The 72089-nt window shown below is 43.5% G+C and overlaps 1 long non-coding RNA gene across 1 annotated transcript; it reads right to left on the reverse strand.

Annotated features, from left to right (window-relative positions):
* Nucleotides 1-4330: 4330 nt before the first annotated feature.
* On the reverse strand, nt 4331-30195 carry LOC136570980 (uncharacterized). Its single transcript, XR_010785586.1, has 3 exons — nt 30100-30195; nt 12506-12614; nt 4331-4550 (listed from the first exon to the last, which is right to left on the reverse strand). It is a non-coding gene; the product is annotated as an uncharacterized lncRNA (long non-coding RNA).
* Between the last annotated feature and the right edge of the window lie 41894 nt (nt 30196-72089).

Here is a 72089-nt window from a genome sequence, read left to right on the forward strand (position 1 = left end):
GAGAGGTGGTTGGAAGATCCCGGGGAGGGGATTGGTCACTCGTATTATACCAGATCTGTGGCACGGAGGGAAGCAGAGCAAAGAGAGGAGGGAAATCCATTTAGTGATTTCTCCAACGCGTTGCCAATAAATACCTCCTGCCTATAGACCTCAAATCCAGTCTCTGGGCAGCTTATTCTCGCCTTTTGGGGCAAAATTCGGCATCACATCCTCCCATGACACTTGCAAAGAAAGCCCTGATCTGTTCATAAAAGGTCAGGAAGGGAGAAAGGAATTCAAAAGCCTTAAAAAACAGCCTGGGCTGTAGTCTTGAGTAGTGCGTCATCACAAGTTTTCTTCTCCTGAGGGAGTAATTCTTCAGATGTTTTATGTGCCCCTTGCTGGTGTCTCTCCATGTTTTCTTCAGCAGCAATTTGTCTGTTTCTGCATTTATTGAGCCTTCTTTTTTTAAACAGAGGCAGAGATAATAGACATCTGTGCATATGGGAGAGACTGAAAGGGTTAACACCACCTCCCTTGCATATCCACTGCCTAAGTGCTAACACCATCTTGTTAGGTGTGCACATTATGGACCATGCAACAGAACAGGCAAGGAACTGCTGCAGAGTCCCTGCTGTGCTGATACATTCTTCTTCCCAAATCTGGCTGGCTACAAATGGCTCAGATAATGTTTTTTTCTGCACAGGCATGGAACACCACTCCTGGTGTCTTCATTAAAAATAGTGTGCTTGAGGATAATTTCCCATCCTGGCCAAGATATTTTTTTCATATAAGAGGCTGGCATGCTTGTGGTGATGTTCAGAAAAGATGAATTCTCCTTCTCATGTATCTGCTCTATTTTCAGTTTCAAATAAAGACATGTACATTGTATGGGAGGAAGAGAGGATGAGAGAGAGGTGGCAGGGTTTCTGTCACCTCACAGGACCATGTAGGTGATTTCTTACCATTATCAGTGGGTGATCTCAAAGCCCCTGATGAATGCATGTTTAACCTGTATCACAAAAAGCTGCAATCCCTGAGCAGTCTCTGCTGGCTTGGAAACTAGCAGTGCCCATTCTCCTGGGATTTGCAGCCTTGGCTTCACAAATTCAGGAGGTTCAGAGCTCATGAACTGGGTTTAACAACAGATGAGGATGAACCTGAACAACTCTAAGTATGTAGTGACCCCATTAGAGGGAGGTCAATGTTCCATCATAAGCCAATGCAGGTTTCACAAATCTCTTTTTCAATAGCACTCAATTTAAATTGTATGTTACCATGTCCTCTTTCCTCTGTGTTGAGGAGTACAGTCCTGGAAATCTGATATATACTAACACATGAATTCCGTGAGAAAAAAATTTGAGAAAAGACAACTGTGCTGTCTTCAGAGAGTTGTGTGTGATATGGACCTTAAGTGTTACAGATGGTGTCCATAGTATTGAGAGCAGCTTGACAAGTTCATTCTATGTAAATTACAGTATCCTCTCAAAGATACTCATTGCAGGTTAGTCCATGCATCAGCTTCTTCTCACACTGATCCTCACAGAATTGCCTTTTCTCCTTTCCTGGCTCTTGTGTCTTCCAGTAGAAAATCAGTATGCAGTCAAAGAGATAATTTTGCTAGGCTAAAAGTCCCAAATGGTGTTTTTAACATATAATTAGATTTTCTTTTCAAGAGTACATCTCCTAAGGTAGCTGAGGACGTGACTACCAGAAATGTCACCTGGCCATGTGCCAGCTATGGAGCACATCTTTTAGTCTCACCTGGAATGATCTTTCTTTCAGGGCAGGACAGCTCATCCTCCCTGAGCAAATGCCAGAAGTTCAGAAGAATCATGGAACAGATAAGGATGGAAGGGACCAGACTTCCTCTCTGGTCCACTGGGTCAGAGGTTCCTGAGAGTTTGCCTTGGCAGTGAGGACTGAAACAGAAAAGACATGCAGTATCTCAGCCTTCTCTGCAACCTCTGTTTCAAGGGTCCCTGTTCCTTTCAGCAGAGGACACATATTTTCCTTAGAATTCCTCTTGTTATTGAGGTATTTGAAGATATCCTGGACATGCTTAGCAAGATTAAATTCCAAATGAACCTTGGGCTTCCTACTTGCATTTCTGCATACTCTAACAACATCCTGATATTCATCCCAGGTGGGTGGTCCCTGCTTCCACCTCACATATCTCCTGCTTATGTCTGGGTTTTGACAGCAGTTCCTTGCTCATCCATGCAGGTCTCCTCCCTCTTTTGCTTGACTTCTTGCCACTGGGAATGTCTTGTAGGCACTTCCTGGGCTTCATGCACCTAGTTGAAGTATTCCCACTTGAGCCTTGTTTGGCTACAAACAAGAAAAGTCCCATGTCCCCATTTTAAGGGTAAGAAGAGGCTCAGGTTCAAAAACACCCTGCAGTGTATCCACAAAACCTGAGGCAGCATGCCAATGCTTGAGTCCAACCAGCTCCCCTCCTTACTTTAAACACTATTTATTTGTTTTACCTAATGATGCAACGTGTATGAGTTGGCCCTGGCACTCCTCTTTTCCCAGGGCAGGGACTCCCCTGCTAGGGCATTGTCATTTCCTGGCCTGCCTGCTGTCTCTCTTGGCAGCTCTGTGAGCCTTGCCTTTCTGCACAGAGGTCAGTGAGCATGTCAGAAAGACATCAGCCCCAAATTCAGACTCTGGTGCTTAGGATTGCATTGAAGGCTGTGGAGATGCTTCTGAGGTGATGGGGGATGAGAATCCAGTTTCCTCCATGTGGGGGGCAGAGCTTATTGTGTGCCCCGTTTGAAGGAGACAGGTAGGCTGTGAGGAACCTCTTCTTTGAGAGCAACCTCAAGGAGAAAGTCTGGGGGTGTTAGTTGCTGAAAATCTGGGCATGACCTGGCAATGTACACTTGCAGCCCAGAAGGGCAACCATGTCCTGGGCTGCATTCCAAGCAGTGTGAGGGATGGGATTCTGCCCCTCTGCTCTGTTCTTGTGAAATGCCACCTGGAGTGCTACATCCAGCTCTGGGGAGCCTAACTGGATCTGGTGGTGTGAGTCCAGAAGAGGCCATGAATATGATCAGAGGGCTGGAGAACCTCTCCTATGAAGACAAGGCAAGATGATCAGGGCTGTTCAGCCTGAAAGAAGAGAAGGCCCCAGGGACACCTTATGGAACCTTCCAGTCCCTAAAGGGGGCTAGAGGACAGGGACTTTTTGCTATGGTTTGTACTGATAGGACAAGGGGGAATGGCTTTAAATGGAAAAGAGGGCTGGTTTGCATTAGATATTAGGAAGCAATTCTTTATTGTGAGCATGGTGAGACACTGGAACAGGCTGACCAGAGAAGCTGTGCATGCCCCGTCCCGGGATGTGTTCATGGCCAGGTTGGATGGGGCTCTGAGCAATGTGGTCTAGTGGAAGGTGTCCCTGCCCATGGCGGGGGGATTGGAGCCAGATGACCTTTAAGACCCCTTCCAACCCAAACCATTCAATTATTGTGTGATGTTTTCTGGCTGTTGGAGGCTTCACAGTGCTCAGTGTCACACATCCTGTTCCTTGGCTTTCCTTTTCCCTGCATCAGGAATTGAAAACTGTTATGCTGCACAGCAACTACCTCGTTACTGATTTTCCTTACATGGTGGTTTGACAAAGGGGTGCCTCAGTACAAAAGAGACATCTGTAAACTGGAGGAGATTCAGAAAACAATAATAAAAATCACAATGCTCTTGGAAATCCCTGTAAGGCAATTTAGAGCCCAGCTACTAGCATGCTAGGACAGACCTCAAGTGAAATAAAAAGAAATTAACTTGTTAAGTATCTCTAAAGCAGGCATGTCAAAAGTATTATTTTCTGTATGCTGTATGTGCTTGTGTAAACAGCCTTTTCCACTTGGGGCTATGTCTCCATAATTATGTATTATTTGCAAGAAGAATGCAGAGCGTGAGGTGTGAATATGTTCCAAATGTGTCCGAACCCTGACCAGGCAAAGGCTGTGATTTTAGCTCACTTTAGGGAGAGGAGAACAATCCCATGTCTTTTGTTTATTCTTCTTGAGCTCTTTGTAACAATTGTACTTTTCACTGGAAGTGACTCACCTGGCAAAGAAGATAAGAAACCCAGATGAACCATTCAAGAAAAATATAGTGCTGGAAACTATTCTCCAAATTTAAGGCTTACAGTCCATCTGAAACCATACTCATATTCAGGCCCTTCAGGCTTCCCTAATTACTGAGAAGAGCTATCATTCTTTTCTAAATGTGGTGTCAGCACTTGTTACAAGCAATCAGCACAAAATTATTCAAAAACCTTCCTGTGACCTATAAACCTGCAATTTGATATGCCTCACCCAATTTTTATTCTGTAACAAGTGAATTTTTTGCATAGATTTTTATTGTAGAGACTCTTTAATCTACCAGGCAACACATAACAAGATCCCATGGCTGGAGGCTGAAGATAACAATGTTTCAGCTAGCAATAAGGTGCACATCTTAACAGCAATTAATTAAGCATTGAAATAAGTCCTGAGGGGGTATGACGAATTCATCACTTCTTGAAGTCTCTGAACTTCATCTTTCCAGACATCATGCTATACCTGAAATAAAAAGTGTGGTCTTGGTACCGGCATTATAGGGAGGAGCAGTGTTACAGTATTTCTTAACGTCAGGGAGAAGTAATTTTCCACATCAAAACCTCCAGGTTTTTCTTTTTTCTTTTTTTTTTTCTTTTTAACACACATAATGAAATTCATTCCTTCTCCAGTATCAACCAGTCTACTGCAGTGGAAATCAAGAGGCCACTGCCAACTTATACCACTAAATAAAGCCAAACTTTTAAAAACAGATATACAGCTAAATTTCAAGATGCCTACTGGGCTGTAGAGCAGAATTTTCAGTACACTGCCGCCTGCTCCTTATTTTTAGTGAAGTCTCTCTTTCACTGTCAAATCTTCCTTCTCTAGAATAATACATTGCTATTGAAATATTCAATGAGTCACTTTTAAATATCCCACAGGAACAACAGGACATTTATCTCATGCTGCAGAGCTGTATTTTAAAAATAATTATCTTAAAAAGAAAGCCCCATGCAACAACTGAGAAAAGCCCAAATGCCTTCTCCTTTCTGCTTCACAGAACTTTCTCTCCTTCTGCCTTTCTCTTTTCCTTTCTCATCCACTCTTCACCCACAGGGTTATGCTGAGGTGGCTACGAGGACGCTGGGCTGAGACGCTCTGTTTGCATTCCTCCATCGATTTGGGTTGGCTACTCTCCCCTGTGTAGGCTTGGCAATGTGAAAAAGTGACCTTGTGGCAAACTTGGGTGTGACCTTCTAGAACGGCAACAGCTCCCAGCATGATTGCCTGGTCTCCGAAATATTACTCCATGGAAAATTTGAGGCAGCTTATCCCATGTGTACTGACAAAGTTAGGTTTATTTTAGGGGAGGAGAATGCATCTGTGGAGTTATCACAGCAGGGCTAACTCACGGAGTTGCCACATCCTGGCTCCCCTGCCTGGAACTTGCCACGGAGCTCTACTCTGTGCCTTCTTTCTTTGTTAATGGTGGTGTGCCAAAGCCAGATGCTCGCTGTGAGACTTGGTGCTTCTGCTGCTGCAGCACCTCAGCAGCACCATCCATTGCTGCTGCTGCTCTGGCTGCCGTGGCTCTCTTGCTCTAGCTACTCCTTCAGCTCTGAAAAGGCAAAAGGAGCTTGGAGCTGTTCTTCAAAATATCACCTTCAAAATAGCTGTGATGCTATTCAACACTTGTAAGAAGTGGTTAAGAAGGTAACTGCTGGATCTTGCAGCACTGCGGCTTTTTGCACCATGAGTGCTACTGTCAGAAGACTTCAGGTGTGTGGATTCAAATATATCCATTTTGGGACCAAACTAAACCTCTGTTTTCCTAAGGATAACATCCTGTACAAGGATTTTGACAGTAAGATTCACAGCTGAGTCAGAGGTTCTTGCAAAAGGGTCCTGACGCACCAAGGAAAGTTACAGAGCCTGCACCACCAATCGTGAGCCAGACACAGCTCACAGAGCATCACTCTCTGTGACCCTGGGTGCTCCTCTGAACTGGGAGATATTCCCAGTTCAGGATATTAGATCCCTATATGGACTATTCCCTTAAGAGTTGGACTCAAAGATCCTTTTGAGTCCCTTCCAACTCAGGCTGTTCTGTGATTCCAATTTATTGGCTCTGCCCATGCAAGGAATGGACCCAAAAAAGCACAAACCATTGGCCTACCTTGTCAGTGAATTGTGTGCCCCACACTGTTCACAAGACTGGACTTATATTCTGTTTTTATCACCAACAACCAAGCCACCTCAGCCTGAGCTCCACAGCCCTGCCATGGTGACACTGGGGTTTTCAACTCTGCATGGGCTGGGCAAGGCTGGCCTTTGCAGGCACAGAGAGACCTTCCAAGCCTGGAAAGCTAGTTTGGAGGTGAGAGAGGACAGCATATATATTTCTGACAAATCAGGGTGACAAGGATCTTCCATGTTGTGCTGTATTTTGGACTAGAGGAACTTTTTCTCTGCTGAGGTGCTGTTATGCACACATACATGCCCTACTAGAGCAGAAATTGTTACATTTTGGATTTTTTTTCAGTCTCTGATGCTTCTGACAGCCTGAGGCTGGCACGCAGGTGCAAGAGTTCACTGGTTGTCATTGGTATGTCACACAAACAGTGCTTTGACCTGCTCCTTCCCACTCCCCAACCCACCCACATACACTGCTTTGCTCCTCATGGGAGCAAAACAACAGAGATGAAGCAGCTGTGAAATACACCTGCCCTCCATTTACACACTTCTAACTTGGCAATATAGATCAGTTATGCTGTAATATAAATACATTTCTTTCCTCTACCCACAGCTCTGGATCAATCAGCAGCATGAAACAGTAGGAGGGAAATGAAGTAGTAACGTGGGGGTAAAAAAGTAAGTTGATGTGGTAATCAGCCAACTAAACACCATTAGAACATATTGTCCTGCTCAGTGGCCGTACAGCTGCACTGGGCCATGACCAAATCTATTAATAGGCCATGCAGAGCTCTTTGTAGTTCTGTGAGCAATGCTCCTCAAACGCTGAGCCTTGAGTTCATTCTCTGTAAATGCAATAACCCCCTCGTGGTGTATAGTTAACAGTAGTCGACTCTTCAGCAAGGATAAAAAGTCTGACTCTAGTCTCTTCAGGCCAGAGGCAAAAATCCTGCTCTTCATTTTTTGCCCAGACCAGAAGGGGGAAATAATGCTGGGACCATAAATTTATTCTAATGTGGACAGGAGATTGCTTTATAGAGTATCTGGGTTGTTCTAGGCTTGATGGCAGAAGCCTAGAACAGTAGAGTAAAGATTGGGGTGGAAAATACACAGTTTGGTTTGTTGTTGCTGTGGAAAGGACCTGTTGCATCCCAGGATGTTGCATCCCATCCCCTGTTGCATCCCAGGTCCAGGGGACTGGGCTGTCACATGCCTGCAGTATCCTACACCCTGTGGACCAGGACACTCGCCATGTCACTCCATAATCTGGCTGCCATTTTAGGATTGTATGCCTCCTGCCAAGAAGCCTGCACACTTACACAAGAAACCCCTTAGTCCCTGTCTGTAACTTCACACTAACAAGCAGAGACTTCCAGCCTAAAAATTATTTCATTTTAGAAACATTTAAAGTTAAGGAAAATGATTTCTACCTCACACCCAAAAGACACAGGATGGCGGAACAGTGCAGATCAGATGCTCAGCAGGCTTAGAGAAGGTAACTCCATGTACCAAGGTACTGGGGAGCCATTACTCCATGAAAATATCTGTAACACCCTTGGGCTGCTCCAATCTCTTTCTCTGACCATAGACTGGTTTGTGGCTGGAGCCAAAACCCAGTGCTTCAGCTCTATGATTAATTATCATCTTCCCCATGATTGAGGAAGGGACTTGAGGTCCCTGGAGGCAGTGGATGCTTTCTGCAGGACATGACCCCAAAGAATTGGAGTCTGGGGAATGTCTGGAGTGCTGTCTGAAACTCAGGGGTGAAATCGTGCTTGGTGGGAAAGAGCAGCAGCAATGCAGGAGAGAAATGCTCGAGGGAGAGGGTGTACCCAGAGAACACTGGAGGAAGCATGTGTGAGGCAGCAGCTGAGGAAACAGGCAGCAGGGACATGGTAAGCACTTGGGAAACAAGCAAAGGTAAAGTGCTGTGATGGAAGGAGAGGTGAAATGAGGGCTTTGTCTGGAAACAGCCTGGGGAGAGCCCTGCATGAGGTCAGGGGCTGTGTGATTTGCACTGACTGTGCAAGTGCAGCCACTGCAAGCTGGGAAAGCCTGACTGCAGCTTCCGGGGCTTGGTGGGGCACCTCTCCAATTCAGAGTGGGGCTGCCACCTAAGTCATCTTGGGCTTGGCTGTGTGCATTTATTTATTGAACTGGATTGCCCAAGCCAGCAGTCGAGTCACCGCCGACAAGCGTCAGTAAGGCTTTCACACCTTCCAAGGCCTCCTCTCAGCCCACTGGCAGCAGCAGGGAGGGCTGGTTGGGGCAGGCACACAGCAGGCTTGCCAGCCCTGCCTGGGGCTCCTTCCCCAGTCAATGGAGCAACAGGGAGGGGGTGCAGCCTTCCGGCAATGATTCAGCCCACCAAGGAGCAGAACCACCTTCGTGAGGTGCATGTTCCCCTGCTCTGACTGTAGGAAGAGCCTAAAGCAAAGACAGACTGTAATTTAAGGATCCCAGCCAAAAAGTTCAGAGTTAGAGAGGATGAGTCTGGCTATCCATGCAGATAGACGATATGTGTAAAAGTCAGCGTGGCGTAGCAGAGTGAGAGAAGGTGAGTCATCTCAGAGAGCACCAGAGCTGACTGTACAATAAGCACCACTTCTTGTGTCATTATAAATGCACATGAAGTGGGAACTGTTGTGTTGGCTGTGTCTCCCAGTATTGCACATTTCAGTTAAGCTCTCCGGAACAACTGGCTGTTGGTATTAGTTTTAAGATAATGCCAGTGGGAAGTAGTGAATGACAAAGCACTGCTGGCAAGCAATCAAGCTGTGAAACAACCTCAGAGAAGCACAAGTTATAAATTCTTTACTATATTAATTTGACATTACAATTTAGAGATAAGGTTTTCCAGGAATCCAAGTGAACCAGCATTCAGTTTCATTCATAAGGTGCATCTGAAAAGAAGTCAGTAATATTTAATATTTGTATACTATTCTCCAACTTCTTTGTTGATGAAAAGCTAGGTCATTTCTGTTTCCAGGGCTAGACATACTATTTTGGCACATGCTCTTATGTTGTTATGATAAATCCAACACAGATACTCTCTAGTCATTTTGGACTGTAAAAATATTTCTGAAGGCAGCAGCAAGACTGCCTACAACCAAGTCAGGATGAGACTTCAAGGGCAGTTTTTGGTCCTTTCTTCACAGCTGTTTGTACTACTGAACAGTACATTCCCAATATAGTGGTTTCTTTCTGGCTTTTCTCCCATGCTTCCTACCACAGGTGCATTGCCAAGGCAGAAGTGTAGAAGCTACATCTCGCAGCAGCCAAGCAGCCTGTGCCTCTCTCAGCCAAAGCCCCATAGCAGCAGTCACCCCTCAGTCCCCAGGAGCAGGGACCTCTGCCCAACCAGGTGGCTGTGAGGGGTCTGTCAGGCCCCAGAGCTGATGCAGAGGGATGTGCATGGCCCAAAATGTGCTTCCTCCTACCACATGACCCATTACAGTGGTTGGTCCCTCAGCTGCCTTGCAAAAGCTTTCAGTGCAGGGGGGTGGAAATGCTTAAAGCTATGTGGGTGATCAATGGCAACGTGTCAGTGGGTGGGTCAGGGAACACAATGGAGTAAGCAGCAAGCATCAGGCACCGGATACCATGGAGAGCACATGGGCAGCAGAATGAGGGAGAGGATTTGAGTTTGTCACACCTTTTGCCTCTGTTCCACCTTCTTTTCCCTCCTTTTTTCCATTTTTCATTTGTTGGGATAATGCAAGTGGAAAAGGGCATCCAAACTCATCCATCATGCTATTCAGGACACTATTTTTAAAATAAAACCCACTATACTGGTGTTTATGCAGAGAACATACTGGATAAATATTTTATGCCATGGATTCAGTTTCTTATCAGGACCTGTATTAATAATAACTATATAGTTCCAATTGTTAGTGGGCTCCTCTCCCAATGAATGCTTTGTTTAAATGTATATTGAAGACTTGTTTTTACAATGGCTTTCTTCTCTTTAATAGGATTTGACATGTCGGCTGTGGTATAGCATGCGAGTGGTTTGTAAAAAGATTTAAAATACATTTCTGAATGGTGCTATATAAATACTGCATGCATTGAATTGCATTATTTTATTGTGAAACTGAAAGGTTTCCTGTTCTATACCATAATATGATTTGTTATTTTTCCAGCACACACATTAGCCTGCATTCAACTTCTGCACAAGGTAGAGGAACTCAAATTAAATTTACAAGCACACCTGAGCAAAGCTAGTTAGCTGTGGCCAGATCATGTTTCTGTGATTAAATAATGCTGGCTATTATAACACATTGCAAGAAAGTGCAGCTATAAATCCCTGTCTCGGTTTATTTCCAATGCTTCATTGTACTGTAGAAACTCTGCTATACTTTCTAGTAGGCAAAAGGCTAGATGGGGGACTGAGTCAGGCTGAGCAGATGTGTTAGATACTAACTTGGAGGAGATAAGAGTAACAATGCTGCTCTCCCCTGAGCCTTCCCCTCAAGGACATTCCCATGCTACACAAACATTAATAAATTGATCTTCATTGCATCCAACCACAGACTTTATTAGCTGAGGAAATTGGTTCCCAGAAAAATTTAGCTTTTTGCTCAAGGCCAGAGAGTAGGTCCACAGTAAGGAGAAAGAGCTGGAGACCTTCACTTATTTCCAGTTAATGTTTAATGTTACACTAGCGTGTAACAGGGTATGCTGAAGGCTGGGTCACATTGTCAGAAATGGAGGGGAATGGTTTTGCACCCTACAGCAAGACCCTGCTGACCATGTTGGTCACCACCAAGTACCCCTGGGGACCTGTTAGGGTAGCAGGTCCTGAGGGATTGAGGGACCATCTCTTGCCTGCCTCTGAAGATAAAAGTCCATGGCTCCACCACTGTCCTCACTGGGACATGTCAGGAGGGCTCATCTCAAGGGCTCAGGAGCTTCTCTTGGGGTTCATATCTACCCAGCTCAGGGAACAGAGCTGAGGAGGTCCTGGCCCTACAGTCATCCAGGTCACACTGCAGCTTTCCTTTTGATGGAAACAAGGGTGACAGAGCTAAATGGGAGGCTGGTGCATACCCAGCTCTGAGCTGAAATACACAACACATGGCCAGGACAGACATCTGAGGCTGGGGACACTAAAGCAGCTGAGCTCTGTCCAGAGTTCAAGGTTTTTACAGGTGGCTCTGACAGTTTTGCATTTTATTAAGATTTCTCATTTACCAGTCATTTACATTGTTGCCAAAATTTGACCACTGGGAGTAAAGTTTTCCAGTCCAGGTGTTTGCCTGAGGCTGAATTACTTTAGATAGAGAGAAAAACTTTGTGTAGTTGTTCCTCATGGCCAAGACTTAGATTGAGGGAAAAGATTGGTTTGTAAAAAAATGATATGACTAACCCTTTGAGACTCTCCAGTGCTCTGTAAATGAAAAGATAATTGTATGAGAGAAAGGAAAACAGACCTTGACCAAAACAGAATTGGACCATATGGGCACAACTTAAATTGATGGTTACTGTGGGAAGAGTGATGGAGGGCCTGGGTGAGGTGGGCTGACACAGGCAGTATACCATGATTTAAAGTGGGAGAATGGGCCAAACACCAGACTTCACAGAACTGGACTGAATTTTTGAGACTGGGGAAAGTTTGCAGTGAGCCAACTGCTAGGGTGTGAGGCAGAAGGTACAAGGGTAACCATTTAAAGTTTTGCCCCCAAGAGAAAACACTAATCTATAGCCTGGACTGGGCTGGTTCCTAAATTTCACCAGTCCACTGCTGTCAGTGTTTACGTGAGAAACCACTGCTGACAGCATGTTTTATCTCCCACATAGTGTAAGAGCCAGCTCTCACTCCACAGGTGTGGTCTTTTAGCTGCCTTGGCAAATCTCAGCATCATGGTGTTTACCCTGCTGATAAGTCATGTGGATGTCATGCAACAGTACTTAACTCCCTTTAATTTTGTCTTTAATTGCACACACGTACTTGGGGTTTCTTCATGTATTCAAAGTCCTTCAGCCTCATCCTGTGCACTAGAAAAACACGTCTCAGCTGGCAAGCACCTATTTCAATCTGTTATTTTCCACTATATTCCTGATTTATACCATGCTCTTTGAATCCTGAAATATTTTCTTCATGGGATTTTCTATAGTGCTTGCCACTGCAGAACAAGAACTCCCCAGCCATTAGCTGGTTCATTTTAGCAGAACTTTTCTGTGATGAGATATCATGATACTGTCATTTGGCAAATGGGCATCTAAGTCAGCACTGCAGCTGCCAAGCCTGAACCCACTGGGGCTTGATTTCTCAGAGCACTTACTGTACAACACGAGGGTGTGAATCACTGAAGCATCTCTCTGCCTGTCTCAGCTGAGACTGGGAGCTCAGCATTTCTGCACACCAAACCACTGGGCTTGGAAGGTAGGCACCTGGAAAGTAAAAGGACACAATTAGGACCCACCTACTGGATGAACAGTATTTCCCAACTCTCTGGAACAAAGGGTTATATCCAAGGATGTAATTTTGTACTTTTTTGTGTCCCACAGTCCTGTTCCTTGTTCCCTTCTAGCTTTTGGAATAACATGAAGAAGAGGTGCTGCCATAGCCACAAAGTGGGTCTAATTTGTGTACTGAAGGAAGGAGCTGTGTGGGAAAATACTGCCTGATCAGACAACCCAAAACATGTCTGCATAATTCTTGTATGTATGGGAGATGCATTAAGGTATCAAAGGTAATTTTAAATTAGTGTTTTCTAACATTTGTGTGCCTGTTCTGCCAAGCTTATTAGTATTCCTTCAAAGAGGGAGTTTGATTTGTTTTGGAATAAAGCTTATTTATTCTAATTACACATAGGAAATAGCTAGCTCTATTTTTCTTACTAAATATTTTTGCAAATAATAAGGGTGCCCTTCTCTCAACATTCCTCTCCAACTTGGGTTCAGCATTTGAAGATGATAAATGGGCATCAAGCTCAGCATTTCTACCACCTCCTACCTGCTTTGACTCTTGTTTCATTAGAATTTCAGCAATGTGCTGGTTCATGGCAGATAACCTCCTCTCCCTCTCCAGAGTGCCTGTGAGTGTGTAGGGGGTGAGGGAATGGGTGCATTTCTCATCTCCTCAGCATTTATTACATTCCTCTTTCTCTACCTCCTCTGCAGCAATAAATCAATGCTACTTGTTATTGTCTACTCCTTGGGCAGCGTCTTGGGGGGAGAGGCAGACTCTCCTGACTATAATGCCATGTGTTTTATCAAATGCTAAAACAGAGCTAAAGACCCAAAGTAAGCCAGTCTTGTTTTTGCAGCTTTTGAGGGGAAGGATCCTATCCAAGTCCTGCCAGCTGCATCACCCATCAAGAGGCTTTGTCACACAGGTTGCAGTTACCAGCCCCAGCCTTAAGTTGCCTGCACAAGCAGAAGGGGACACTGTGTCACTGGAGCAATGTTTCTGGTTTTACTCTGGGCAAGAAAATTTAAAGTTTCTGGTGCTGATTTTTTCCTGCCAGCAGGCAGCTCCATGACTGGGATGCTGGATGAACCTTTCCTGCATGTGTGTTGAGATGGGTTCATGCTCCTTGCACTTCTGCCACTTGTTAATGGCAGAAATATGCTCTAGAAATACATTGTGGGTGAAGTAAAATACAACCTGATTACTGTTTACTCTATCAAGACCAGAAGCACACTGGTACCTGGAGAAACTGTAGATGTGGCACTTAGGGACACGGTTTAGTGGTGGATTTGGCAACCTGAATGATTCTGTGATTGTAAATGAAAAGCATCTTCATAGTGGGACTGTGGCTTGCAGCAATTCCCTGGGGAAACTTTACCCAGAAAGCCTCTGCCTTTTTGTTTTGTTGCCTGCTTTCTAATCACAGCAAACTGTTTTCCTTCACACAGGCTTCCTGAATTTCTCCTGGAATAAAAGGCCTTCCCACAAACCTGACCCAACAACCGTACACTAGATGTTCACTCCCCTCTCCCTTCTGAGAACACCCTGAAGAGATGGGCTGGAGAAATGATCATGAAAGAAATCGGTGTGGTGGAGGAGTGGGTGAGAAAGGCAGGCACATGACTTCCAGAACAGAGATGTTTGGCTGATCCAAGCCCAGAAGCACAAAAAAATACTGACACACCTGCATAGGAATCCAGGACCAATTTACACGGGCAGGTTTAAGCTGGGGTTGCAACTGGGATTTTTTTATCCTTCACCCCTTCCAATGTTAACTGAGGTAACTCATATGGGAGCCTTCAATGCAGAAGTTATTGAAGGGGTTTGCAGGCAGATTCTCAGGGTTGAAGTGCCAAAAAAGGCCCCCTGACACATTAGCATGTTTTTATTGTGGCTTTGTAAATATATTTTGCATTTTCTTTCTGCAGTAGCAAAAGGTGTACAGTTAGATCCCCCCCAAGCAAGAAGTGTACTTTATCCAGCCTCAGTTTGTCAGCAATGGCATTGGTAAAAGCATGCACACACATGCACTTCTTTGTGTCTTCCCTAAACGTTGACTATTTTTTTATTAAAGTGGCTGCCTAAAGCTACCAACAAATCAACAAAATGTTCTGGGTATGAAAAAACCCCATCAACTCCAATTCAACTCAGATTCCTTCTCCTGCTCTGATTTAACCATTTCTTCCTGCCCCTACCCTGGTTTTCAAGGGCACATGCTGGGGTCAGGATGCTTTTTTCAGACCTTTCAAGGGAAGATGATGTCCTTGCATGAGACTTCACTCAGTCATAGCCCCCTCTGCCAGGGGCACTGTGAGGGCAAACCCACAGCCCGTGCTGCAGAGAGGCAGGCCTGACATGCAGAAAGGACCCATCTCTTTCATGCTGCTTTTCAAGGCTCCAAAATCTATTGATGATAAGCAGGCAAAAAAGTATTACATGCAGAAAGGGGAGGGGTTGCTTTCTGTTCACTTCTTTGTTCTCCTTTCCTAAAAAATATCTCCCCAGCCTTCAGGCAATTGTCAGGGTGTGGACTCACATGATGATAGACCTCAGATGGGTTTGCAAATACAGCACAGACTTTGAGGGAGATCTCTGTTTCAAGAGCTCTCCTTGCCCCGTGGCATGGTGGGAGGGGGTAGAAAAAGGGACAATTTTATTTCATTTTTAATAATTAGTTTACTTCAGATAATTCCATATTGCCATAGTCATGAGAGAGTAGTGAGTCTCGTTCAACAGGTGGACTTTCTCTGCACACTCTCTGCTAACACTGGACACTAGTTTGCCAGTTTCCTCTGTAGAGATTATTTAGATCTTGTAGTGCTGACCAAACATCCTTAATGTGGACAAAAGGATTTCAGGGTTTATGCAATCAAATACTGTAGGAATATCCAGCAGTGTGAATGCAGGCAACAGCCTAGAGCAGACCATTCATCACTGTCACTAGGCACTGTTTCTGTTTCACATGCTAGTTAGATGCTGAACTGGAAGATGTCCAGGATCTTGCAGAACTGAGATGGAGATAGGACCAGCCCTTCTCAAGGGCTTTTATCATGTTCAAGGTAGAGCAAGATCAGATACTGGGTTATATTGAGAGAATTTGCTTGCATAAAGCAACAATTAAATAATGATAAGCTTTAGGTGGAGGTTTAATGTCTCTTCTGGAGGAAAGCATGGATGACCTCATGTTTTGGCTTTTTTTTTTTTTCCCTAGAAAAAACAGAAAGCAAGAATGACAATGGAGAATTCCATTAAAGACTTTCTTCTGATTCTGTTGTGTAGAAGGGGTGGGAGGTGGAGAGTATTGACTTGCTGGTCAAAAAGGAGCCTGTAAGGAGCCTTCTTTCCTGAAATGTCACATTGGATAGAGATAGTTTTCTGCAAGAAGCAGGCTGAGAAGGATGGGTAATAAAGATGTTCAAGACTGACAAGACTACCCATGGCTCAGAATAAGGCAGGAAGTGTAATTAAGGAATCCTTTGACTGAACCTATGTGGATAGCTTTCAGAATTAATAGGTTAGGACAGGGTATATAAAAATGAGCATGTTTTAAACCATCAAGCAAGGAACCTGGGTCTATAGCAGCTTTTTAATCTTGTTTTCAATTCATGTTTTTTTGTCTTCTTTAAGGAGAATAAATTCTGATTGCTTGGTAAATACTAAATTGCATCTCTTAAATAAGGTATGGCTTCTTTAAACACATTCTGTTCTTTTTGTTAATGTTAGCTACGAGCAGAAGAGGTCCTAGAGGATAAACAGCATGGGAGGCTCCTGATTTAAATGGTATATATTTGCTTGGAAACATAGCTTTAATAGTTTTTTTCAGAGCAGGAAATGGTAAATGATCCACTCATCTCTTGTTGTTGTTGTTGTTGTTGTTATTTTTGTGTTTATGTTGGATTCTACTCCCACAGAAAGTGGAATTAAATGAAAAGTGAAATACATCTATTTTACAAGGATGCATTTGTGAAAATGATGCAGTTGAATTGACCTGATTGCTTAGGTTTTCAAGATTTTAGATGAATACAGCTGATCCTCTGGCCCCAGAGTCTAGAAGTGGGGAAAAAGTCCTCCTGGTTCTCTAACTCTCAGATATTCTCAGCCTAAAGTGAATAAGATGGCAGACCGAGCTTTATCCCTCTGCCCAATGCCCGAGGTGAGTTTATCTGGGTGCAGATGAGCTGTGCCCTGGGTGCAGACCTGAGCTGGCTCATGCAGCACGACTGATGGGTTCAGGTGCAGTGTCATGTGAAGGCAGCTTTAGGATTTGAAGGTCAGGGAAGGTTCAGGAGGTGGATGGTCCTGTTTGCACAGAAGTGAGCTTAAGCTCATAAACCCAGCCTGTTTCCCTGCACAGCTGCCCAGGTGGCTGGTGCCATATGTTTTGAGGTGTGTCTTCTTCTAGAAGACACACTCTGGCTAGCAGCTTTTACTATTATTATTATACAAAATGTCCTTGTTGCAATACCACATATACTATGGAGGACACTTGAGCTGAATAAACAAAGCAAACAGTTTTGTTTCAAAAACTAGTTGAGCAGAGACATGAATTCTCCTTAGTCCACGACTTTCACAAATTCAGTTTTCTACCTTTTCTCAAAATTGGTAATTCAACTTAGAGTGCTTAGTACAAAATAAATTTCTTTCAATATAACTCAATTGTATGATTAAATGTTGTAAATCCTGGCCTTAACATGTGTTCATCACAACTTTAAATATTCTCATTTTTGAAATAAGTCGAATTCTAATTTAAAGGAAAAAATTTCAATTTGTGCTTCCGTGCTTCCCCCCCCCACCCTTTTTTTTTTTTCACACAGGCAGATTATGCATGGGCAGGATTTTCTATGTCTGCCCATGTTTTATGTCACTAACAACTCTTATTCTTCTGACTTCTTTAATTTTTGGTTATCATGAAAACCATGGAGTTCTGTAAGAATGGATTTATATGGAAACTAGGAAAAATAAAAGGAAAATAAAACAAAAATGAAAGAAATAATAAAAAAAATGAAGGGCCAGAATATTCTGTGCTTGCTTCCTAAACACCATACGACCATTAGAATCCACGTATCTTTCACTAATGATCCTTTACTAGAGGGAATGTCTGATTATCTGGTACTTTTCTGACACGTCCTTTCTCTCCCCCTTTCCCTTCACTGGCTAGAGGGATTGGTGATGGTCAGAAATACTGCAAACATAAATTACTCCAGCTTCCCTCAGGAAATGGAAATAAAAGCACACCGATTCAAACATTTTGAACTCTCTTTAAAGTCTTACAGAACTAGTGGAAGGTTTGAGGTGGAGTTTCTTAACCTGTCTAAATCAGGACTCTCTTCCTTGACATGAATCAGGAAAGGAAAAATTCAATGTTTTACCAATTTGTGCAGGACTTTGATGATAATTTGCCAAGAGACATTTAAGTGGTACAACATGAAATAACAGAAACTAAAATTAATGGAGTTGGAATGGGATTGCATTGTGCAGGGCCCTCACATATGGTTACAATTTGGTGTTTCCTCTGTATCTGACAGGATCCTTACAGAAAGAATGCTTCTGAGGAACTGCTACTGCACCCACCATGAAAGCATGGAGAAGAAAACCTCACCCCACAGTGTCTGTTCACCATTCTTCCTCCTCCCATGGTGACTCCTTGTGGGGTTTTTTGTGCTCAAAATTAATCACAAATCTGAGTTTGCTCTCATAAGCAATCTTGTCCTTTGCTCATGGTTTAAATCTCGAGGGCAGCACTGGAAGGTATCCCTGTTTGGAAGCAGTTGATAGGAACTCCATGAGCTCATCTAAGTTGCCAACACGCAGCACCATGAACCACCTGAGATGCTGTGAGACAGCTGAGGTGCTCAGGCTGATCTGGCAGATGTGGCACAGCACCTACAGGAGGCACATGTCCGCCTGGAGAGGCAGCCAGAGGCCAACCACTCCACTGCAGGACAGCTCCAGGTTTTCAGAAGATACAGCACACCCTTGGTGTCTCCAGATGAGCCAGGTGCCTGAGCTCCCAGTGTGGCCAGCTGAAACCCAGACAGGGCAGTCAGCAGCATCTGAAAGCTGCGCATGGAACCAAATGCTGGGGTGCAACCCAGTCGCATCAACACAGGTATCAATTTTCTTTTGAGATATTCTCTCGTATTTCAAGTATTCACACAGGCTGGCAAACACGATTTGGAACTACTAATAGTATCTAGGAGGAGCAGTTAGACACTAGGTAGGATGCTCAAGACAACCAGAACCTCTGTTTTGGCAAGCAAACTTCAAAGTCTAAAGAGAGGCTCACGCTCTGTGGAATGAACAACAGATGATTCAAGTTTAGAACCAGCCCAAAAGCAAAAAGCTCCAACTTGGCTCCTCCTGTGTTAGGCTATGATGGTGCCTCAGCACACAGCATGAATGTGGAGCTTGTGCGTCACAATGCTCACGAGCCAACCTCTTGCCAAGCTCTCTCCTCACCTTGTAGACACAAGCTACACCTCCAGTCAGCCTGTGGCAACCACTGACCAAAGTGGAATGCCAGGTAAACAGAGTGTGCCACGTTGACACAAACCTGGCCAGATACAACCCTCTCTGAAATGCTGAACTTATGCCCAAGTATTAATCTGCCTTTCATTTCACTATTTCCATTGCTCATAATTACTACCATTGGCACAAACAGTGAGTTATCCTCCTTGCTCAAGCCTGCAATGAGTCTGACTTTTTCATAGCTATGCTTAATTGTTGCCAGGGTTCCCTGTAGGAGCATTAGCGTGCTTAATATTACATGGCTTGAGAAAATTAAATGATCAATATCAGGTTAAGAGCACTCAGTTGTTCTTTCTTGGCTTTTGTAATTGCTTGTGTGATGGGAAAATAATTACTATGTTGAGTTTATTGTTATTCTCATTGTCCTCAGTTGGTGATTTTGTTGTTCAGCTACGGACATGTCTGATTTAAAATGTCTATAATATTGCTGTCTTAGAAGGAAATAGAAAGGAAAGGGGAAGGGAAAGGAAGTAGGAAAATTAAAGGCTGATCTAAGATTAACATAGTGTTTACTCTGGCTCCTGGCAAGGTCTGTTTGTAAAGGGAGACTCCCAAAGCAAAAATCATCTCGAGTGAATTTGTTTAAAGTGACACTGCCAACTTCAATATCACACTTCAGGATTTTTGGTTTTTACTCCACGATAAGTAACACCCAAACCAATTATACCCCAGTAATCCCATTGGAACACCTCAGGTTACAGTTGTGAGAATAGAGAAAAAGCATTAATCTCTATTTTTGGGGTAGTTTTTACTGCAATTCCTAGCATGCTACTTTCATATTCCGTGTTGGAAAGGACTTACAAGGATCATCGAGTCCAGCTCCTAAATGAGTGGTCTGATACAGGGACTGAACCCTTAATCTTGGCATTATTAGCGCTATGTTCTAATAGCACAGTCCTAACCAAGTGAGCTAATCCATGATCCCCAACTTGTATGGAAAGCTTACACATAAAAAGGATCATGTGGATTTGGGCCATGCCCAGATCTTCTGTAATTTCTTAATAGGTCTCCTTCCTGTTGTTTATGTAGTTTTGTGATAGAGTAAGAGGAGAGAAAAAAATGCCACCCATGATTTTTGAAAAAAGATTTTTGAAACCAACAGGGGAAATAGAAAACCAGAAATCCTCATGAGTCCTGTGCAGGGAGGGTTCAGGGTCCTTGCTTTCAGCCACGCAGAGAGAAAACAGTCCCTAGTGAAAAGATGCCTACTGTCTCCAGAAGCCAGTGGGAGTGGGCTGATAAAGAGATCCCTTTAACTGTGGTGCTCATGAGTCACTGGTGTCAGCGTTAAGACACCCTGGGAGAAAGAAGGAAACAAAACTGGTTATTCACTGCCTTTGTTTAGCTGCCTTCAGAGGTTTCAAGAAACCTGAATACAGAGACACTGTGGCATATGCCAACTGTTGACTCCATCAAATAATAAAGCAATCCCAGTGGGTATTAAGAAGCGTGGAATCATTCTAATGAGTCTGGCAAAATCTCATTAGGATGAACAGCAGGTGATGACAAAATATTTGCTCTGTATGCAAATGACTTGTTTCCTTCTCTGTCTGCACGTGGTTGCACGAGTGCTCAGAACAGGAGCTGTCACATAATTACTTACTGGAGTAAAGCACTGCATATGTGGTGGTTGCACTTCAAATATATCAGTGGAAAAATGGGAAAAATTATAGAAAGGAGAGCTGCCTGTATCACCAAACTCTTGCACAATAGAGGGCTTTGCTGGGCACCCAGACAGTCCAGCTGTCTTTCCAAAAATGCTTTCAAAGTAAGGACATTTGGCCTGCAAGTTGTCAAAACTTCTCCAAGAGCTGTGAGTATAGAAAACATCATGGAAGAAGGGCAGGGGGTATGCTGAATACTGAGAATAAGGCAAAACATGGCAGTTCCTGTTGACAGAGGTAGGTTACCTGCACAGACCCGGGCCTGACCTGACCTGCTAGTTCAAAAGGCAACTCCACTAATCAACCCTGAACCAGCTAGCTGCAGGCTCAGATGTTGCACAGTAAATCACTGCTTTGTCCCCTTCAGCTGTTTTAACATCAGACTCTGTAGCCCTGGTATCTGTTCTGTTCCTGATGGTGTTTCTGGCATAGTACACTTCCATTCTCTCCAGTGTATCATTAATAATGCTTCGCACATTTGTTTTTAATCACTTTGGTATTTATTTATTGCTGCAGTCCTGTTCCTACTCCTCATACATGTCAGAGGCAAAATTCCTGTGTGGGGGAAGTGGAAGTCCCCCAAGAGCCTCATTCTTCTGTGCACACTGGTGGAGAGGAGGACAGGGCAGTTGAGTCAAAGGACACTCCAGATTAAATAACCCAAGCTACACAAACAAAAGTGTTCCTGCAGATCTTCTCTCCAGTGCCTGGCAGTCAGAAACCTTCACTATATACTCTCTGCCCATGTAATTGTGGTTTTCTCTCAAAAAAAAGGAGTCAGGAATGCATTTGAAGCCTTCCTTCTAAAAACACCTTAAAGATCCCCAGGGCCATGCAAAAATTCCAGGACGGAAAGGCAAAGGACTGTGTGTATGATGACCCTATGCTCTCACCATGCTCATTGGTTCTTACCTGGAGACAGCTGGCTACAGACTGCCCATCAGACAGGGAATTAAGTAAGCTGATTACGAGAAAGAATCATTTGCTTTCCTGCTGAAGTCCTATAGAGATGGAGTAAAAACAGTACACTAAAGAGCAGAAATTTGCCCCCCTTGCCATCCAGCAACTTGCAGCCAAAATCTTACGGAAGTCAGAGAAAGGGGACAAGTCCCTTAAAATTTCCCTTCCACAAAACAAATTAAAAAAAAATTAAAAAATAGTTATATGAGGCTTTGTATTCCAAGGACATTTAAATTAGTTATTATGTGATTTTAATAATAGTGACTATTTTAAATTGTTAACACTGTTAGATGCTGCTAATAGGAATTTTTTAGTCTGTAGATCTTCATGAAAAATGCTTTTCATACAAGTGGTTTGTCATGGTAAAGTCAATGTTATCATTTCTTCTTTCCTAAGTTTGAGAAGTCTGTAAGGGTCACCAGGTATTAGATCATCAAGTGAACTGGGAAGCAATGCCTAGTTCTCCTGATTCCCAGAGCAGCAGCTTGTGAGCACAGGGGCACTGTGGCTCACTGTGCCTTTGCTGTGGGTCTGGGACTTACAGAGCTACCAGAGCTCCTTCTGAGGCTGGAGGCTTTAGGAGTAAGTTGGATAAACATCATTTTGGGTAGCATGGGGTATGTTTGACTCTCTGGGCATGAGGACTGGCAACACCATCTCTTGAGACCCAGACCTGTAGCCTAGGATTTGATGGCAGTATCCTACAGAGTATTCATCTTAGATTTAATAATTGCATTAAATTGAGGCCTGCAGTGGAAGTGGTGCCAAAATGAGAGCAGGCCAAGAGCTACATGAAGCTCTGGGAGGCGGGCTGGGAGGGGTTTGCAGGGCAGTGCAGCTCGTTCTCACGGCTGGTTATGCATGTGAGGGAACACGCTCCAACCCAAACCCACAGCAGAGCACAGGGGGTCACAGTAGGCTGGTTCTGCTTAGCAGCTTTTGCTGACCAGCAAAAGCAATGGAAATCCCAAGCCCTCAAAAAGCAGTGGGTCTTAAGCAACCACTTTTGCTTTTCTTTTCTATTTTTTTGCTACCTGATTAGCCAAACAACCGAGTGTTTGTTCAGTGTGGGACTGACTGCAGTAAGAAAACTGGACAGCAATGGCAGTGATTCATTTCAGGCCTGAAATGTCATCAGATGTTAGCAGTGGTCTGTATCAGCTGACCAAAGGTCATGCACATGCTGATCCCAAATACTTATTGCTCTGAAAAAAAATCCCATGGAGCTCTCCCATATTCAGGAGAGGTCAGAATGCTCCAGGTTTGGCTCCCTCTACCCAAAACAGTCCTCCACCATGCCCAAGAGGCTTTGTGTCCTCACACTCACGCACTAATAGCATGCCCCCAGGCTGTGCTGTGTCTTTGTGAGCATTCTGGAAAAACATCCCTTAGGTGAGTGAGGCACAGCTGTCAGGGTATTTCACACGCTTCCCACTGGAAAAGACAACAAACAGAAAGAAGCATTTTTCTCTCAGAATCACAGGAAAACTACATGTTGCTCAGATGAGATCTAAGACCAAGCATCCTAGACAGGAGAGCACAAGCCCTAAAGAAGGGGCAGGAGTCAGTTTGTGCTGCTTGGCCTTGACAGTGGCCCTTGCCTTCTCTTCTTTAGCAGTAGAGAATGGAATGTTATAGAAAATACAAGGGCAGCTTACTCATGCAGAGGCATCTAGTGCAATCTGAGATGCCAAAACATGTCCTGTATGGCTTTCACCTCTTTCTTCCAAAGGGATATGTTTCATTTAAGACCCCTGTGGTATTTGTCAGGCTGACCAGACCTCTTGGGTACTCCCAGGGATCTGAAACAGCACTACAAGTTCCTGTTTAAAGAATGAGACCCCCAAGCTGCAAGGTGTTCCTGTTGCTCAAGGTCTCATTTGAGTTTTTGCAGCCTGAACTGAGCTCTGTGCTTTTGCTGCTGAGTGAGTTTGCAATTAGCAGCAGCAAGCACTATATGTTCCCTGCAGTCTCAGAGGTGTCTGTAGAGCAGGCCCACCTTGAACTGATAAATACCTCGAGACAGTCTTCTTGTTCCCATAGGTCACTGGTAGTACTGCTCTCCTAAAAGCCCTTTGAAAATTAAAATAGTTTAATTAAAAGTAATTAAATTAACACAAGGGTCAAAGTAAAAAGAGACTGTAGTGGGCAGCTTTTCTCATGGGTTTGGAGTGGGTAGAGAGATCCTATACAATCATGTCATTCTCATAAAAATAATTCCTATTAAAGGTGGGGAAGGAGAGAGCTACCCTGTGATTTCTTTGCCCTTGGCCTGTTCCCTCTGAGACACCAGAGCATTTTGCTTTTCCCTTCCTTATCCTCCAGTCCCAGCCTGTAAATTCCTGACCTGCTGTTCTCATCCCTACCTACCCTTTCTGACACGTCTTCAGCATTTATCTCAGAGTTTGCTCCATCCTACCTCTGCTGTATCACTGCCTCCCAAACCACTGTAACTTTGTTCTTCCATTCACTTCCTACTCTTTCCACCTGCCCCTCTAACCTTGGCTGTCCCAGACCCTCAAAGTCAGCCTTCCTGTATTCTGCAGCTCCCTGAGGTCCATCTCTCTATGAAATCCACCCTATACCTATCCTTGAAGGACATCACTCCTGCTCTTCCCTTGGCCAAAGTAGATAAGTGCATGTTCCCCTTCATCTTTCCCCTACTCAGGGATAGAAATCCACCCATCCAGACCTACAGAAAAATAGAATATGTTGGGGTAGAAAATGGAGACCCTAATCTGGGGATGAGAAGCTACATCAAGATATAGTTGTTTGTTTAGATAAGCTTCTAGGAAGTCTGGACCATGTTGGAGCATATCCACAGCCATTTCTGTGGACAAACTGTGCTTCTACCACTCATTTGGTGTTTATTGGTAGCAAAATGTAAGTCACGAATTGCTCCAGAGCAGGCAAGAAAAGGTCTTAAGAAGAAAACAGCAGCTAAGTTAATGGATACAATTTCCAAACATTTTCGTCTCCCAGTTTTCAACATTGTGCTGAGTTTGCTCTCCAAACGCCTGACTGACAAACGTCCTTTCACTTTTACTTAAAGTAGCTCAGAAGGCAGATTATTATTATTTCCTGTTTTTCCTCTTTCTCTTTGTCTTTGCATAATAAATCAAAGTGGTAACCACTGGCTTACCTAGGTATTCTTGTGAACTTTGGAAACAAGATTCATCCTGTCTTTCAGCCCGTGCTGAGGCATTTAAACCAGCAGCCTAGATACCCTCACTAATCACTTTGCCTGAGGCTGAAGCACCCCTACATGTGTCTCACTTCTCCCATACCCAAACCTACCAGAGGCCAAATGTACAAACTGCATTTTGTTCACCCTCCAAGCTGCTTCTCCTCAGCAGATCCAGAACTCCCTGTGAGCTGGCCCACAGTGGCCTTTATGCCTTATAGGTGTCAATCCTTTTTGACACCTCTGCTTTGCAGGTGCTTGGGATTTTCAGAAGCAGATGTATCTCTCCAGCTACGCTGGTTAGCAGGGACAGACCAAGAGGAAATCAGGAACCTGAAGGCATTGTTATCCTTGCAAAGGCTGCTCTGTACCTCCTAGTGTGTGCACAAGGTTTTTCCCTGAGCTGTGTATGCCCACAGTTTCATTACAACAAACCTTGCTGGGAAGTCATAGGATTATCTTTATTTCCTGAACAATACAGATGCAGACAAGTCTTTGAAGCCTTTTTGTTCAATTTAACTTAATGAAAATTTGAGCCTTCATCTTGGTGTAGAGTTAAAATGTTCCTACTTGAGCTAAGAGAATATCTTCTATATTTTTTTTATCCACTGATTTCCCCTGTCTCCAGAGAAGACACAGAAAATCAAACAGTTTGCTCTGTACTTGCTAACCTTACACTACCACACAGTTTTTAGTAACGTTGGGAACAATAACTTACGAGGTTGTGTCCTGTAAGGGAGCAGTATAACTCCAAATCTTGCGTAAATGAAACTTTCGCAAACTTCAGCAAGACTTTTTTCCTGCCAATTATGGAAGAACAAAGCATCTACTCTTTCATATTTAAAAAATCACCTCATCCTGGAATCTCAAGTCTAAGGTGTTTTTACTTCAAGGTGAAAAAGAACTTCATGGTTATGATAGCAGAATATCAGATTACTGACTCTGTACAACAGTCCTCTGTTTGGCTTCTGTCTACTTCTTAACAACATTTAGTAAAAAGCTGAATGCCTTCCAGAGACACCTTTAATTTACATGCTAAGAATGTTTATGCCTCTCAAGTGGTCAAATTAAATTGTATCAAATGAACTGTATGGGCTTGACATAGGTTCTAAGGCCCTGTTTAAACTGTTGTGTGTTCATGAAACAATTAAAGCTGAATAAAAAGTACCAAAAGAATTTCAGAGAGGATTAGTTCAAATGTTTAACTGAATTAATGTCTGCCACGGTTGGTTTCCATGGGCATTCATTTGATCTGGCAAAAATGCTCTTTCCTAATCATTTAGCCAAAGTCTGATTGTAAGTCACATCTGTTCTGTTGGGGAAGGTAAACAAGGATTCTGCCTCCTGATCACTTGTAACTGAACAGCTCTATATCACACCTCTTGCACAGCAGGTGTCCAGCAGCCAAGGTACTCAAGAAAACTTTGGATTTTTACTGATGGTACATTATTTGGCGGTCTCTTAAAAGTAGTAATTCTGTGTGCATTGACTGTTTTTACAGACCACAACAGCTGGGGCTCAAACACCTCAACTTCAGACTTTGCAAACAAGGCATGACTGGAGTCATGGCATCTCTGGGTGAACAGTTTGACATTTCAACAGGTTTTGATGTCAACAGAGATAAGCAAGTCTTCCAACATGGTCTGCTGAACTGATTCATCTTTCCACACAGACCCTATCTTCACTATCTTTACTTCCCAGTCTTCAGAAAAGCCTTGAGGATATGAGGTAGGAGTATGGGAGTATTTAAATGAAGAGGAAAAGGACTGTTTATGATGGTGTTACACAATAGAGTAAATAGCCCTCATCCTATACTCACTGAAATTGTAAACCTGAAACACAAAATTAAGGTGTAGAGAGCTTAGAATATTTTGTTTACCCCTGCTTTAAATAACAATATTGCATAGGTTATTACTGCTGTTGTAATTAGCAACCAGTATCCCAAACTGCCTAGAGAGGTGCTCTCTCCCAGTTTTCGATATGATCCCCAAAGGACCTCAGATGGAAACATTTTTTTGATAACCTGATATGAAGGGTGCTCATACAGATCTTATACAGATCATATAACTTTGACACTTGCTCATCAATTTTGTCTGTGAGATCTTAGCAGTCTTAACCAGTGCCCTTCCAAAGGTGGACAGAAGTTCTAAGTAAAGCCCAATAATTTATTAACATTTACTGCTTTTGGTTGTGCAACAAAATAGATCTTTTCTTCATGCTTTTGATAAGGGAATAGGTTATTGTCAAACTACAGGGCAACTGGCTGGACTACTACAGTCACAGGATGACTTTATAACCTCTTCAGCACTACTTAGGGTTATTATCTTTATTTATCCATTCAGTAATGTTTTAACAGATATTGCCAGTGCATGTCTCGAGAGGGACCTGCTAAGCATAAACAGTAAATATTGATCCTCCTGTCTCTTCCCTGGGCACACCTGCCAACGCACCCCTAGTCTTCAGACCTGAGATCTGATACTCCTCTCTGGCACTGCACTTAAATATCACAAAAAGAAACTACTACAACTGGTGATCTTTGCACTGTACTTAACAACATCGGGAAGTAATCATGGCTAATTGCTATGGCTGTAATTCCAAACCTGGCAGCTGGCAGGGAACCAGAGGCCTCAGTCACATTTGCTGAATGTCTCTCTAACACGCTCCACCAGATAGTTTGCAGCAGTGCTCTCCAAAGCCTTGCCCTTTGACTACTTGCATTTCTCCAGTACTTAGGTAGTTGCTGCCAAGGCTGTTCTCCTCTAGAGTAATTATTTGTGCACTATAATTTCTTGGAAGCCCAGCTGGCAAATGCTGCTTTCATGCAGGCTGGGTTACATCTATCTAGAGAAATGTTGGCAGTGTAAAGCTTTTAGGGGCACCTAGAGGGAATGAATAAACACTGGTTATAAAGAAAAAACTGGTGCCATCTTCTCCCACTCAGGTAACTCCTGTTGACTTCAATGGGAGTGTGACAATTTTCACAGCCACTCCATTTGCTTTTGTGGAAATAGTTTCTTTCATATTAACAATAATTCAAAATGACAACCCCCAGAGGTCTGAGGGAGCCAGAGAACTGAAAACACTGATGATGGAGTGTGGATACATTCCCATGATAGTCAGGAGAACGGGTCAGTTGACATTTAACAACAGTCTGTACATCCCAGCAGTGGGTGCCTGAGGTAAGATGAGTTAGGTAGCATTTTCTGAATGGCTTTGGTATTATGGGATCAGTTCTCATCTCAGAATCCAGTTTAGAGAAAGTACCACCAAGACAATTAATTTTAGTAGAAACCTGTGTGCCAGAGAAACCTGTGTGTAGAAACATGCACTTCTCTCTGACAGAGATGTTGTACCTTGGGAAATGCAGCACTTCAAGAAAGAGTACTTGTGCTTCCTGGGATGACATTTCCCTTGAAAATAAGCAGTTGACTACATCCTGAAAAGTTCTCACTCCAGCAGGAGCACCCAGGTAACTTCAGAAAGCCCTGCATCACCTTTAAAAGGAACAAACACTGAAAGATGGAAAGCATTTCTGATAAAACAGTGGGTCTAGGAAGGTCTCCATTCTGGGCCACCAAAATTTGGAAAAGAGCAAAATGCATAACTAATCTTCCAGTGTCTGGGCAAATGAACAACAGCGTGGTAAAATAAATCCAGTAGCAGCTCTGGGACAGTAGATAAAATCTGACTAGAGACCAAAGAGTGCCTTGAAGGAGCACTGGTTTGTTTTGAAAGGACTGCTAAACTAATGTTGGCACTTGAACTAGAGTTGTAAAAAAAAATGTGAAATTGCTGCTCATTTTGCTAGCAAAGACATGGAATCCTGCAGACATTGCCATATATCACATCCTGTAGTTTTCTGGTTTTAAAAGTAGCACATTTCATAGTACCACAGGGCTGTGACCAGAGCTGTGTAGAGACCAAGCTGAGAACTGAATTTGCCTATGGGTTCAAGATATCACTGGAGGGTTTCACCAAGAGCCTTTAGCTGTGGTGGCTCTCCCAGTTTCTCCAGTGTGTGCACTGCATGAACCTGGTTTGCCTCTAGACTTGTCCAGACACATTTGGGGTGCAGGCACCTGGTCAGGGTACGGTGCCTGAGTCATCCCTTCCCAACCCCTGCTCCTGTTGTGGAGTCTGCATGTGCAGCACCCGAGGCAGCAGTGAGGTAACACAAGGCGCAAGGGGCTGTAGATAAGGCTTGGGCACTTGATCCTGTGTCAGAGCCTTTCACTCCAAGACCTGCATAAGGCAGGTGGCATATACCTCCCTTCAGGCTGTTCTGCTGATGCTCCAAAACCAGTGGAGTGTACGTGACTGCAGAAGAGGTTAAACTGGTGCAACCAACCCAGCACAATGAGAACACTTAGAGGAGAATTCAGCAGGATGCATTTTTCTTTCCTTAAGGTGTCATCTAGGAGATTAAACTGATCTAATGACCCTCTCTTACAGACCATGGCTATTCAAAGATATGTACATCAGTTCTGCATTTGACTCTGTGGCATGCAAAACACCACTTGTATTCTAGCTGGGCTGGCACAGGCAAATATGATGGCCTCTGCTGACTGGAACTGAAATGTAGTCTCCCCCCCCTCCCCAAGAGTTGCCCTAGGCTCCTTCATAGTTAAAGATCAAACACTACTGGTTTTAAGGGTAGCAAAGCTCCTTTCTCAGGCTTAATATATTGTTTTGTATTTGTACTGACATTCCTTCCTTCCAAACTCAGTCCCAGGCACCAGTATTAGAAGATGCTTATGGTACCAAGATTTGTATTTAATCATAGCACAATACATAGGGCTGGGGCAGACTGAATTTGTGATTGTTTTCACAGGCTCTGGAGCATCTGTAATGAATAGGATGCTAAAAGGAAACTAAGTCAACAATAAATGCTTGAGATTTATGGTTTTTTTCAGGAGCATGGAGAAAGCAAGTAAGAAAGGAGAATGTCTGGGTGATTACAGTTCACCCAGCTCTATTCAGGATCTTCACATGGCTGTGAAGAGCAAAGCACAGTGCACTCCTGTGTTGGACCAACTAGGCTGGGCTTTGACAGTGAAATTGAAAAAGACTAGAAGACTTCAAGATAAATAAGACAGCAGGAAAAAGTAATGAAGAAATTAAACTGACCTTCTTTAGAAAAGGGTGAGACAGGATAAACAGGGAGAGATCTTGTTTTGCTTTCATCCTGGAAAAAATAACATTTCTTCCTTTCCAGTTCAGCACAGTTGACTGATTTGGAAACAAATCTGTTTTCTCTGGAAAGATTTATTTGCCCAATGACTTTTTTTTTCTTTTTTTTCTTTTTTTTTTTTTTTTGGCAAAAAGCAATAGGTTGAAAGAACAAGGCTTGTCTTGTTAGTAGGTTTAAAGGGCTCAGTAATTAACTGGTACATTTGGAGGCATGGCATGCAGGATACTTGCTGCAACCTACTTTATTACAGTGTCACAGGGAAGTGCTGTGAAATGGGCAAGAACTTTATAAAAACACTGTTTATTTCTCAGGCAGTATCAGATAGCAGGATTATTTCATTATGAAGTTACGCCAGAGCATTTGCTGAAGTAAGGACACTTTGCCCTGACCTTTGAGAACGTGCTTTCATCTGTGACATGCTTTTTCTCTCTCTCCCTTCCTTTCAGTCTTTCTTTCTGTCTTTTCTAAGTTGGAAACAGAGGGACTCTTATTTAGTCTAGGGACAGCATGCACTTTTTCACATCAGTCCTTTGCAATACATAGTAGGTGCCTTCAAAAAACATTGACATCCTGTGACTTGGGAAGTCTGTCACAAGGGTCACTTGTCCCTGAAGCCATCTCCTTTTGCTGCATAAAGTTTAGTAATGTTAATCACAGCCAAACCTCTTTAACTCCCTTACATTTTTCTGCCTCTTTTTTTTCTTTTTTTCTTTTTTAATTTGGTATGATACTGCGGACAATTGCTGGCTTGAAACAAAATTAACAAAAATGTTGGTGGCTCAAAATAGGACTGTAATTCCATGCTGCAGTGTTTTAAGTCTAGGTGACTTGACCTTGTGAAGACCTAAAGATCTGCATCCTGCAGTAACTGTAAATAATGTGGAGAAGTGCTCAGCACTTCTGGAATACAGCTACTGTTAGCCCATTCCCTGGATGTGCAAGCCAAATTACAGGCATCTGTATTTGGAAATGCAAAGCAAGCGAGTCTCTTCAAGTGCCAAACAAACCCTTGTGGGAGGGAAGAGAGTCTCTTCAAGCATATTTCTGGAAATGCAAAAGATAAACATTTATCTTGCAAAATTATGCCTCTTGTATCTCAAGGGCAACCTAAACACTGAAAACTTCCTCTGACTCCTGTGCAAGTCCACGTTCACTACTTGTACCAACACTGAGAAGTGCAGCATTTGCCAGTGTGGCAATTAACTTCTCAATTCTTGGATATACCCAACAGTGTGTGCAACTGCAGATATCCACATACATTTCCTACTGTTATACAGAACCCTTCAAACTGAGGTCAAGATTTGACCCTAAACATCAGTGTCTATTGATTACTATACTCCTTTTGTTTCTTTCCCACTATTTCCTTTTGTTTATTTCCCACTTTAGACTCTGGTTTCATCAAGTAATAACAAGGATCTTGGTGTGGGGAAAAATCACAAGTATCTGGATATATGGGTGTATATTGCACTAGGGTTGCACAGTACTTGGATCATAAGGAGGTTTGTCAGAAAACTCTATTCTCCTTCCCATTTAAAGGCCAGGTCATTGATTTTTAGTTTTATCCAGAGCCCAGTGGAATAACCTGGGAGGAAATTTGTGCCTGCTGAATCATTGTGTCTTCCTGATCTCCTCACTGCACTGGAGAAGGACAGAGGCATCTGCAGCAGTTCAGTTCCTCTAACAGCATCTTTTTGGGATTGCACCAGTTGTGACAGTTTGTGATGATGGTAGTGCTGTCTTTTCCCCAGCTCCTCACATGAGACCAGGGTCCCTGGCACAGGAGACACAGCCATGCAAGCCAGCAGGCAAGGGAGGAAGAGCCATTTGCAAATCAGCATGGTTTGCTTTCATGGTCCCCTCCACAGGGAGAAATGAAGTGCAGAGGGAGAGGCTTTTATTGAAAAGATCAAAGGAGATAGAGAGGAACGAGTTAACAGGCACGCTTTTCGAAAGGAATAATTCTCCTGACATCTCAAGGGATGGGTGAAGGGCATATTGCCTTGTCAGTTAAACACAGCCGTTAGTTTCAAGCCCATACTAATTAGCCAGCTTAGAAAAACACACTGCTCAGCATTTCTAAATGCAGACTGCAGCCTCTGCCACTCCTCAGCACAGATATATTTGTCCACATCCTCTCAATGGAACATGCTGGTACAGAGGAGGCTGGGTTGGCAGTTCAAAGAGAGCCCAGGATTAAGCAAGGCTCCGTCCGCTATTTTTCTCACTTGCTGCATCCAGGTCAGCCCAGGACAAGCCATGACTGAATAAGGAGTGGGAAGCCTGCTGTGTACTGGGAACCCATTTGCACAACGGAGCAAATCTCAGCACTGCCAAGACCCAAGGCACTCCCCTGGGATTGCTCTGGCTTGCACCTGCATAAGCAGGTCCCTAATCTCTGCTGAGCTTAACTGCAGCACAGGACAAGAGGGAAAATCTCACTTTTGCTCTGCACTGGAAAAGGGATGTGGGACCACCAAGGGCCTGGGGAGCTAACCCAGAGTGCAGAATGGATTGATAGGGAATCTGCTTTCCTTAGAATGGCTTTTACAAAGTCTGACTTTTTGTCTGGTCCTTCGCTTTCCGCAGTGTAATTCAGGGCTGCTAAACCATCAACTAAATTGAAGGGGCCTTGTAAGCCTCAAGTCACTTTTTTTGCTTGGGTGCAGCAGCAATGGGTGACCATGGTGGTCTATAGATGTATAATTTTAACTTGATAGAAACACTCTGTTAACAAGTTTACCTACACCCATTTTTTTCCCCACTAAACACATAACTAAAATTACCTGGAGAAAACTCCATGATGACTCCAGACTCATCATCTGCTTCCAAGGAGTTCAGAGGCCGGACATTACTTCACCAATAGAGTTTTCCCATCAAAGTGGTGCAGGCTGTAACTGTGCACCAGCATGAGGAGAGCAACAGGAATCCCTTCTCCCCTGACTGTACCCCCTCCATGGCCTGGGTGGGCACAAGGCTTGTCTGACCTTCATTTCTCTTCCCATCCTTGCCCTGACATGTGCATTTGGACCAAAACTTCTTCAGGACGGCGAATGTGTCTTATTAACTCCTCGTGTGTATGTTCAGCTCTGAGCCAAAGTAGATCTGTGAGTGTCCTTACAACAACTGTAAATGTCCACTGTACTTGCGTTCCAAGTTCTTCTTAAGTGACTCTTCTTAAGCACTGAACACATCCTGGGAAGGAGAGCATGTCCTTTTTTTCTATGATTAGCTAACCCCTGCAGGATCCCTTCTTCTCTCTGCCTTTGTCTCACTGTCTCTTCTACCTACTCAACGAGTGAATCACAGAGAATCCACCTGCCCGGACTCCAGACTGTCTCAGCTGGAGCACATCTGCTCTCCTGCTGCAGAGTCCTCAATGCCAGCATGGCTCAGCAAACACCTAGAGCTTTATCTAACTCAACTTGCATCCAAAAACTGTAGTGATGTTTCTCACATCCCTTTTGTTGCCCCATGGAGAATCACTGTTTGGGATTGTTCTTTTTTTTTTCCCCTATCCTTTTCTGCTTTGTTTTGTTTAGGGTTTTGATTTGTTTGGGGTATTTTGGTTGTTGTTTTGTTTTGAGGTTTGGCTGGTTTCTTTGGGGGCTGGGGGTTCTTTTGTTTGTTTGTTTTATTTGTGGTTTGTTTTGTTTTGTTTTGGTCCCAAACACAGAGATTACTTCATTGACCCTAGTTCATGAGATGCTACTTCATGCAAATTGAAGTGGTATTAGAGAAGGGGCAGGGGATGCTTGCAATGAACTTCTGTGAGTCAACTTCTGGGGATTTCCAGTATGCACTGGTCAATCTGTTGTCTAGCTAATTTTTACAAGGACAGCTGGCCTGACATTCCTCTTATATTCTTGTGACAGGGGTTCCCCTCTCTGTCTGAGAAACCCAGTGGTAGCTGTCATACATTCAGTACCTTTCTGTTGGAGAAGTAGGGTGGGGACAGATTCTTCACAGTCTTGGGACACTTTCTAAGTCACTGGGCTTCCAGGAGGCGTGTCCTACTGCTAACAGGCTGTAGAAAATGGGATGAGAATCAAGCTCTGTATCCTGAAGGTTATTTACCAGCTTTATGCATCTCCATGGAATACCTGCCGTCACTGTTCCAGGGACAAGGATGCATCTGCTCCATGAGTTAATCATAGCCCAGACCATTCTCCAGCCCAGAGCTGATGACCCTCTGCATGCCTGGCATGCCTGCAGACATCAGGGTGCCAACTCCAGCCTCAGGCTCAGTGAATTTAGGCTTTTTCTTGATCCTGCTCTTTATTTTGCCACCCAGAACTAGCAGCAGCGCCCAAAGCAGCTCTCACAGCACAGCCAGGCTGTACAGAGCCATCATTCCCTTCTCCCAGGTGCTGTGCTTGGTCATGGGTGCAGCTCCTGGGATGGCAAGCCAGGCTCTTTGCCAGTCTGGGGTCTCCTGCCATGCCTCCAGACACCAACTGGTCCTTGTGGGGATGGGGCATGCCGCTCTCCCTTACTTTCTTTTACCAGCATCACAATTCCAAATGGCTGTAAAAATCTCTAGTGAATGTAAACCAGAACCATCCAGTTTACTGTCTCATGGATGGAATCCATAGCTTTACACCAGAAATTTACAATCTTATTTTGCGTATAAAAAATTTCCTGTCAAGGCTTTATATCTACCCCATTGCTCTGCTCTGCATGGAAACCCTTATTTATCTCTGAATCTTTTCAGAGATAAATAAGCCTTCCCCTGAAAGCTAAATGATGCCATTGCTTTTTTGATATTTATAGATGTCATCCTGCTGTGCTCCCATGTGTGGATTCCAGACAGCCTGAACCTTTGTTTTCCATTTCCAAAAGTTCTGTAAGAGGGAAAGATGGTGGTGTAGGAGGGCCAGAGTGGCAGGCAGTCTGAGGCCACATTGAGTTACACACAGCATGCCTGCTCTAGATGAGCAGCAGACAATGGGCACCCCAGCTGCTTCCTTGGCCAGGCAGGTTTTTAGTCTAGGCTCCTGCCCTGCCCTGCAGAAGGATGTGAAAGGAGGATGTCAGAGGACTCCAAGGGCACAAGAGAAGGACCTGGGCCTCAGCCACAAGGATGGAAATCTATGCCATGAAAGCCATCTGAGCATAGCTACGCTCCTAAAAGCAGCTCAATAAGAAGAGGTGCTGAGAGGCTCCATTGGTGAGAATTCAGTACAGTGTGCCAACCTTATTTCATAGACGGGGACTTTAGTAACAGATAGGTGTTAAGTGACATGTCAGAGTCACAGGCAAATGCAGTCCTGAGGTTTCGGGAAAAAGTTGGGCTCCTACTTTAGCAGCATGAATCATTTGGACACAAATATATGTGTATATTCAAAAAATTGGGATGAGGTGAACTCTAAGAATGAAAAAAAAGCCTTAATTAACACCATCTTGAGTTTTCTCAAGCAAAGTGCTGCTGCTATTGCTTCTGTGTTGCTGGAGAGATTAGCAGGGTATTTATTGCCTTTACATTCATTCTCTGGCTTCAGTGTCTGGGTCTGTAATGTCAGACCTGGGTAATTTCATTGCTCCATGTCAACCAGGCCGACAGGAACACAGCACAATAACAGGCATAGCAGTTAAAGTGGCTACATGCACTTAAGTGATTGTCTGGGAAATGGTAAGCTCTGCTCCCGCCAACTAGAGTAATTAGACCAAGCCTCTATTTAGGGAAGGTTTGTGAGTTGTCCAGGTTTTTGGGTTTGGGGGTTGGGTTTTCTCCCTTCCCTAATATTTATGGCTTGCTGGGAGCTAGACAGCCGCAAACTCACCTAAATGTTTTTCATCATCTTCCCGTGAATAGAGAGTATTTGGCAAACAACAGGAGCAAATCCAGAAAGCTGGCTTACAGCTGCTGTAAGGCTAAGCTCCTGTTTACATCCCAGCTCAGTGGGACAGACCTTTCCCATCCTGAGCCAAACCAAGGCTTGTGTGCCAGAGCTGTGAGCAGCATGAGGTAGGAAGTGGCACTGACAGAAAGGCTCGGCTGGGCTGGGATGGGCTGTGCGGCCAGTGTGGGACATGGTTGGGCTGTACAATTGCAGCTGCAAGGAATCTCAGGGGAAAAAAGGATGTTTCCCAAGCTCCTCTGCAAAACCTCAGGAGCGGATGTATCCCCTTCCTCCCCCATGGTGCTGTTTAATGAGGAAAGGAGCTGGGACTTGTTCAGCTTCTCTTTCTGCCAGCTGCGCTGTCCCTGGGGTGCGAGGGTTTCCAGCAGCCAAGCAGCAGCACTTCTCATGCCCTGGGAGAATGGACAGCCAAAATGAGCATGAGGAGATGGGACACTCCCCCTCTGCTTGGCATGGGTCAGACTGCACCTCATATTCTGTGTTCAGTTCTGGGCCCCTCTCTACGAGAAGTCACTGAGGTGCTGGTGTCTAAAAGGCAACAAAGCTGGGAAAGGGTCTGGAGCATAAATCATATGAGGAGCAGCTGAGGAGCTTCGGTTGTTTAGCCTGGAGAAAAGGAGACTCAGGGTGGGACCTTATCACTGTCTACTACTGCCTGAAAGGAGAGTGGAGCCAGGTGGGGGTTGATCTCCTCCCCTGTTAACAAGTGAGAGGAAAAGACTTCAAGTTCCATCAGGGGAAGTTTAGATTGAATAGTAGGAAGAAGTTCTTCACCGAAAGGATGGCCAAGATGTTCAGGGAAGTGGTGGAATCACCTTAAAGGTGTGTGGATGTGGCACTTGGGGATAGGGTTTAGTGGTGAATGGTGAAGTCGAGATAATGGTTGAACTCAATTATATTGGAGGTGTTTTCCAGCCATATAATTATATTGATTATATGATAATCATTATCACAATGATTCTATGACTTTTTGTGTTTTATGGGACTGCCTTGGGGACTTGGTGTTTGGAGAGAATCCACTTTTTCCTCCTGCTGGCACCAGTCCCAAAGAGGAATGGTGCTTACCCATGAGTGGTAAGAGAGGGTCCTGTTGCTGTCCATGGCCCTGTGGTGTGTTTTGAGCAGAGACATCAGCTGTCCCTAAGGTTCTATTTCAATGCATGATATTACCAAAGGAAAAGAATTGATTCTGTGGATGAAATACAATGCTATATTGATCTTTTGGAAAACATGAAAGACATTCAAAGAAGCAAACAGACCCACTGCTCCCACCTGCAAAACTAATTTGCCAATTTATTTGCATGTTTTTCTGAAAATTATGTGGCCCCTGTTGCATTTGTTGGTGTGTGTTTCTGAAGTCCTTAAGAGCACAGCTACCTCATTTCTTGGTAATTAGGTAGTCGGAAGCACCAACTAAGCCTAAACAAACATCCTTTACTCTAACAAAGCAAGTTATTGTGTAGTCTTTCAGGACAGAGTTTTCTGCAGTATGCAATGAATTTAATGTCTATTAATTATTTCTAAATAGTTTAAGCATTATCTGCCTTTGGGTAAATTCTTTCTCTATAGTGTAATCTAACCTGTGGGAGGGGAAAGAAAATAACAACTACAATGGTTTGCCATGTCACCTCCCCAAACATAACAGATTCTTGTTTTAATCATTGTCACCTTCACCATCACACATCAAGCTCCAGGACCTGGAAAAGGTTAGCAGGATGGTTTCCTAGACTCCATCCCACATGGTGTTGACTCACTAGTTTTAAAGAGCATGTGTGTGTGGGGCCCCTTTGACTCTCCTGCCTCCTCCCATCTACTGAAAGAATGGAGCATGCCTGTTTGCTCTTTGCCTTTACAACAATTTAGCCATTGTAAGTATTTCAAGGCTTTCTTCGTGAGGTAAAGAGTTTGATGAGATTTTATTTTGTGAAGCTGCAAAAATGTTTCGTAAATAGATAGCCAGGAAACCCAGACATATCTACCCATGTAGAACACTCAGTTTTGTTTTACAGAAGAAATTAGTTATTTTGTGTCAGTCTGTATGGTTTACTACTCTGTAGTGTCAAGCCCAGACTCAGAATTTTATGAGTGTCCATCTATTAACTGAATTCTGACTCATCCCTGCTGAAACAGAGTGACAGAAAAATAATTTAAAATAAAATATTTTGGGAATATGCTTCTTCTTTATTACTACACCTTTTTTAGCAGCCACAGACTTACAGGAGTTGTCGTCCCTTTGGCAGGACAGACTGATGGGAGAACAAAGAAAACATTAAATCTACAAATTGGCTTCAGAAAGAGAAATATAAAGTCTTCTCATGGCTATATAGGTGAGAAGAAACCAAATTTTATTTCTGTGTACCCAGCATGTTTGTGTTCCTCAGACACAGCTCAGGCTGACCAGAATCAGCGTAGCAAATGTTGGCTATGTGATTGCAGAGGAGAAAGTCCCTGCTTACTCCCATTGGTGTTTATCAGTATATTTTTGCAGAGTGCTTCTGAGGCCAACATTTCAAAAACCAGAATAGAGTCTTTCAACCTCCTTAAGCCAAGAGGGCTTCCACCTTTCCATGAGAATTTTCTCTTGAAACATTGCAGCCACAAGGGTTCCCTTATGTGACCATAAAGCGCCATGCATATCTGCCAGCACTCAATAAATTCAAATTAATAATAGGTCCTCAAAGAGCTACATACTGCTTCCAAGATATCTCAACATGTGGGCAGGAGAATGGTCTCCCCACAAAAAATGAAGCATGTTCTTGCCTAATGGGATGCTTATAAATAGATGCTGTTTTTTCCTATGAAAGACCGGATTTACAGCTCAATGTGTGCAACCAGCAGGCAAGTTTGTCCAGAAAAAAATGCCCCTGTGAAATTTTTACAGTGTATAGCAAGACTAGCAGTCACAAAGAAAAAAACCAACAGGAGTCATTCATATTTTGCCTCCTCTATCCAGTAGCACTTGAACAGGGAGCAAGGAGGACTGCAGAGACCTGAGTGAACCATGACTCATCTGCTGGGTCCTGAGAGGGGATTCATCCCCAGCAGCAATCCACGTACACTGTGTGGGCACACACTCCTGCCTGGGAAGGGCAACCACACGGGCTATTGTCTTGTGTTTACTCAGGTAATGACACATTCATTCACTGCCTCACCTGACTTGCCTTGCTCAGCCAATTCCTTTGCTAGTCCCTCCCTCTTTCCACCTCTCCTGAGGTTCCTTCACACCCCCTTCTCAGAGGGCTTTCTGCTGCCAGTCCTGGCAGGACTGACTGGAGGGTTACAGCAGTGCTGGAACCTTCCCAGGTCCATGAATTTGGGCTAAGGTGTTCTTGACTTCGCACAGGGTAGAAACAAACCACACTTCTAATTATCTGTCTTCAGACTTCTGAGGCAGGAGATGATACCTAAGAAGAAGTGATGTGAAGGAGTGTGTCCCTGGCATCCTTACAGTCCCTAAGGAGGTTGTGTGGATTGTTTTATATGGATGAGCTTGACTGGGCCCATCCAGTGATGTCTATGCCCAAATGCAAAAGGACAAATAATCCAGCCTAGGGCATGTATCCCTCCCCATTATTCCAGCCAGTCCTGAGATTTTTTTTCCCCTCAGTGCAGCAGCTTCCCCTCCACAGTGTGGTTATGTGGCAGGACAACACAATCAGTTGTACTCCCATGTCACCTTCTGAGGCTGAGGAGGTGGCAGCATGGCTTGGTGCACTCTGTGCCAGCCACCACAGGGACAGCTATGGCATGTGGCAGTCTGACTCCCTGTCCAGCCACACGTCAGGGGCATCACACATCACTAGACACACATGAGCAGCACAGCTTTGTGTCCAGAGAGGACAGCCCTCTGGAACAGTGCCAGGGTCCTACCCTTGGCTTGCAGAAATGGACAGGCCAGATGGGACCTTATAGCAAAATGAAGTTGAGCAACTGGGCACCTACCTTAGGAGTAAAATGCTGCATAATGACCACCTGACAGGAAGCCAAAGCAAGTGTAGAGACTGCTCAAGCATGCTTGCTGGGTCGGTGTCTTTTCAAGTTTGTCCACTCATGTTTCCAGTTGTGTCCCCTAGCCAAATCCCTCCTCATCACTAGGATGTGACTCAGCAGAGGTGTTTCCATTAAAAGAAACTGAGTTAGAAGGGAGTTAGGACATGTTCAAAATAGTTCCCTGGTTTTGAGGGGGACCAAAGTGTGAGATGTCTTTTATGTGTCTGTCCCACAAGCTAGACATCTAACAGGTCTTGGAGGTCTCTGAGGAAAATGGGAATGGAAAATATTACTTTTCTTCATGTTATCAAATTCCTATTGTCACAGAATTCATTAAACCTTCTTTGGGAAAGGACAATGACACAGAGGAAATTGAAGGGAACTGATGAGAACATTGTGTGGGGCCGTGCTAAGACTATCTATACCTGTATGTCTGTAATGGAAGTCCGGAGATAAATCTGATATAGTCCATGTGGCTTTAGTACTGCTACCACTTAGCTACTGCAATATGGTGCTTGGGGTAGACTGCAGAACTCAATAGAAGAGCTGCAAATATAATTTGTTTTTGATGCTCAGCTCTGGTCAGGAGGGATATCAGGGCCTGACAGAGCACTTGAACCTACCTAAGAATTTGCATGAGGCTGAGGAAACAGGAAAAAACATGAGAAGAGCTGCTGCTTGCTTGTTCTTGGGCTGGGAGTTAGAAACAGATTGTGAGACAGCACTCACCTTATCTTCCAGCTCTGTCCACAGGGAACCATTCTGCCTTAGCGCTGTAACTTCTACTGCAACTCACGTAGCTTCTCACCTCCTGTGCTAACCTTAAACCTGGTTTTCCCAGGTCAGACCAGATATTTCTCCAGTCTACACGCAAGCCTATTCAAATGGCAGCTCTTTGACCTACAGGAATGGGGTGCAACTCATAACTACAAAGAGAATACTTAGAAAACTTCTCCAAATGAGAAAATCATCTGTCAGATCTGCATTTTCTAGATCCCTTGGAGCAATAACTAGAAGCAACAACCACATCTGAAGGGCTTTTTACCTGCTCTGTTCCCTCTCCTGAACTTCAACTCTTGTTAACCTCAGCAGTTCTCCCTGTGTGCTATGCAGAATTAAGCAACTTCATGAAAAAATCAAACAGGGCCATGACCCCAACAACAACATTCCCCAGGGCTACGAAACCACATCACCTATTGCTAACCTTCCCCCTCTGCCACTGTCCTGCCCCAGGATGTGCTGAGATTCCTGTTCTCTGGTACATCACATTGGGATACTTATCTGCTTCTGGAAAACAGTCGTGAACAGCCATGTAACCCTTGACTCTGCTCTCTGGCTGTGACTGCAGTGTGACACGTTTCTCAAACTTGATCTTAAAATCAGCTGTAAGAGGGCGTCTCCCATCTAGATAATGTACTGCAGATCCCCACAACATTTTCCTTCAGAAATCTTTCCCTAACAGGTAACTTTGGCTGTAATTCAAGTACATGGCTTCTCCTCCAACCTCCAGTGGCCACAGAGAGCAATTTATTTCCCCAGTTTGGCAGGAGTCATTTACCTGCTGACAGTCAAGGGACAGTTCCTATGTCTTCTTTTGCTTTTCCTCCATCTTCCCGTCTGTATAAGGGCATAACTTGACCTTCCAAATTTTAGAGAGGCAAATTTATTGTAATGTCTGTGGGATCCAGCACCATGAAATCAGAAGCTGATGAAATAGGAGCAAGAGGAGATCCTCCCTTGGCACTGCCAGCAGAGGACTGCAGGGCTGAGCAAACCATGCCCAGGGTGGGTCTGGGCTGTTTTAAAAATAAGGATGTTTGTCAAACCTCAGCTGAAGGAATGTTCTGCTTATAGGGAGTGTCAAGGAAGAAGACACAAAGTCCAGGCATGAATCAAAAATCTACTGAAAGGCAAAGGGAAATTAAACTATCGAGGTGGGATCGGTGTGAAGCTTTGCTGCCTACAGGCCTGGTAAAGAGGGAAAGCAGGGCATGTCAAGGCATGAAGGCAGCACCCATGTCACCTGCTACTGCATGTCTGCAAAACAACTATTTACATCTGAGCTAACCATTTGGATCCCCGTTGAGTCAATGCAAAGAAATACACAGCACATTTGAAATGTCTGCCTACAGATGAGAAGTCCACCTTTAGATGTGCCTATTATTCCTGCAGATGCTGAGACATCCAGAATGCCTAAATGTAGCTGTCTAAATCTGCTCAGAGTCATCTGACCCAGAGAGATTGCTTTTGGGTGAGAAAAATTTGATGCCACTCTTAAAATGCTTCTGTCTGTTCCTTCCTTGTTCTTTATGGAAAAGGGGGATGTTTATTCTGTACTTTTCTTCATTCTAAGCTTTCCAAGTGTTCCTGTCATGTGACACCAGCCTTTCTGAAAACATCCATCACAACACTGAAATTTCTGGCCTGTGTTCCATGAGCACAGGCCCACATGCGTGCAGAGAGGAGCACATGAGCATGCTGCACCCTTGTGTCTCATCCATCCCAGGGTGGCAGGGCCCTGCTTCAAACATCCAGACCCATTTTCTCTCAGGAAAACCTTAAGGTGAGCTGTGGCCATCTCTACAAGCTGCAGATGATGAAGGTCTGTGACAGCCGGTATCATTCAGTGATGGTGATATGAATGATCTGGATACCTTGTGTACTGAGATAACCCAGACTGTCAGCACGCTATCAAACTGCTTGTAGGGAGTCACAACAAACTAGAGAGCTGTAAAAGAGGGGAGAGCAGGAAGGGAGTGGAGGAATTAGCAGCAGGAGGAGGGACAGGAAAGCATGAGAAGGTTACAATAACGAGAAGAGCTGGAGGGACTGGCCACCACCTTGACCTCAGGATCTGCCTTTAGAGATGCCTCACAGATGACTTTTGAGACATCTTAGGCCACCTATACTATTTCCATCACGTAGCAGAAGGGTTGCCAGCAAGCAGCAAACTTTTCAGTGCTTTGTCAAGGCCCATGTTTATGGCTTATCCTCTGGGACTCACACCATCTTCCCCACGAGGCTCAGCTGGCAGTCTGGCAGCTTCTGGGCAATCAAGCTGTAATTTTCCTTTGCTCCATTTTATGCTGTTAGCTCAAGTTGCTCCTCTTGCCCTGTCCTCGGCAACTCTCTGACCTGGCGTTTTCTCTCTACTGACTCCTCAGTTATTGTTATCTCAATCTCTGCAAGCCCTGGACACAGTTTAAAAACACGTCCTCAGAACCTTGGAGGTGTTTACTCCTTTCTGTTCAAAAGCAGACTTGTGGAGAGTGTGACGTATCACTCACACAGTTCAGAGGCAGGGCATTTCCCACATTATAAAAGAGTGGACCGCAGCCACAAAAAGTTGAAACATCACTTAAAAACTCTGCTATTTGAGAGGGTGGATTGCTCATTGCTGCTAAAAAGTACAAAAACACAACATTACTCAAAAAGCCAAAAATAAAATCCCTTGGCAATTTGTATATGTTTTAAAATGCTGATGGTTTTTAAACCCTTTTTAAATACAAGGATCCCTGTGCCAAACTAAGATCCAGTAGTAAAAACAAACAGATAATGAAACAAAGACTGTGATCATTTATAAAAGGAAAAAAAGAGGAAAATAAAAAGAGAAAACTTGTTGCAATAATGTACTTTTCCAGGAAAATTAACCATAACAACAGTGCTGATTAATCACTGGCTTGCAGCTCCAGCTTATAAACATGATTTTGAAATCGTACAGTGTTGTTATTTCCACAGTAGTATTGGCAGTATCTGTGTAAACATTTTCTAGCACAGAAAGAAATTTCTCCTAAAACCCCTGACTGGGACTTTTTTGAATGCTTCATGGAGAATTACATTAAGTGAATGTGAGTTATCTGCCTAAATTATTTACAAATATTTAAAAGTCCTATTCCATCTCCAGAGAAATACAAAGAATAAATATCCTTGTGAGGAGGGCAGAGGCCCATAACTCAGATCTCCATGAGTGAAGAAGGAAACCCTCTGCCCTTCCAGTATCAAAACGTGAAGATCAAGTAGAAGTAATTTAGGTCATATTCAGCTTTTCCTCCACAAATCTTCTTAAATCCCAGTTTTGTTAGACTTTATGGTCTTACACCTCAGAGTAATCTGAGTGATCTATTTTAACCTGGTCAGGGAACTGCTACCACACTATGATGCCACCCAGGAGGATGCTGCACTTGTGGGCATTGGAGCAGAGTCTGTGACACTTGTTTGGTGGAGAGGAATGCAGATTTGTCACAAATGATGCCATCTGAACATAGCATCTGACTACAATGCAAATCCAGGCCGGGCTAATGTCAGCTGCAGGGTGTTACCATCATGGTGTAGTCACCTTCATGGAGGGGCTTGTGGTGCTCTGAGATCCCCCAGCTCAGTTTTGCCTACACACCCTGCCACAGCTGGTGATAGGCAACATTCTTGCAGGCAATCACAGTGGAAAAGATGGGATAAATGTGAAGGATTAACTGTTCTCACTCAGACTTTGACGTGTTCCCTCTGGATCACAACTTTTGGCACATCTGTGCTTCTGTGAGCAGTGGTGAAAGTACTCTGTTAATGCGATATCCACCGTGGGCTGTGCCTGTGATCATACACACATAAACACAGACACACTCACTGGTTCAGGGTGAATTTTTCTGTAAAGAGCAGCACTTTTCCAGTGTGGTCTCCATGGCCACATTGCCACTGCAGCGGAATTCCTCACCATTAGGCACTGGATGAAGCATGGTGTTACTGCTCCAGTGTTGCCCAGACCCCAGTCTGTTTACTCACAAGACTCAAACCTCAGCTAATCTTTTTAAATGTTCCCTGGCTGGAGATTCTTCCCTACATAAAGAATTTTTTTTTGCTCCAGTGTCTGCTATATCTCTGACACTAAAAGTACAAATGGTTCATATCAGTCTAAGAATACAGGTGGTAAAAACCTTCAAGTAATCAAAACTGAATTACTCCATTTGTTGTTTTCCGCTTTTAAACTTTAATTTCTGCAAAAGCAAAAATATGCTACTCTGAGCTGGACACACACATTATTTCCTTATTTTTGATATTATTGACTTGGCTTAGTGACTTGGTTTGGTTCCATTGTTCTGAATCTGCCAGAGTGGTACTAAATTGGCATGATTCCTATTGATGGAGTCAAGGAAATAGAGCATTCTTTCCTTCTCAGATCAGTAAGAAATCTTGAGATGGAAGTGATCAAGTGTAGAAAACATCTTCCTATCTCCTTAAGAAGAGAAGCAGGCTGTGGAGGTGGTTTGGATGCTTGGCTTGCCACAGTGAGATCGAAAGAGAAGGAAATTCTTCCAGTGGCTCTTGATGTTCTTGGAAAATGAGAGTCTTGGGGAACTGTGGAGCTGAGGACTCTACTAGAGAAAATCAGGCTTCATTCCTCAAGAGGAAGAAGTTCAGCCACCTTTTTTGGAATGGCATGCTTGCCCTGAAATTCGGCAGATTAGCTTTCTTCATCAACCAACATCCAGCTCTGGGGTCCACAGTGTAGAAGAGACATTGACCTGTTTGGAAAAGTCCAGAGGAGGGCACCGCCGTGATTTGAAGGATGCACCATGTCTCCATGGCTGAGAGAAATGGATTTGTTGGAAATCCATTTACACCCTTAAGCCTGGAAAAGAGAAGGCTTAAGGGTGACCTAATTGGAGCCTTCTAGTACCTGAAGGCAGCCTAGAAGAAAGGTAGAGAGGGACTTTTTACAAGGGCTTTTAGTAACAGGACAGAGGGGGATGGATTCAAACTGTGAGAGGGCAGATTTAGATTAGATATTAGGGGAAAAGTCTTTACTGTGAGAGTGGTGAGATACCTGCACAGGTTGCCCAGAGAAGCTGTGGATGCCCCATCCTTGGCAGCGTTCAAAGCCAGGTTGGATGGGGCTTTGGATGGAGAAACCTGGTCTAGTGGAATGTGTCCCTGCCCATGGGAGGGGAGTTGGAACTGAGTGATCTTTAAGGTCCCTTCCAACCCAAACCATTCTATAATTTTAAGATTCTATGAAATGTTGAGTGGGCAGGCCACAGAAATCAGGTCACTGGCAAACTTATCTGGGATTTCAAGGGGGCTAGACAAGAACCTGGAGATGTAAAAGCCCCATCAGGGACATCACCTGTACAAAACCTCTGTTCTGTGAATGGCCAGACACGGAAAAGTCACAGCAAGAGTCATACAGGGGCACAGAGGCACATACAATGTCAAACAGGAGCAGAGAGAAGGTGAATGAATGCCCAGCTATGTCACATATAGCAGACACGCGTGCTGGCAGCAAGGAGTGACAATGAGGGATGGCCATCTCACTGCACTGAGTGCAGAGGGACCTACCAGATTAATTTAGATTGTAGATTGAAGGCTTGGCAGCTGAAGATGAATAAATTGAATCCTGCCTGTGAATGCCTACATGTATAAGAGAAAAGAGCAAATGGATTATTTAACATTGTTAATAGCACTATAATGAGATGCAATGATTGAAAGTGGCAGCTGGGCAAATTCAGACTAGAAGTAAGGAATGTTTTATAACAACAGAGATAATTAACCATTGGAAACATTTATCCAGTCTTGTGGTTTATTCTTCCATCACTGGCAATTTCCAAATCAAGACTGGATTGGTTTTCAGACAGAAATGTTCTTTGTTTCAAGCAAGAGTGAATGCAGGAAGTTCTGCTTGTGCCTGACACAGCTTAGGCTACAAGTTACTGAAAAGGCAGATAGAACAGGCCTGCAGGCTCAAGTAGAAGTATCTCTTGTGTTGCAGAGATATTTTTTTCCTGGATACATGATTGGCATTGCATCTTTGCCATCCCTATAGCTTAGCATATAGATCCAGAAAAAACTCACTCACAGCAGTTTCCTTTGTGGTTGGTGTCATAAGATTGCTGAAACCTGATATTGGCTTGAACTATAATGGCAGCTTAAATTTCCCAAACACCAAGCTAGGTTCACTTTAGGTGTATAATGGCTATCTCCTCATGAACATGCCCTGCAACCATTTTCTTGCATAAGAGGGGAAGATAATGGTGTCTGATGTCCCAGACTCAGTGTCTTCTTTGCATTTCAATATTACAGGAAGAATCTAGGGGGACCTGTAGATGTATTCAGAACAGTTTTGTTTCTTATTTTAGTACTTTTTCACATCTCATTAAGAATATCAAAGGATTTTTAAGAACAAAGTCAGCATAATAGGTCCCCCTAACAATGGCTGGTTTTTAACCCCATCACTTTCAGTATTATGTACTGAAAGGCATTCCAAAGAAATAAGTGTCAGAGTGAAACTTGTTTTAGCTGATGTTTATAAAGGGGGAGGAGAATCAAAAACCTTTAGAGCATAACAGCAAAACAAACCACAGACAAAGGCTTTAATCCTCCTTCTAGTTACTTATTGAAAGGTAGTTCCTCACAGATGGCAGCTAATCATGAGGTTAAATCAGTAACTGCTGTTACTAATAAGCATTAGTTCGTTATGAGACATTCTCTGTTAGCAAACATTCCACTCACTGCACAATCTGCATCTCAACTCAAGATTCAGATTGACACCGGAGTTTACAACACAAAATAAAGTTTATTAGTAGAGTTATTATAGCAGTGATAATCCAAAACCACAGACAAACAATATTTATAGATAGTGATCACATCTTTTCTTAAGACTGTTTCCATTTGGAAAGACTTTTTTTTGCTCAAAAGCCTTTCTTTTGGTCTGAAATAGAATGAGGTTTAGTTATTTTAGGGAACGTAGTTTGTGTACTTTAACAGCTAAATTTGGGTCACGCTTTATTGAACACATATCTACCCACAAGAAAAACAGGGCTTGCATTTATGCATTTTTTCCTGCTGCCACAGCTTTGGTAGCAACAGCTAACAAACCTTCATACTGCAAAATGCGAACCAAATTCTGTTGCTGCTTCTGTGGCAAAACATTCCTTAAATGACAGTAAAAGCTCAGAGCCTATTTAGCTGGAAGTTTCCAGCTACATGTTACTGAGTAGGGAGCTGCTATACCAAAAGGAGTCTGAAAAATCCCCAGATTTTAAACTAATCTAAACAGCTATATCAATAAGTGAAGTTAATTATTGAAGCCAAGTTACACCAGAGAGTTTAAAGAATAACAGTTGTCCCAGAAAGAGAGTTTTTGCCATGCTTGAATGGACACAGTCTATAAACAGCAGGACATCCAAGAGTGGTTTTGTGCTGTGCTTCTCTCTTTCTCCAAGATCTTTGGGCTTCTTGACATTCTTTGTTTTTATGACCCCCACATAATAGTACAGTCATCTGAGCATTCCCAGTATCACAGCTGAGATATAGTTCCTGAAAACAACCAAATGTGTGTGCCACTTTATGCTGCAAGACTCATTGACCTGGATCTGCAGAATGAGAGGACACATCCAATCTGCCCTGCCAGAAGCTGTGCTGTATCCTGTCAGTGCACACAGGTTGCCGACAATAGCCGTTTGTAGCAAATTTAACCAACTTCCTGCTTTTCCTCATGTTTTTTTATTGCTATATCACTTACAACACATTTAACTGAATCTTGGATCAACTGAAGGCTAGGGGAATTATTCCAGAAAAAATATTACTCTTCTCCTGCTGTGAGCAATTCCCGAGAACAAAGCAATTGGAAAGACTAAAACCTCAGGCACAGAGAGATTAGTCAGGGATTGGTGCCACAGTCGGGACAAGTGTTTAGTCATCCTGACACATCCTCATGCTGAGCCCTTGACCAATAAGTTCCAGCCTTGCTTGTTGTCTTCACTGAGGGCAGAAATATATGAGAAACTAAAGTTCTGTGGTAGACATCTGAGTCAAGCATTTACCACACAGCTGTCACACCCACTGCTGTTTGGTCTGCTCCAACTCAATAACTCTTCAGTGCATTACGTGGATTTCGGAAATGCTGTAACTTAGTTAAGCTGGTGAAGCAGCACATGGCTGTAGAGCAGTGGGCTGTACTCCATCCAGCAGCCACGGTGGTCTCTTCATCTGCCCCTTCTCACTGAAGGTTTGTGGGTCTCTGCCCACAGAAATTGCCCTGTTGGAATATGTGTTTGTCCCTGGCCAGGTCTATACAATAATTTTCTTTTCCAACAGAAAGATTGACTAGTAAGGGATTTACTTTCTATTTGAATTAACTGTTTTGGTTTCTCTCTTCCTGCTAAGCTTGAGAAAATTTACCATGGTTTTGCAGGGCTTTAATACTATTTACCAAACTGCCAACCCTTTTTTTGCCTGAAAACTTTGAAATGCCGCAAAGTTACATCCTCCTAGTAAATCAGTCTGATTTGGCTTTGTTTGGATTTTCAGCAACATGCAGTCCCATTGCGCCCCTATCCCAGCATGCCTGCACTTTTGGATACTGTTGCAACCTGTGCAGATGTGGCTTTCAGGAAAGCTGAAGGTCCTGAAGCTGTCCCTAGTACATGTCCCTTTACTCTGTAAAGGCAAGAAACCCAGAAACCTGTTTTGGTAATTTCATTTAAGAAAATGCAGGAAGAAGTTGCTCTGGGTGCCTCTAACAGGAATATCTCAAGGGAAAAACCCCCTGTATTTTGGTTGCTAGACTTTATAGTGTGTGTATGTAGCGCATGTATGTATGTATGTATGTGTGCAAGTACATAACAACCCATCTATCTAGAATTATAATATATTGCATGAATCCCATTATGGCATACCACTACAGATTTTTTTTTAGTACACTGAGTAGAGAACAAATGCTCTGCAGAAACTCCAACCTAAAAAAAAGCAACCAACCAAATGAAAAAAAAACAAACCCAAAAAAAACCACCCAGAAATAATCAGGGTTACTGCTATTTAAATAAAGCAATAAATTGCCCCACTTGTTTCCAAGTCATTTACAAGGACTATAGTCCTACAGGTCTCAACAATTGCAATGTTTAAGCTCAGAAAATAAATGAGTTACTAGGCACACAGAGAGTCAAAGAGTCAGCTCCCTTTTCTTTATACTGCCAGTGGAGACAGGTAGTAGGGGATATGAGCAATGGGCAATTTCACTTGCCAAAACAAAAAAAAAAAAATAACACCGATTTCTGTGTCTTTACCAAAAACCAACCTCATGCCTTGGAGGCTATATTTCTGTGGCTGCTGAGTCTGCGAGTTTGGCAGAGAAAGGAAAACAAAAAGCAAGTGGAGTGATCCGACTCTGGCATGCTGTCAGGGAGGCGTCATGCGCATGGGCTGGGAGATCTTTCCTACAGACATCAGCACATGAGCAATTTTCAGCTGGGCTCCTCCAGCCTGACAGAGTGCTTACAGCACAAGAGGAGTTGGTGAGAAGGCAGAATACAGAACTCTGAACTGGCAGTCACTGGCATCCCCGTCAGCAATGTCTCATGAAGGGCCACAAAGTTGATGGTGGGACTGGAGCATCTCTCATACATGGAGAGGCTGAAGGAGTCAGGACTGATTAGCCCAAAGGAGAGAAGGCTAAGGTGGGTTGTATCCATATGCATAAACACCTGATAGTGGAGCAAAGAAGACAGGACCAGCCTGTTCTCAGTGGTGCCCAGTGACAGGACAAGAAGAAATGGACACAAATCAAAATATAGGAAACTCTTGTAAATAACCTTTCTCCCTATGAAGGTGGTTGAAAACTGAGATAGGTTGTACAGAGGGGTTGTGGTCTTTTCAGCTTTGGGGATATTGAAAATCTGACTTGACACACTCCTGAGAAAAGTGCTGTAGTTGATCCTGCTCTGAGCAGGGGTCCTTGTTAACATCACCTATTACCCTGTGATCCCATGAAATGGCTTTACTCTCCATAAAGTTTCCCCCTTTTCATGGGGCACAACAGAACATGGCCATGCCAGGGGTACCTGCCACCAGGTGCTCCTCCTCCTCCTCCTCCTCCTCCAGGCCAGAAGCCCAGCCTGCTCTCCAGACTGCCTGTGCAATGCAGCAGCTGCAACAAGCTTCTGCCTATGTTATCTCACCCATGAGCTATGCAAACAGGGAAATGAACCAGCCAAACAGCCGGCGGAGACGGAGGTTTTCCCCATAGCACTGTTGGCTAGGAGGAATGGAGAGGAAAACAGGCCCTCCCGTCCCTTTTGCTGTGTTTTTAAACACAAGGGCAGCCAAAGGAGGCATTAGGAAGCACGGCGGCAGCGCCAGAGTTTCTCTTACAGCATTGCCACTGTTGCCTTTTATCAGCTCCTCTGAAACACAAACAATTTTAAAAGGGCAGAAATAAGAAGGGTCAGTGCCCCCAGTCAGCTAATTAATGTCCTGAATGCAGTGGAAACTCTGGCAAAAAGCAGCGGGTACACGGAAGGAAGGAAGCGTCCTTCCAGAGATGTTCCAAATGTCCTTACAGGCATACAAATTTCTGTGCTTTAGACTGGTAAAAAGCAACTCCTCAGAAACAACTGCTCATCAGTGGGGGTGTGCTGCAAAAAGTGTCTTGCTTAGATTGCCCAAAATGTTGCTTTGGTGCAATTTGCGGGCTTTCCTGCTTTGCAATTTTCCATTCCGCATCTCGTTTAGATAGGGGAGATTAATGAGAACTGCCTGCAGTCAGTTCTGGCAGGGACTTGGGAGGAAACCGTGGAGATCAGTACACTGAGCTCAAAGTGTGGGTGGCCATGAGCTGCCATTTTTTTTGTCTGCATGTGTAAAGGAAATAAGAAGTGCAGCAGTCAGCCCAGTCAGACAGGGGAGATATTTCACAGGAAATAACAGACAGCTTCAGACTCATATTTCTCTTACAGAAAACTCTGCTCAGGTACCTTGGAAAATAGATGCCTCAGACTAATTTATGTTTCTTTTGGGTACCTTGAGGTATAATTCATACATAAAAGCATAAAGCAGAGGCTGAAGAAGCCTGGGCTTTGTTTGTTTGCATAATTATATATGCTCTTGTTTTGGAGGACAGTGGATGATAGAAAGTTCAAGGTCTCTGAAATTACAGGTGTGAGGTTTCTTTTTGGTGACAATCAGTTGCCAGCATAAGCCAGAGCAGAGGGGTCCCTTTCCATGGGTCCATTTGGAAGGCTGTAAAGCAGTAGAGTCCCTGGAGGACTGCAACGCTAGAGTGATGTCTTTCACTGCCACAGAAGGTGCCTGCTCAGTGTCATTTTCTTGTGCCTCTCCCCTTGTGCAAGCACAGACTCTCCTGCACCTGCAGACCAAGCTCAGGTACGTTTCATGCTGTGCCCCACCAGAAGAACTTCCACAGAGGGAGCAAAACCATTGCTGGTGGCATCTGGGAAGTGTTGCCAATTGGCAAAATACGTGAGAAGAGAGTGTTATCACAGCTTGTCTGCTCTGCGTGGCTGAAAGCTTCCTGGAATGTTTGCAGTGTCGGTAGGCTGAGGAAGAGGAGTTCTGTATCTCCAAGGAGTGTGAGCCTGCTGTCTCAGGAGCTGAGCTGTGTGAGGCCCAAACATGACTCCAGAGAAAACCACGTTGCTAAGAAGGAATTCCTATTTTGGGTAATATACATCAGATCAGACTCACATGTATGGTGAGCAAGAGGAGCTCAGCATGTGAATCACCATCAGTGACTGTGACCTTGGGCCAACTGCAAGTGACTGAGGTTTGTCCTTGCTGAGGTATGGCATATTTTGGGACAGTCAGGAGCAGGTGCATGTTATTGGGAACGCTGGAATGGTCATTTCCCCACCCATGACCTTAATGCCTGCCTGGTGACCTGTCATTACACCCTCACAGTGACAGATGTGGTGACACAAACCAGGAAAACCTCATCACGGTGGTCCACCCCTGCCAGCCCTGCAGCCCTCCCACTCACACTGGACTGCTCTTACCACCTCAGAAGTCATTGCACAGCAAAAATAGCTCCTGCCACGTGATGAGGGCAGTCAGGGCATCCCAGATACTGCAAGCCCACAGCAGCCTCAGTGTCTGACAGCCACAGCTGGAAAGGGGCAGCAAGGGAGGACAGCATGTGAGATATACCTCCCTCCTTCTCCATTGCTTGTCTTCCTTGAGGCTATGCAGATTGATCCTATTTTGACAACCTTGATTTCACACATGGCAGGTTGCAGAAATGCAGCAGCAGGGAGATATGCAGCTCTCCATAATTTCCTTGCTGATGGCTAATATCAGATGACTTTCAGCCATTCAGTCTCCTGCTATGCATTTCACTGGATATTTACTCATACCACGTTCCTTTCTCCTTGGGCTTATCCAAGGCTGTGGATGTGACTAGAGTGGTTTGCAGGTGCAGGCCCCAGAGAACAGTACAGCCTTGCATGAGCTGCTGCTCCAGCATTTTACCCTTCTCAGACTGGCTGATGTGGTTGTAGGACTAGCCCACAAACACCTCTCTACACACCCATAAGCAGTGTTTTCCTTTTGGCTGATTGAACAACCACCATGTATAATTTCTGTATTTTGTTGCTTGCCATATCGATTTAAAAAAAAATTGTTTTGATGCGCTGATTTGATCAAATCCTTTGGGAACCCACCAGTTCAGTTATGGCGGCCTCGATTTTCAGTCTGTTTCGTTTAGTCCTTCCATTCACTTCTGTATCTTACCTTAATGTCTTGAGGGAGTAATATCTCAATAAACCATTTCCCTATTACTTAACTTTCTGCCCCCACCAAATATTTTTCACCCTAATTGACCTAACCTCACTTTCTTCTTTATTCTCCTATCTCATCTGCTGCATTTTTACAGGAAGAAGACACAGTTAAAATGAGAAGATTCGATTTGACTTTGCAAGAATCAGTCTTGAATTATGTCTGTTCAGTACTTTCATTAACAAAATAGATGAGAGACTAAAGGGGACAATCAGTGAATTTGGAGATCAAAGTAATGGGAAATACTTTGAAGGAAGGAGTTAACATTCAGAATTATCTTAACAAATTGAAAAATGGTCTGAAAGGAAAAATCCAAATGGTATTCAGCAGGTACAAAAGGTACTGTCCTCAGGCTAAAATAATCAACTATATGATTATACAGTGGGGGAAAATGAGTTGGTAGCAGTTTCAAAGAGGAATGTATGAATGTAATGGTAGATCAGAATCAGACTCTGGGTCAGGAACTTTATATAGTTACAAAAGGACGGGATGGCACTGAAATCTGAGGCAAGTATAGCATGCATGAGAAGATCCTTCTGAAGCTCACTGGTAAGCTGGAATACTTCAGCATCACACTCTAAGAAATCTTAGAGAAAACTGCAGACAAATAGACCAAATCTTCCTCAAATACTGCTGAAAAGAAGATACGATCAATCTCACTGTCTCATTCATCTGGGAAAGAGTGGGAAGGTTAGACACTATCTCTGAGATAAACATGTTAATGAAGGGGACGAAACTCTGCAAGATCTGGGAAAGTCCTGGGGCATCTGCTGCTGGAGACCTTTAAGAACTGGTCAGACATGCATCTGTGATGAATGATTCTGACGGGGGGCGGGGGGGGGGGTCCTGCTGTGGACAGAGGAATAACCTTCTTGATGTCTTAAGGCTCCTTCTAGCTCCAGGTCTGCTTCCTGCCCAGATATGAACCCATATCCTCTGCTATGGCCTCTATCCTGTGAGCCACACTCACTCATCCTTCTGCAGAAACATGTTTGCCAGCTTCTAGCAGATCACTGGAAGCCACTTCAGTTTGCTGCCTCTTGGCTTTCTCTTGTCCCTTTTCCCTTTTCCTTCCTGCTGTACTTTACTTCTTCCCATTCACTGCAATCCTCCATCCTGTCCTGGACCTGACACCCAGCCTTGCCCATTTTCTGCAAACAGATCAGGGGATGGCAAATGTCACCTTTCATGGTGAAGCTTGTACCAAGGACATGGATAAGAAATCTCCACTCCTAGGTCTCTGAACATTGCTCCAGACTGTTCATATTCACCCCTGCTTTGGTTACATTTGGTTAACACCAGTTAGCTCTTTTCCCCAGCTCCTAAGGACATTTCTTTGCTCATTTTTGGAGAGGGCATTGCTTCTGCAGCCTTTGAGTGAGTGTCATGGTTTGACACTGGCACAATGCCAGTGCCCCCATGAAGATACCCTCTCCCTGGTAGCTGCTGTGAGATGTGACCAGGAATAAGCAAAGCAGGCTCTTACTTAGGAAAGAAAACAGAACTTTATTAACTACTCTACAACTACAAATAAAAAGGAACACACACACAGGGAAAATGAAAACCTCACAAATGCATTTCCTCCTCCCCCCACCAAATTTTCAACACAATACATTTATTCTTCAAATCACCAACTCTCGGTCCAGCACTACTTTTTAGACAATCAATCCTCAGTTCATCAAGAGGAGAGGAGTCCTTCTTGTACCATGGGCTTCCCCTGGAAACACAGCTGAAGCCTTGTGTGTTTCCGTGTCACTCGTGGCACTGCCCGGAGAACATCTGCCATCGTGACTTCTTCCTTTCATGTCCAGTGCTCTCACCACTGAGAATGGACCAGAGCTGCTTCTAGGGTTGTCTTTTTAAGGATGCTTTGTCCCGCTCCAAAAAGGCACAGTCTCTCCTTTGGGACACCTGTCCCCACAATCTCTCCTTTGGGACACCTGTCCCCCCCATATTTTTTCACCCCCTGGGGCCGAGGGGCACCAACACTGAGCCCTCTTGGTTCTGAGGCCATTGCCTCCCCCTAGAATGCAGTCTCTGTGTCACAAGGAACATGGTTCTGTCCATGGCTGTACAAAAAGAGTCCAGCAAAAGCCACTCCATCATCTCTTCCCACTAGGATTCTTCTCTATTCTTCTACTATCTCTTGCTCGCCCAGACCTCTCTCATACTTGCACATTTCCTTCCTCATCTTCCACTCTATCTTCCAGGAGAGGTCAATGATCTGTAAAGTTCTCATTCTCCAAAAAGGGGTTAAAAGCTCCTACAAGCGGCTGGCTGAACCCCCCCTTCTTCTCCGTCCCAGCCGTGCTGCCAGCACAGGCCCATGTTTATCAAGCTTCAAGGTTACAGTCTCAGGCAGCGGCTCTCTCTCTCTCTCTCTCTGTGTCTCTCAGGGGGGGCTGCCCGATGGCTCCCGGTGTCTCTCTCTCTCTCTCTCTCTCTCTCTCTCTCTCTCTCTCTCGTCCACCCTTCCACCCCCGGGCTCAGGCCTACCTCTCTCGGCCACATGGCTTTCCCCTCCCCCTGCCCAGCCAGCAGCTGGGCCGGGGCAGAGACCCGAACTCTTTCCCGCCGGAAACCCAAGAGAGCCTCCCAGGGGAGAGCTCTGCTTTTAACCCCGTGTTCTCAGAGGTGTGTCCATGTCCTAAATGGCCAGGTTAAATGCCAATATTAAAGCCTGAATATCCATTGGCCCAAAACACAGCATCCCAAAAAACACATTTCCTGTCAAACCACCACAGTGACATGGGCTCAATGTTTTAACCCAATCACTGCTCTATTTGTCTCATCTTTTAGGATTTTTTCTGTGCCTTTATTTTTTTTTTAACACATCTCACATGTGCTCCCAATCCACCCCAAACCCAAAAGACTTTGATTCTAAGAAGTGGTTTTGAGCACACAATGCTGAAGGACTGGGTTTATTATTAAGCCAAATGAGCAAACATGCCCATAAAAGGAGAGCACCGTGGGCCAAGACTGTGTGTAGACTTGCAAATCTGCCCTGGGATTTTGATTCCAGCAACAAACCCATCTGAGATTTGCTCTCACAGTTTACACTGTCCTCCGAAAACAAGCCTACAGAGAGCATGATGCAGCAGTTACCATAGCAGCCAGCATAGAAGAATCCATTAAGTGATCACAGTCCCAGCTCAAAGTGAATTACCAGACTGCAGGTGAACTTTTGCACCTCACAAAGCGTCTCCTGGGGAAAATATGTTGTCGTGCAGGGTGGAACAAGAGAATGCCGACCGGCTGCACTGACTCGCTGCTGCATTGTTAACCTTAATTATGTCTGTGCTGATTTTCAAAAAGTACTGCACAGGCTTTTCCTTTTTCCTGTCAGGTGTTTTTTGTAATTTTTTTTTTCCCCTGAAGGACAAGACAGACTAGCCCAGTCAATAACTACTAATGAAATGTGCTTCAGGCCTCCCTGCATTCTGCCACAATTAGATTGTCAGCTGTCCCGAGAGAGACGCTATTATCTATGTGGGTGTGGAAAATGATCTATTGCTGCTAATAATTTCTATTATAGCAGCAGATAGCGTTCCAAACATATCAACACCTCATTATGATGGGTTTTTTCACACATGGGAAGTGGAAGGTCCTCTTGGATGCTCAGACATGAGAAATATATAAATGGAGCCGGGAAGTGGAAGGAGAGGAGACTGATGGGTTCCTAAGAGCACAGGAAAACACACTATCTCCTCATAAACACAGCTCCCTAGATAGCCAGGATGTACTGCCAGTATGTGCTCAGGAGGAGTCGGTCCTGCACACAAGCTCCAGATCCAGACATGATTTCTCCTTTTTGCCTCTGTACCTATTATAACTCTGTCCTATAATAACAGCAAGTGCTGACAGGTGCCAACACCTTTCTCCAAAGCTAAGTGCAGCTGTGGATTCTGACATCTTGACCCACAAAAGATGGCTTCAGGATTGCAGTGGTAGAAGACCCAAGTTAAATTAGCAGAGTGGTTATTTAACACACTGTGGTTATTTAACCCACCATTGATGCTCTTCCTGAAAGTCACTTGAAGCCTTTAAAACCCTCTGCACTGGGACCACCATAATAGGCACATGAGGAGCTACTAAAAACTTCCTGTGAAGGGAGGTAATGAGAAAACTATAGTGTCTGGGAAAACCAAAACAAACAAATGAACTAACAGACCCCAGGCTTCCAGAGAACTTGAGTCAAGCTTGACCTCCATGAGGTATCATTTGCTTCCTGTTTGCTGGCAAAGTACAATGAGGTCTATATTCAGACCCCACCTTTCAATGTCTGGGTCTAAAAATATAACAATGAACTTGTGACACAAAGGCCCTGTCTCCTGCGGAGGTGGAATTTAGATCTAACTGCAGAGCACAAATTCTCCTTTCTTTAAGGCAAAACTGGTTTTGAGTAGGTGGATGGGGGGTATATTTTCTTCTTTTTTTTTTTTTTAAATCTTTCTATTTTTAGGTTGCCAGACTTGGGAGGATTTCATTAGGATTAGGCCAGACTTATGCAACTGTTGTAAATTGTTAAGTCTGTCATGACTATAACCATTTTAAAGCACATATCACTATGGTTACCTCTGTGCCATTCTCTGAGTCTGAGCTGATCCATGGCTGAGAGGAGACTCCAGGACACATGAGAGGGAACACACGTGGATGTCTAATCTATGTATCTTTTTATTTCTGTGGAAATGTTGAGCTCAGCTCCATAGATAAGAAAAGTAGGTGAATGCACTCATTTAGTCCATGCTCAGATGCCAGTAAGCTGACTACCTGATGGTCTTCAGACAGCTCTTGCTTTCATATAGGGAAGACAGTGGATGATAGTGTGGGAAACACAGTGGAGTGGTGGCAAAATACTTTTTGGTAGACAATTTCAATGCCTTAATTTTAATTCTTTCCAAAAAAATTACTTTTAAACCAAATGCTGCTTTGTTTTGTGCTTTCATACCTTCTGGGAAAACCACCACTTAGGTCTACTGGGAGTAGAGCAGAAGCATTCTCAGTTTCTCAGCAACAGATTAAAACTGATGTTTGTATGACTGGCTCATTTGCTTTCTCTTATCTTTCTAGAGTTCACTGCTTTGTTTTCTTCCTGCTTTTTCTTGAAGTATTTCTGCTTCCCTCTTTCCCTGTTTATTTTTTTTTCCTGTTATTTCTAAAGCAGTTATCTTCTTAGTGGTTATTGGAATAGTTGTATGTGGTCCTGCTGATTCAGTGAAGCCCCTCAAAAATGGTCATTTTCATATTACAATTTTCCAAGAACCAGAGTCTCTTTACAGCCTCATCTCTCTCCTTGGTTTTCCTAGGAGGGGCCTGAGCATGGCCCCTCCTTTTGTATGCACAGGAGTAGCTTTCACCAGTCACACCTCCTAAAAAAAGAACTTGGGTGACTCCCCAGGCCATTGTACAAGGGACTGTGAAAGACAGAGCATTTCCAGCTGGCAGTCACAGGGACTTCTAAATGAGAGAGAAATTGCTGGAGAGCTGCTGCCAAAGGGTCACACCATGGAAACCTAAGAGGCCTCATCTGTGAAAGGACACAGTCATTTACCCACCCTGGCCTTTTCTATCCAGAAGATCCATAAAACTCCCAGGGTAGCCACCTGGCTCTCAGTCTGGTCTGCAGAACTACTCAGCTCTGAAAGATTCCTGAGTAGAGCAATTAATAAGTGCCTGGAGTAGACCAGCAGAGAGATTGTGTGATATGGTTAAATAGCAAAACCTTTGCATTGTGCAGATAAGAAGTAAAGATTATGTATGGTGTGACAGGTTAGTAAAGAAGTTGGAAGAATTTAAGGAGCCAATAACAGCACCAGAGTGGCAACAGGGATTTTGCATGGTGCTTATTTGCGGTATGGCAGTTGTTAGTCATTGCTTACCAATGGAGCTGCAAAGTGTTCCCATCAGTTTCGTTCACCTAACTGAGATGAAAGTTTCAGACCTGAAAGAAATTCTGCCAAATCCAGAATTTGTGTGAGAGACAGAAATATGAATATCAGAGGAAATTATTTTAATCAGCTCTATGAGTCAAAACTAGCTGATTCTTAGAGCCAAATTCTCAGAACAGTCTGGAGCCCTTTCTAGCCAGCCTGGATACTCCAGTACTTCTGAGATGGTGGTGGTCTGACTTGCTTCAATATGTCCCAGCGTCAGTGAGAAGAGCAGAATATAAGTGACAACTCATTTACATCTAGCATGTCACAAGATCTTTTTCAAGCACTGATTAAATAAAGATCCTCTCTGTTCTGGAAGGCTCATAGAGATGCAAAAGCTCCTGAATAGATCTAGATACCATAGGAGTTAGAAACCCCAAAAACTCTTTAAAACAAAAAAAACCCACACAACCATCTGCAAAAGGCAGTATGTGATGGAAGTACATGAGCAACTGGATTTGCTTGTAAATAAAATACCAATCCTAAAGTTCAGTTCTCTCAGTAGGTGTTGTATATTTGTGTAAGGGCGTCTTGCAGAATGTTTGGACAGCTGCTGCTATTAAAATTTTTGCCAAGTAAATTTAAAAAAGCCTCCTTCTAACCGCCATTTTCACAAATACATAAGGAAGTTTACAAGCACTTCAATACCAAATTGAAACCTTCTTGGAGTTATTCTCAATTATTTAAAACCTTTGAGTAGCATGTTTCTTTTTACCCTGTATATGTGCCTCAAAGTAATACAGATGGTAAATATATTAGTAATATTTGGATTATGGTTGTATATATATATATATATACGTATCCAAGAATGTTTTCTATCTTTGAGATTATATCCAAAAAAAATTCACTTATTAGGGTTTTGTGGTTTGGTTTTTTTTTTAGAATTTATGACAAAATTATAAATCTCAGAATTGCAAAGATAGATGAAGAACATTTGCTGCAAAATTTGGCACAGTGTGAGCTTAACTCTCTATGCTGAGCAGCACCAGCTGATTTGGGACATATTCATGGCTCAGAAAGATCTCTTCAAGATGTGTACTGCTTGTGCAACACGAAATGTAGACTTAATTCCATTGGAAGCCCAGGGGCCTTTGCACTGGGTGTGGAGGCAGATGGTGCAGGAAGACATGCCCCCGGGGCTTTTTTCCATTGTGTCACTCAAGTGATTTCCCAAGGGAACAACATTTATTCTTACATTTTCCAAATGTGAATAATATTGCCCTTCCTTTTTTCCTTTCGAATCTTCGTCACCAGTTACAGTTCCAGAATATAGGGCAGGGACCAGGAGTGGGAGGAGGTGAGCCTGAAGCTAGGGACATTTGGAAGTATGTTGCTTTAACTCTTTGCATGCTGAAAAAGATAAGGGATACCATCCTGTGTTTGTCTCTAGATTACAATGGACAAGGTTGCCCATCTTCGTATTGGAAGGATTTTTCTGACTCCAACTCGAATATTTATTTGCAACAAACATTTTTTTTTCCAGGTCCAACTGTGGTCTAACAATTCCCTCCCACAGGGAAGTAATTCAGCAGCTCAGAAGAAGCCCACCCCCAAGCGCTGTTTGAGATGTTTTAACCCTGCAAAGACTCAGAGGTGGGAAGGTTGCTACACACCATCCTGTACCAAACATCCAGTACTGAGGTGCTGTTCCAAGGCAGGAACATTGCAGGATCCTTGTTGATCATGCTAAAGCTGCTTTGGAGACTAGCACTACGTTTGCTGAAGGGTTGTGTTCAAGCAATCCGAACATGGGAGCAGGCACCATGCAGTCCATGGACAGGCCCTTTCCAGCTTCTGGCACTCATCTCCTACATACACTCTGATCAAGTTATTTGCACAGTTTCTCCCCAGTTTCATCAGATGTAGAATTGCAATTGTGGTGTGTGCTGACAACTATAAGTTCTCTGTGGAGAGGCTGAGGTGTTCTGTTCAATCTCCTATGTGAAAAACGCCATGTTCTGGAGGATAAAGGGCTGAAACATGTTTCTGAAATCATACAATCAAGCTGATTTAGATCTGAATCTGAGGAGAAGCTTCTTTTGGCAGTAAATATTCTACTTAGTCTATAAATAGTTCTTTTGATTGCCAAATACTCTTCATAAGTTATAACCCTGATTTGGACTGACTAAGAAACATAATGTAGTCCTTAGAATGGAAAAGAATAAAATAAAATGTTCCCTCAATGGAACTGACATGACCTTGGACCCAGATGGTGATTTGTGCTTTATGACCCACCAAACAAGTTTACCATGTGGTCAAGATTGCATTAAACCTTTCTGCAGTCCTGATGTGCACAGTGAGATGCTCTTCTTCCAAGGGAAGTAGCTCATCCTTTGGTGATGTTTGTGTTGCTATCACCACGGCAACCAGAAAAGGTGAAAGTCAGAATAGGAAGACAAAATCAAAACCGCTGGTTGAAGCATGGGTGGGCAGTGAGATTGTAAAACCAGGCATGGGCTTTTAAAAGAAATTACTGTTCTGTATCACAGAAACCTGGCAGAATTACTCATGCCATAGTCTAAAAATAACACTCGCAGCTTCATTAAGTGTTACGGTTCTCATAAACCCCCTTAGAGCAGATGTCAGGAATGGGGGATTCTCCCTCCGACTGGAGTGGTGTTGCTCCATCCTGCTTCACCTGGGAATGTGTCCTGCAGCCCGCACTGCTCCCAAGCAAAACCTCTTGTGGTCCCACTTTTGACATGGATTTTATGAAACAGAGCTGTGAGCAGCTGTGGCACTCACTCTGCCTGAGCCATGAAGACTTTGATAAACTCTGAAATCTGGGCCCTTAATATGACACTGGATCCTACTCCCATAGACTTGGTTGAGGCCCATTGTTTAATTCTGTTTGAAAGCAACTCCTTGGTCAGCCACATCAGGATTTTGGTGTCATTCCCCATAGAAAGAACCTTTGCCCTAATGCCTAAATTGGGAGAATGAACCCACAGAATTCCACAAGGATTATTTTCAGGGATAAACCTATATTTTCCATAGGATAGAAGACTGATTATTGAAAAGTTGCTAGAAAACCTACAAATTTCCCACAGCTACATTCCATTTAGGCATGGTTTGGCCTTAGATTTAAACTATGAGAACCTGTCTAAAATTAAACTAATTCTGGCTCAAAACAGTGCCTCCTCACTTGTTCCTGAGTTCTACCGCAGATGAGTCTGGCAGAAATGGTAATTTGAAGACAGCTCTCAAATCCATTTGCAAACCCCAGGACAGACAAACATTACGTCTTTCGCCATCATGTTAGAGGGAATAAGATTTGCTTAAATCAGCCTAAAATATTGCTTCATCTCATAAAGGGAAGGCTGTGTGGAATAGGCTGCTTTACTCTGACACAGAAAATTCAGTAAGATTCTTCCAGGTCCTCCACTTTACTTATTTGTCATAGGCTAATAAAGAGAGTTTTTTTCTCTTGGAGAATTTAGGGATTAGATAAACAAAGCTCGACACCCTGAGTCAGATGAGGACGTGCTTGTTAAACATTAACAAGCACCCAGCCTTTTCAAGTGTCTGCTTACCAATACCTCTGCCACAGGCTCCAGGGTGGGTTTTTGCAAGGCTTTTGCACGCTACATTAAGCAAGCCTGGCTATGAGCAATCACCAGGATTAGACTCCTTTGGCTCTCTCCTGGTGCATAATGGAAGGTAAGGCATCCAATTCATGAGAATAAGAAATGGCTTCTTCTATTTTGTTTTTCCGGAATGCATCCACCACAGTGGGCAGGAAGAGTCACCCAGACTGCCGCTTATCTTTACTGCCAGTTTATGTTATATGGGCCAGCAACACCTGGTGTATAACCTGCTGGTGCCAGCATTGCCTGCTGTACCCAGCAGACAGGACACAAAAACCTCTTGTACCTCTGAGGTGAGGGGCTCTGGTTTCAAATGCCAGGTGTTGACCAAGAGCCCCAATACACTCCAAACTCCCAGAGCCTTCCTACCACTGAGGTCAGCCTCACAGACCCAGTAACTGGTCCCAGACAAAAGGGTTTGTTTGAAATCCACCCAGAGGCACTGTTTGGACTGCTCCCCAAGGGGCTCTTTCCATGTGCGTCCTCCTGCAGTATGGAAGCTTTGGGCTCCATGCACAGCCCGTAAAAACAGAGACGGTAAAAGAGAAACAAATTATGTCAGAGTAGCTGAAGGCTTAATGGCAGCACAGTGAGGCAAAAGTCACTATGTTTGCATTTATTTTCATTAGTTCTGAGATTTACAGGAGATCCAGAGAAATGTAATTTGATAGTAAACCCAGTTAGTTACAGTATCCAAGCAGAGTGAAAATCCCCTCAAATTGGATGAAACTTTGTGCTGCCAGCATACTCCTGAATCCCCTCCAGTGTATTTCCAATCACATTCCTCCTTTACTCTGCTGAGTGACGCCCAAAGGATCAACACTAAATCAACTAAACTGCAATATACTTCTGTGTCTATAATGCATCTATAAATTTCATGGAACTATGGATTTCTTCTTATGAAATTTAATTTGAGTAATTTTGGGAAACATTTCCATATTGAAAGGAACTTTCATTGTACTTATACTTTATACTTGCTCTGACTGAACTGCAAATGCTTTGATTTAAAGGAACATAGCCAAGGTAAAGCTTGCCTGCATGAAAGTGATTGGGTCCATTTCCACTTGGCAGAAAAAACAGGCAGCTGCTGAGCCAAGCAATCTCATCTCTGCCAGCCACTTGAAGATGGGTACAGAGAACATGGGCTTGTGAATGATGCTGACTTTTCCTCCAAGATTGCCTCTGAGATTGCTGTGTCATGGGAAGGACAAAGCAAGAGCCTGGCTGTCATTTCCAGCAGGCTGAGTCACGGAGAGAACTGCTGCTGACTCTCTCCATCCCAAGGAGCACCGTGCTGACCTCTGCATTCCCATCCCTAGGTTTCTGTGAATGGGGCTTTTTGAAAACATGCAGGCCTGAGTGAAATGTGGGTGCACAGCATGAACTGGGGAACACCTTCACAGCACCAAAACTGATCAGAAACAGCTTTTTTTCCCTTCTTGTTTAAAAAAAAAAAGACTGTTCTATATGATTACTGGGCACCCCAGGAAATTTCTGCCAACCTCTGCTCCCACAGTGTTTTGTTAGACACACAATCTCAGGTGCAAATGCATTAAATTTTGCTGTTACTGGAACAGAGAGAAGATGGTACAGCAGCAGTTTCCAGCTTATGGCTCATAAATTAATACTACACAGTCTGCAAAAGGTAGTGGACTGCAGTTCAGTATGCATAAATGCAACTCAAAATGTTAAGAGGGGGAAAAAATAGGAATTACTGAAAACATCAGAGTTGGAGATTGAAAAGGGAATACAAGGGAGGAAGTGGGACTGAGGTTTACATTTAAAAGTCACTAAAAGAAAATAGATTCAGGAAAACCCCTCCGTTAGGCTTGGATATCAATCCAGTTTTCTATAAAGGAAGAAAAAGGCACTATTAAGTGCTTAAACTAAATATGAACATAGATGTTTACTAAAACAACAGAAGAGGAAATCAGAAGTTTGTAAATGAAAGAACAGAATGAGGAAGACATAGTGGTTAGAAAAAAAATGTGTCTCATTTGACTGACCAATGTGACCTCTTGCTGCATCTGTCTTTGTATCTGACAGTGATCCATACTGTCCCTTCACATGGACATATATCACCTCACAGCTTTCTGAGACCAAAGGTGAGATGCCAGGACTTGTCTGAAGCACCCGCTGATGTTGCTGCTGCTGTGGCACACCTATGACCAAGACTTCACGGAGCTTGGCACTTGGTCTGGTCCCTGTTCCAAAAGCAGAACCCCTGTGCAGGACAGCAGGACATGATCATGATGTGGGCAGGACAGGAGACTTGAGTTTCTGTCACTGCACAGAGGCCAAACCACAACTACTCAGTGGCTCACATATTGCATGAGCACAGCCAGGAAATTGATGAAATCCAGGATGAGCTGGTAGAGGAATCTTGATTTGAGTGCACAGCCTCACATTTCTCTACAGCAAGCCCTGAGAAATAGGGCATCAGCAGGAAAGGCATTGGAAAGAAAATTACTAAAGCACTACACTGGTCACCTTCACTGGGTTTTCTAAGAACTGGTTAGAGATTAGTTCTTAGAAAAATCTCTCCCAAGAGATTTTTGGGTGAGTGTCATGGACAAGACAGTTACTGCTGATGTTTTAGCCTCCTCTTATCACATAGACATACCTGATTCACATCAAGATCCCAGTGCCATTCTTTCTGGTTTCTCACCACCTTCCCTACACTCCTTCTATCTCTCATGTTGCCTATTTTTTCAGCATTGTCTTCAGCATGGCTTTTTTGCAACCATCTGCATGGATAGGTTTATCTCAAGAAATAGATGAGCTGCCTTCCTGAACATCCTAGACATGGTTTTATGTATCCTCAGTGATAAATGTCACACAGCCTAGGTACACTCCAGCCAGAAAATTCTTGAGATCCCTTCCACTGCTCCATATCCCCATTTCTGTGATATAATGGCATACATCCATATACCTGAAACTATGTCCAGCTACTTATAAACTCCTTTTATTTTTCCAAGAAAGGCTTAAATATTTTTATTTATTCACATTTCCAATATTTTATTATTACTTTCTAAAAATCCAATGTAAAAAGGAGAAATGTGGTTTCTGTGAAGCAGATACAGGATTGCCAGTGCAACCTTGGTTTGACACAGTTCTGGATGTCTGTAAAAAGAGGGTTTTTTGGATATCTGTAAAAAAAAGAGTTTTACTGTTATATGATACATTAAATATTCCCTTTAAGAATCAAAAGAAATTAAGAAACCCTTTAATCAAGGAAATGCATTGTCTCAGGGCAGAATTGGTTTATGGGCAAAATCATCATATATGTTAACTGGGATTTAAAGTGTCAAAGATCTGAAACACAAAGAGCATCATTTATAACTAGTAAAACTGGCTTACAGCTTTCTCTGGGTCATAGATTATTCTTCTGCCAACCTACCTACCTACCTACCTACCTACTGACCTACCATCTGCACATCTATTGCTTGCACACTGGTTAAATATTATTTGAAAGTATTTCAGCATAAATAAAATTAGCAATGGGTGAAATGGAATGACTTTAAATAGGCTTCTCAGTTTCAGATCTTAATAGGAGCTCAAAAGGATTTGAGAAATATGACTTGATAGAACCTTATTTCTAAGTCTTCTGTAGAATGTTGTGTTTTCTCACAGGAGTGGGAATAATGGGTCATCTTCAAGTGAAGGGAAGCACTTAGCTAATTTGGGGCCTTCCCACTTCTGACTTAGTACATGCATCATCGGCAGAAGAGATGATTGAAAAACCTCTCAAATGTGCCAAATGCAGTAATTAACATAGTGCAAATTTGTGTACCTGGGTGATGTCAGAGGAGTCAGTCTTTTCTGCAAATGACTCCTAAAGTTCCTGGGAACCTGGAGTTAGGAGCAGGGCAGGATCAAACCATAAACTCCCAGCAGTTTTCTTTATCTCACAGGAAGTCTGCTTCTAGACCATACGCAAGCAAACCCTGGGGCTGTTTGTTTGTGTTCCTTTCCTTTCCACGGCATAAGTGGTTTCAGTGCACATGTTCCTGCCTGCTTTGGATGCAGGGGCATTGTGAGTGTGTTTACAAGCGGACTTCTCAAGCACACACACTGCAGCACCCAGTGCAACTCTCAGATTTTTGTACCACAATAAAGTCCACACGTAGCTGACTTCAGAGAAGTCCTGTCTGTCATTCCACCTTGCAGCTCTCCCAGGTGTGCAATGCAGGCAGCTCTCACTGTGTGTAAAGAACTGACAAGATCACAGGGCTGGGCAGCATTTCTCTCAGGCCTGCCACTTCTACCTTTCCACAAAGATTTTAGGCAGCTGTACCTCTGCCACACTTTCTGTGTGTGATGCTCCGATGTGCATTTTTGGTTAATGCTGGAGCATGATTGCAGACAACTGGGGAGGGGATCCTGGGGTCAGTGTCTCAGGGCTTGTCTCAGAGAACTACTCAGGCTGGGAGGAGCCTCAAGAGACTGTCAAAGCAGGCTCAGCAGGGAATGCAAAGCAGAAATTAAACAATTTGATTCTTCTGACAATCATCACGAGAGCAGACCCGTCTCAGGCTTCCTGTCGTGGAAAGGAACGGCTGTACAAATGCTTGTGAGAAAGAGGTGGTGGGAAGGAGATATGGTCCATTTTAGGAAGAGAGATAAGAAAAATTTCAGGCAGCTGGGCCCAAAAGGCTGCAGGGGAGGAAGGAAGGGAACATAGAAATTAATCTTGAGATAAGAGTCATGGTTTCAGAAAACATAATTTCTTTTTATTTTTCAGAGCTTGAAGACTGGGAACAAAATGTGATATATAGCTTAATTCTTCTCTAATTTTATGTTTAATTATGTTTAATTTTGTTCAATCATTTACACTTAGACCAGCTGAATGAAAAAAAGCTGTGCTACTGCTTGAGTAATCTTGTACTTCTACCCAGGATAGGTACAAACGGAAAGCACACCATGTACAAGAAATAAGAGGAGCCAGGGCACACTTACTCAGGTCTGCATAATACAAAATGGCCTTGAGGAAAATCACACTCACGATTAAACCTGCATAAGGATCAATTGCAATTTAGTCACCACAAAAAAACCACCAAAACCAAAAAAACAAAAAAACAACCCCCCCAACAGCAACAACAACAACAATAACAAAAAAAACCCCAACAAAAACAGCAACAAAAAAAACCCCAACAAAACCAAAAAAACAAACCCACCCCCCCCCCCAAAAAAAAAAAAACCAGCACTCAACAAGAAAACCCCAGATCCAGAAAAAGACAAAAAAGACATTCTGTCTTTCCTTGGGCTCCTTTCTTCAAGCAAAAATTGCTGACTGCTTTGTTTGACCTCCAAAGTCACTAGATTTTATTCTACTCAGGCCTGCCTGATCATTCAGGATGCCAGCTGAGTTAATGTTCTCAGTAAAATCACAAATTTCAAAAATGTATTATTTTGAAAGGTCCAAAGCACTTGCAGAAATACAAGTTGCCACTTGCACCTGCCCAGATCCAGCTTAGGGATATCATTAAAATAATTGCATCCCCTTTAAGACAATTTTTATGCAAGTGTATGAGTATATAGTATCTTCAAAGATCAGGAACATTTTGTTGCCTGCTCCCTTTGAGTGATGCATCATTAGATCTGCCTGCCTTAGATTTGGCCTTCAATGCTGATCTCACATAATGATTTGCAATTGATAGTGCCCCACTTTTATGTTCCCATACCTTTTTGAGTTAGACAGTGAAAATGAGGAACTGACTCTTCATCACTTCACTAACCCCTGTTTAGTCCCATTTCAGTGAGAGTTATATGTGTCTACCAATACGGGCCAAGGACCCTCAAGGTCAGGTCTTCAAAGCTCACTGGCACAGACAGGACTTGCTGGGATGATCAAATGTTTCTGCATTGAGAAGGAACTTCAAGGGGATTTAAAGTGAGATTCAAGTGTCTTTGAGGATGCTCTCTGTTCCTTGCATGCCTATAGAATCTGTTGTAGGGCAGTCTAAACAAACAAAGAACTTGAACTCTACCCACTCCCATTATTTCACTAATAAGAAGACTTTTCTTCCAGTTGTTCAAACCCCCATATGGTTTGCTGCAATAGCTCTCCCCTTTGGTTAAATGGGTGATTAGCAGTACATACAAATGAAGGTACATTTTGAAAATGCAGTGACTTTTGTTTCAGTGTAATAAAAAAATACAGTTTCTGTTTCAATTTTTATCCCAAAAGTAAGTTGCCGGTGATTTTTGGCAATCTTTGTAACCAGTAGACAGAGTTCCATCAGCAAATAACTACCAGTTCTGCACAATTAAGTTTTTTTTACTTAATAGATACTGACAAAGAGTTTTGTGAACTGCCAGAAAAATAACTCCTGGGAGAATGGAAGTAGGAACATGGAAACACTCGTACCGCATTTGAGAAGTCTCTAGCTGTGAGTTACTTTTGGGTGGATGGATGGATGGATGGATGGATAGATAAATCAATAGGCACATAACAACAGACAGAGAAGATACACAGTTCACTGGAGTTTACAGTTCTCTGGAAATTTAAGTCTTGCATAACAGCTCTGGCTTTGCACACAGCAGCCCATGGCAGTGTTCTTTCCCATGCAGGTATATCAGTCCTGAGCACAGCAGAGCTATACAGTACATGAGCCACAAAATCAGAGGTCGCCATCCCAGCCAGCTCTTTCATCTGGTGGGGCAGCTGCTCAGCTGATTGCTGGCAACCATTCCCTGTTTGCCACAGCTAAAATGCTAACAATGACAAAGGCTTTCCAGATGAATTTGGGAGCATTTTCTGTTTTCAGAGGTACAGAGTTTCCATGCAATGATTCCTCTGAGGCAGAGGCTTTTCAAGAGAAAATATAATTTCTGAAGCCTCAATAGCCCTATATCTTGTTCCTAGTGACCCTGTGCTAAAGGGATTATGCATTATCCCTGCTGCACAGAGATATTTTGTAATTTAGTTTTCTCTTCTTTGGCAATTTCACTGCAAATGGACAGTGTCACAAGAGATGGTATGTTGGCTTGCAAGACCCTGAAGATTGCTCCTGTGCTCCCAGGTGTTTCCTTCTATTGGAATTCTACAGAATTACATCTGTAATTTCCAATGTTTGGTCCTTTACAAATACTTTGCTAAACAGATAAAAATAGCCCACACTGATTTATGTAACATAGCCCATCCATGAAAGAAGAAGCAATTCTACAGGGTCACTTAGATTTTACTCAGCCAGAAAGAAAACCTGGTCTATGTTTAAATTGGCCAGTGGCATAGCATGGGGGATACTGGGGGATCATATTCCCTTGGAAGTGCAGATGAGAGACTTTTCAGACTGTCAGAGCTTTTGCCCAGCCCGCACACCCACTGGGGACACCAGAGCCTGGAGGGGGTGGGTGGCACATACCCGTGTTTTATTTCAGCACAGAGTGGGAGCACATGCCTCAGACTTGCTCTCAGGTACCCCAGTATAAAAATACTGAATTCTTTACCATCATCATTCCTTGTCCTTCACACTCATTTCTGTCAGGAGCGACATCCCAGACTCAACAGGAATATATTTTTTTCTGGTTTGATTTTCTATTAAACAAAATATACGCTGTGGTGCTTGTCTGATTCCTACGGCTACAGCTCATGAGTTAATGTATGAGCAGCATATTCCTGAAGTATTTAAGTTGCTATTTCCCTTCACTTTGCCAAGGTAATGAGGTGCTTGATGAAGGGAATTCAGCTGCAGAACTGCAAATGTACACTCTGTAGGCTACAGAGAAACCACAACAGGCTCTGGCACTTAATATTCTGATAAATTGGGCATTTCTGCACCTGACATCAGACAGTGACACAATGCAGCCTTGTTAATCCACATAGAAAGTGCTCCTTCAGTAATGAAGTATAGGCCTGTTTTGGCAACATTAGATTTGCATCACTAATTCAAAACACCAAAAAATCCAAAGGATGCTCTGAAAATAGAGGTTGTCTGCTCATCTGTTCAGATAAATGAAGCATAAAGCCTCGACAATGTGAGGAGTTAATGGAACAAGCTGCTGCCAGCATGCTGCACTGGTTAGTTAGATTAAAAGAGCATATCTGTTGATGATTGTCTCCTGTTTTAGTTTTTTTATTTTTGGGGTTTTTTTGGGTTTTTTTGGCCTTTTTCTTGGTTTTGTTTTGTTTTTGTTTTTGGTTTGTTTTTTCCTACAAAACATATCAAGAAGTATATTAAAACAGTTCAAAATCACTGATGGGTTTTGTTATCAGTTGCCTGCTGTTGAATTGCTGATAACTCCAAGACCTTCTTTCTTTTTCAAGACTTTGAACAATGTAGTTAAGGTTTCTTGGAAACAAATCAATACTTGATATCACCTCTGAATAGCATGCTGGCCAGACAAGCTGCCTGCCTTATTGAGACATGGCTTAAAGTCACTGGTGTCAGACTGTAAGCTCTCACCTTTTTCCTTGTGTGTTTTCTTTGTAGGGAAGGTTTTCTTACTGCAGTTAAAGCTTCAAACCTTCCCTTCACGAGGCACAGCTGCTGCATGGCAGAGCACAGGCACTCCAGAGAAGTGTTGTGATCTACTCTGATTTCATTAACCCTTGCTGTGGGTCTGCCTGGGAGGCGGGCTGTGCCAGACTGACTGCAGTTTTCCAGCCATCTTCAGGAGCAGTTCTTTGCACACTTTGGCTCTCCTTTGTCCTTTATTCCCCAGTAACATACACAGAAAATGAGGATGCAGTAGACTTTCAAACAGGGTTAGTCAGCTGGGAGGGGAATGGGGCTCCATGGGGTGTTGAGGGACTACTACCCAAGCCTACTATGGCTCTGCTTTTGGTTGGCCCTGGTAAACACCTCTCCAGGATGGGCAGTCACTTTAGTAGAGATTATTTACCTTTTTTAAAGTGATTTCAGAACCTGACAAGGCTTAAGTAGATTCTCTGGAGGCTTGAAACTGTTTAGCCTGAATTTTAAGGGAAACAAAATTGCTCTTCTGAGCAGTTAGGTCATAGGTAAACCCTAGGATTCTTACTCTTGCTTTGAAA

The sequence above is a fragment of the Molothrus aeneus genome, chromosome 2 (genome assembly GCF_037042795.1).
Source record: "Molothrus aeneus isolate 106 chromosome 2, BPBGC_Maene_1.0, whole genome shotgun sequence".
NCBI lineage: Eukaryota > Metazoa > Chordata > Aves > Passeriformes > Icteridae > Molothrus > Molothrus aeneus.